Raw genomic sequence first — 72,089 nt, 5'->3', positions numbered from 1 at the left:
GGTTTTGCTTGAAATTCGTGAATCTGAAAATTGTCATGAAGAAATTTATGAAGAGATTCACGATAGCCCCTTGAATAAAAAGCATGATTGCAATTATTTTACTATAAATTCTCTTGATGTCAACTGTGCTATTAATATGCAAAACCCTAAGCTTGGGGATGCTAGTTTTGCTATGTCTACTACTTATTGCAATGATCATGATTGGGGTGATTCTTCTTATGATCTTGAAAATTTATTTGAGCCCCATGATGAATATGAGATTGATAATAATTTTTGCAATAATATTGAAAGTGGGTTTGGAAGAGTGTCAACTTTAGATTCCACATATTTGGAGAATGTTCAATCTTATGGTATTTTTGATAAAAGTGGGTTTGGAGAGGTCATGACTTTAGTTAATGCTAATCCCACTATTTTGGAAGAGTGTCAACTTTGCATGCATGTGGATCGTGTTGAAAATATTTTATGTGATAGCTATTTTGTTGAATTTGCTTATGATCCCACATGTAATCATTATGAGAGAGGAAAATATGGTTGTAGACATTTTCATGATAATAAATTACCTCTCGTTATGTTGAGATTGCTATTGTTTCTTTCCGCTTCCTTGCATATGCTAGTTTTTGCTTGCTATGATAATTTGTTTGCCTATAAGATGCCTATGAATAGGAAGTATGTTAGACTTAGATGTGTTTGTCACATGTTTTATGATGCTCCCTTTGTGCTTCAATTCTTGTCTTTCATGTGAGCATCATCGAAATCTCAATGCCTAGCTAGGGGCGTTAAACGATAGCGCTTGTTGGGAGGCAACCCAATTTTATTTTAGTTTTTTGCTTTTTGCTTCTGTTTAGGAATAAATAATTTGTCTAGCCTCTGGTTAGATTCGTTTTTGTGTTTTAATTAGTGTTTGTGCCAAGTAAAACCGTTAGGATAACCTACGGTAGTAGTTATTTTGATTGTGCTGCAGAAAACAGAAACTTTGCGTGCACGAGATTAGTTTTCATAAATCACAGGAACGTGCTTTTTAGTTGATTCTTTTTTATGTAGATCAATAAACAAAGTATCTAGAACTTCCTAATTTGGTTGAATTTTTCACGTTCCAGAAGTTTGCGTTAGTTACAGATTACTACAGATTGTTCTGTTTTTGACAGATTCTGTTTTTCGTGTGTTGTTTGCTTATTTTGATGATTCTATGGCTAGTAAAATAGTTTATGCACCATAGGGAAGTTGGAATACAGTAAGTTAAACACCAATAAAAATGAAGAATGAGTTCATTACAGTACCTTGAAGTGGTGTTTTGTTTTCTTTCGCTAACGGAGCTTATGAGCTTTTCTGTTGAGTTTTGTGTTGTGAAGTTTTCAAGTTTTGGGTAAAAGATTTGATGGATTATGGAACAAGGAGTGGCAAGAGCCAAAGCATGGGGATGCCCATGGCACCCCAAGATAATCTAAGGACACCTAAAAGCCAAAGCTTGGGGATGCCCCGGAAGGCATCCCCTCTTTCGTCTACTTCCATCGGTAACTTTACTTGGAGCTATATATTTATTCACCACATGATATGTGTTTTGCTTGGAGCGTCTTGTATTGTTTGAGTCTTTGATTTTTAGTTTACCACAATCATCCTTGCTGTACACACCTTTTGAGAGAGTCACACATGATTCGAATTTATTAGAATACTCTATGTGCTTCACTTATATCTTTTGAGCTATATGGTTTTTGCTCTAGTACTTCACTTATATCTTTTAGAGCACGGCGGTAGATTTGTTTTGTAGAAACAATTGTTCTCTCAACGGCAAGCACCCGACCGCAGTTGTGCGATCAGGGTGATTCTCAGTGTCAAAGGTGATAGGCGTCCTGGACCACTTCAGTGGCTTCTAGGCATCGAACGACGGTTCTGCCGCTGTGATCTCACGCGCCCACTGCTTGAGCTTGTGGTGAGAAGTATGCAGCGAGGCACCGCCGTCAACGCACATAGCCTCTGTAGCTTTCTGGAACTCATGGTCGCCGGACTCGTCGTCCTCTTCGTGATCATCGTCTTCCTGCTTCTTGTCGCGGCCCCGGGTGGGCCTCTCTTGCTGTTTGTCCTTGCCGTGGTGGCCTGTTTGGCCGTCACGCTTCTTTTCGGACCCCTCGGCACGATCCTGGCCCTTCTCCTTTTCCCGCCTCTCATATTCAGCTTTTTGCTTCTCGGCAAGCAGCTCAACTTGTCGGCAGTTCTGGAGGTCGTGGCCCTTGGTGCAATGGATCTTGCAGTATTGCTTGTCGGAGTTTCCTGGCTTCTCGGCAGCCGCCAAGGCCCGGCAGGCGACGCACCCGACAATCTCCTTGTCGGGGTCGTCTGCCTTGGTCTTCTTGGCAGCGCCGACATTGTCAGATCCCTCGATGGCAAGCATGGTTTTACCCTTACGCTTCCTGTTGCGGCGCCGAACCTTCTTTGATGGGGCGGCAGCATCTTCGTCTGAAGAGTCAGTTTCCACGCCAGCATCCTCGCCGGGGTACTTCCTTCCCTCTACAGCCCGAGCACATCTGTCGGCTAGAACGTAGAGTTCTGCCACATCTTTTACCTTGTTCATCGCCAGCTCTTCACGCATCTTGCGGTTGCGTACATTCTGGTGGAATGCACTGATGATGGCGGCAGGATGAACATCCAGGATGTTGTATTGCACTCGGCTGAACCTCTGTATGTACTTGCGCAGGCTTTCGCCTTCTTTCTGGGGGATGACATGCAAGTCGCTTGCCTGGCCATGAGCTTGGTGACCTCCCGTAAAGGCGCCAACAAACTCATGGCACAAATCCGACCAGGAAGAAATAGAATCTACTGGCAAGTGCATCAACCATGACATGGCGTTCGGTTTAAGTGCCAACGGGAAGTAATTGGCAAGCACCTTATCGTCGCGGGATCCGGCGGCTTGCATCGCAATGGTGTATATGCTGAGGAACTCCGACGGGTGGGTCTTGCCATTGTACTTCTTGCCAATGTCAGGCTTGAACGTGCGGTGAGTGGGCCACTAGAACTGCCGCAGCTCACGGGTAAAGGCTGGGCAACCTACCTCGTAAGGTAGGCCACCGGGGCCGCCCGGATTTGGGTGGTCCATAGTGGGCCCTGCTCGCCTATTTGACTGATGGCGTGCATCGCGCCGGCGCTAGATGGTGGTTCGAGCCTCTTCGTGGGCTCGCTCCCGAAGAACTTGGCGTTGGTCGCGGTGGGTCCGTGGGTTGGACGATGCTATGGAAATGCTATCACATGCGTCGTCGCGACAGACCGACGCCCGCGGCACCTGGCGAGGAGGAGGGGAGTGCACTGTGGCCGCAGCACCGCCGGTCCTCCCGCCGCTGGCGTGTGGTGCTCCATTGGAGCGTCGGCCCGAGGGCCCCGCTGGCCTCGGCTCGTCCTTGTTGGCGATGCCGACGAGGCTCTGGATGGTATCTCTCCATTCGTCGAGTTTCCCCGCAGCAGGAGGGAAGTCGAGGAGCAACTGCGCGAGCGCTAAGGCCTCTGCCGGCGTCGGCGGCGGCGAAACCTGCGTGGACTGTGACGCGCTCCGACTCCTAACCACGTTAGAAGGAGCTCTATCACGGCCCTACGGTTGCACGCCATTTTCGCCAGCGCCTCGGCGAGCATGCAGGTCTTCCGCGTCCCGCGAATGATGTACGAGACTCTTCCCGCGGCGGCGCCCGGGGTCTTCAGCGTGGTGACGCCGTTCGTCGCGCGCAGCCTGGGAGGAGCGCGCCGTGGGCGCCGGCGTGGGTGTCTTCGAAGCCGCCGCGCCGCCCACAGGTAGCGCGACGATGCTCTTGGAGGGCCCCGCGCCGCCTGCGGGGGCCCCGGCTCCGTCTTTGGATCTGGCGACGTGCGGCTCGTTGCCTGGCACGCGAGCGTCACCGCCCACCAAGCTCTGCCTGCCAGAACGGTGTTGATGCTCGCGGGCCGCGCCCCGGGTTCTGTCCGTGACCGGTCCGCTGCTCGCGTGCGTCGGTAGGGGCCATTCGACTCCCGATGAGCCGATCACCGTGGTCGTCTTCTTCTTAGGAGCCATGGCGATGAAGAACCGCTAAACTAGGTGCTAAAGCCGACTCTCACAACTACGCCCCCTACCTGGCGCGCCAAAGATGTCGGGGAAACGACACCTATGGGATCACAAGAATCCGTACTATGGTTGGCGGAGCGCGGGGTTGAGCGAAGAGCGGGTTTAACAGGAAGCACGCGATTCATTTATCCAGGTTCGGGCCGCGAGGATGCGTAAAACCCTAGTCCTGCTTTGGTGGATGTATTGAGTGTTCTTGCGTTCTTGAGCTAGCCACGGGGTGTAACATGCCCAGAAAAGCCGAATCCCTCTCCTGGTCGCCTCGGGCCTCCTTTTATAGGAAAAAGGGGTTACCACACTGGCACACAGGAGGTGTAAAGGTCTACAGTGTTGCGAGTTTATCGCTCCTATTACAGGACAAAGCACATTAAATGCGTTGCTTAGGTGTCCCCTTTCTTTATCGGGGACGGGGAACGGAGCCCGTCCCGTCCGTTGCCGCCTCGCCTGGCTTCGACACGCGCCCAGGCCAGCGATGCGTGTGGCGCCATGTAGGCAGGCAGGCAGCTGAGGTGGCGTGGTGGTAGAGCCTTCACGAAGATTTGCATGCCACCACGCAGGTGCCTGCTGAGTTGGCGTAGAGGCTGCCCGTTGCACGCAGGTGCATGCCCAGCTGGTCGAGCTAGCAGCTGCTTGCGAACGGTGGTGGAGTCTTGGTCAACGCGAGCCCGGCTGTGGCCCCGCTGATGTCTTTGGCAAGGGACTTGCCGGGGGCCCGGCAAGGGTCTTGCCGTGGCGTTGCCGTTGTTCCCGACAAGGCGCTTGTCGGGGGTCTTGTGGATCTTCTTGGCTAGAATCCCGCCAAGGGTCACCGTCTTCTGGTCCTTATCTGATCTCATATGTTCATGATCTTGGCAAAGATCTGCATGCCACCAAGGAGGTGCCTCCCGAGCCTTTGTTCCAACATGGTTGACTACGTTGGAAGCCATGGGCTCAAGGGCGGCGCACTCCGCTGGTGGGGGGCGAGCTGCCCCGGCAAGGCCCTTGCCGGGGCCGCTGAGGCTGCCCCCGCAAGGGTCTTGCCCGGGGAACTCGTCTCGTCCTTTTGCTCTTTGGTGTTTCTGGTCCTAGTGTCGCCTTGGCCATCTTGCATTTCGGCTTCTCTCCGGCTTCCCTCCTCTGCCTTGTTAAGTGTGGCCGCGGGCGTGGCTCTAACTGCCCATGCACAAGTAAAGGGGTCAAAAGGAGAGCCCCTACTTTTGTATACCGAAAGGCGCCGCCCCCTCCCGTAGTCCAATTCGGACTCCCATGGGTGGTGGGGGGAGCGGCCACCCCTTGTGGGTTGTCCCCTCTCTCTCCCGTGGCCCATGCGGCCCATGATCTCCCCCGGGGGGTTCCCGTAACCCTCGGTACTCCGAAAAAATAACTGAACCGCTCGAACCCATTCCGGTGTCCAAATACCATCTTCCAATATATCAATATTTACCTCTCGACTATTTCGAGACTCCTCATCATGTCCGTGATCTCATCCGGGACTCCGAACAATCTTTGGTCACAAAAACACATTACTCATAATACAAATCGTCATCGAACGTTAAGCGTGCGGATCCTACGGGTTCGAGAACTATGTAGACATGACCGAGACACATCTCCGATCAATAACCAACAGTGGAACCTGGATGCTCATATTGGTTCCTACATATTCTATGAAGATCTTTATCAGTCAAAGCGCAATAACAACATACGTTATTCCCTTTGTCATCGGTATGTTACTTGCCCGAGATTCGATCGTCGGTCAACCTCGTTACCGGCAAGTCTCTTTACTCGATCTGTAATGCATTATCCCGTAACTAACTCATTATTCACATTGCTTGTGAGGCTTATAGTGATGTGCATTACCGAGAGGGCCCAGAGATACCTCTCCGATACACGGAGTGACAAATCCTAATCTTGATCTATGCCAACCCAACAAACACCTTCGAAGACACTTGTAGAGCATCTTTATAATCAGCCAGTTACGTTGTGACGTTTCATAGCACACAAGGTGTTCCTTCGGTATTCGGGAGTTGCATAATCTCATAGTCAAAGGAACATGTATAAGTCATGAAGAAAGCAATCGCAATAAAACTTAACGATCATTATGCTAAGCTAACGGATGGGTCTTGTCCGTCACATCATTCTCCTGATAATGTGACCCCGTTCATCAAATGACAACACATGTCTATGGTCAGGAAACTTAACCATCTTTGATTAATGAGCTAGTCAAGTAGAGGCATACTAGGGACACTTTGTTTTGTCTATGTATTCACACATGTATCAAGTTTCTGGTTAATACAATTCTAGCATGAATAATAAATATTTATCATGATATAAGAAATATAAATAACAACTTTGTTATTGCCTCTAGGGCATATTTCCTTCATTCTCCCACTTGCACTAGAGTCAATAATCTAGTTCACATTGCCATGTGATTTAACACCAATAGTTCACATCTTTATGTGATTAACACTCAAAGGGTTTAATAGAGTCAATAATCTAGTTCACATCGCTATGTGATTAACACTCAAAGAGTACTATGGTCTTATCATGTTTTGCTTGTGAGAGAAGTTTTAGTCAACGGGTCTGCCACATTCAGATCCGTATGTATTTTGCAAATTTCTATGTCTACAATGCTCTGCATGGAGCTACTCTAGCTAATTGCTCCCACGTTCACTACGTATCTAGATTGAGACTTAGAGTAATCTAGATCAGTGTCAAAGCTTGCAACGACGTAACTCTTTATGACAAACTCTTTATCACCTCCATAACCGAGAAACATTTCCTTAGTCCTCTTAGGTAACTAAGGATAATTTTGACTGTTGTTCAGTGATCTAATCCTGGATCACTATTGTACCCCCTTGCCAATCTCTTGGTAAGGTACACAATATGTCTGGTACACAGCATGGCATACTTTATAGAACCTATGGCTGAGGCATAGGGAATGACTTTCATTCTCTCTCTATCTTCTGCCATGGTCGGGCTTTGAGTCATACTCAACTTCACACCTTGCAACACAGGCAAGAACCCTTTCTTTGACTGATTCATTTTCATTTTCTTCAAAATCTTGTCAAGGTATGTGCTTTTGAAAGTCCTATTAAGCGTCTCAATCTATCTCTATAGATCTTGATGCCCAAAATATAAGTAGCTTCACCGAGGTCTTTTATTGAAAAAACTCTTATTCAAGTACCCTTTTATACTATCCAGAAATTTTACATCATTTCCAATCAACAATATGTCATCCAAATATAAGAAATGCTACAGAGCTCCCACTCACTTTCTTGTAAATATAGGCTTCACCATAAGTCTGTATAAAACCATATGCTTTGATCACCACATCAAAGCATATATTCCGACTCCGAGCTGCTTGCACCAGTCCAGAGATGGATCGCTGGAGTTTGCACACTTTGTTAGCACCTTTAGGATCTAATAAACCTTCTGGTTGCATCATATACAACTCTTCTTTGATATATCCAATAAGGAATGCATTTTTGACATCCATTTGCCAGATTTCATAAAATGCGGCAATTGCTAACATGATTTAGACAGACTTTAAACATCGCTACGGGTGAGAAAGTCTCATCGTAGTCAACCCCTTGAACTTGTCGAAAAACCTTTTTGCAACAAGTCAAGCTTTGTAGATAGTAACTCTACCATCAGCGCCCGTCTTCCTCTTGAAGATCCATTTATTCTCAATGGCTTGCGGATCATCGGGCAAGTCCACCAAAGTCCACACTTTGTTCTCATACATGGATCCTATCTCAGATTTCATGGCCTCAAGCCATTTTGCGGAATCTGGGCTCATCATCGCTTCCTCATAGTTCGTAGGTTCGTCTTGTTCTAGTAACATGCCTTCCAGAACAAGATTACCGTACTACTTTGGTGTGGAACGTGCTCTGGTTGACCTACGAGGTTCGGTAGTAACTTGATCTGAAGTTTTCATGATCATTATCATTAGCTTCCTCTCTAGTTGGTATAGGCATCACTAGAACTGGTTTCTTTGATGAACTACTTTCCAATTTGAGAGAAGGTACAATTACCTAATCAAGTTCTACTTTCCTCCCACTCATTTCTTTTGAGAGAAACTCCTTCTCTAGAAAGGATCCATTCTTATCAACAAAGATCTTGCCTTCCGATCTGTGATAGAAGGTATACCCAACAGTTTATTTTGGGTATCCTATGAAGCGCACTTCTCCGATTTGGGTCCGAGCTTATCAGGCTGAAGTTTTTTCACATAAGCATCGCAACCCCAAACTTTAAGAAACGACAGCTTAGGTTTCTTGCCAAACCATAGTTCATATGGTGTCGTCTCAACGGATTTAGACGGTGCCCTATTTAAAGTGAATGCAGCTGTCTCTAATGCATAACCCCAAAACGATAGTGGTAACTCGGTAAGAGACATCATGGACCGCACCATATCTAATAAAGTACGGTTACGACGTTTGACACACCATTACGCTATGGTGTTCGAGGTGGCGTGAGTTGTGAAACTATTCCACATTGTTTTAAATGAAGGCCAAACTCATAACTCAAATATTTACCTCCGTGATCAGATCGTAGAAACTTTATTTTCTTGTTACGATGATTCTCCACTTCACTCTGAAATTCTTTGAACCTTTTCAAATGTTTCTGACTTGTGTTTCGTTAAGTAGATATACCCATATCTGCTCAAATCATCTGTGAAGGTTAGAAAATAACGATACCCGCCGCGAGCCTCAACACTCATTGGACCGCATACATCGGTATGTATTATTTCCAATAAGTCAGTGGCTCGCTCCATTGTTCCGGAGAACGGAGTCTTAGTCATCTTGCCCATGAGGCATGGTTCGCAAGCATCAAATGATTCATAATCAAGTGATTCCAAAAGTCCATCCGCATGGAGTTTCTTCATGCGCTTTACACCAATATGACCTAAATGGCAGTGCCACAAGTATGTTGCACTATCATTATCAACTTTGCATCTTTTGGCATCAATATTATGAATATGTGTATCACTACGATCGAGATTCAATAAACCATTTATATTAAATGTATGACCATAGAAGGTTTTATTCATGTAAACAGAATAACAATTATTCTTCGACTTAAATGAATAACTGTATTGCAATAAACATGATCCAATCATATTCATGCTCAACGCAAAACCAAATAACATTTATTTTAGGTTCAACACTAATCCCGAAGGTAAAAGGAGTGTGCGATGGTGATCTTATCAACCTTGGAATCATTTCCAACACACATCATCACCTTGCCCTTAACTAGTCTCTGTTCATTTTGCAACTCCTGTTTCAAGTTACTAATCTTAGCAACTGAACCGGTATCAAATTCCCTGGGGTTACTATGAACACTAGTAAAGTACACACCAATAACATGTATATCAAATATGCTTTTGTTCACTTTGCCATCCTTCTTATCCGCCAAGTATTTGGGGTAGTTCCACTTCCAGTGACCATTCCCTTTGCAGTAGAAGCACTCAGTTTCAGGCTTATGTCTAGCTTTGGGCTTCTTCACGGGAGTGGAAACTTGCTTGCCATTCTTCTTGAAGTTCCCTTTCTTTCCCTTGCCCTTTTACTTGTAACTAGTGGTCTTGTCAATCATTAACACTTGATGCTTTTTCTTGATTTCTACCTTCGCCGATTTCAGCATCACGAAGAGCTTGGGAATCGTTTCCGTTATCCCTTGCATATTATGGTTCATCACGAAGTTCTAGTAACTTGGTGATAGTGACTAGAGAACTCTGTCAATCACTATCTTATCTAGAAGATTAATTCCCACTTGATTCAAGTGATTGTAGTACTCAGACATTCTGAGCACATGCTCACTAGCTGAGCTATTATCCTCCATCTTGTAGGCAAAGTACTTGTCAGAGGTCTCATACCTCTAAACACGGGCGTGAGTCTAAAATACCAATTTTAGCTCTTGGAACATCTCATATGCTCCGTGGCGTTCAAAACTTTTTTGAAGTCCCGGTTCTAAGCCGTAAAGTATGACACACTAAACTATCAAGTAGTCATCATACCGAGCTTGTCAAACGTTCATAACGTCTGCATCAGCTCCTGCAACAGGTCTGTCACCTAGCGGTGCATCAAGGACATAATTCTTCTGTGCAGCAATGATGATAATCCTCAGATCACGGACCCAGTCCGCATCATTGCCACTATCATCTTTCAACTTAGTTTTCTCTAGGAACATATAAAAAATAAAACAGGGGAGCTATACGCGAGCTATTGATCTACAACATCGATATGCAAATACTGTCAGGACTAAGTTCATGATAAATTAAAGTTCAATTAATCATATTACTTAAGAACTCCCACTTAGATAGACATCCCTCTAGTCATCTAAACGATCACGTGATCCATATTAACTAAACCATATCCGATCATCACGTGAGATGGATTAGTTTTCAATGGTGAACATCTCTATGTTGATCATATCTATATGATTCACGTTCGACCTTTCGGCCTCAGTGTTCCGAGGCCATATCTGCATATGCTAGGCTCGTCAAATTTAACCCGAGTATTCTGCATGTGCAAAACTGTCGTACACCCGTTGTATGTGAACGTAGAGCTTATCACACCCAATCATCACGTGGTGTCTCGGCAGGACGAACTGTAGCAACGGTGCATACTTAGGGAGAACACTTATACCTTGAAATTTAGTAAGGGATCATCTTATTATGCTACCGCCGTACTAAGCAAAATAAGATGCATAAAATATAAACATCACATGCAATCAAAAATATGTGACATGATATGGCCATCATCATCTTGTGCCTTTGATCTCCATCTCCAAAGCACCGTCATGATCTCCATCGTCATCGGCTTGACAACATGATCTCCATCGTAGCGTCGTTGTCGTCTCGCCAACTATTGCTTCTACAACTATCGCTACCGCATAGTGATAAAGTAAAGCAATTACATGGCGATTGCATTTCATACAATAAAGCGACAACCATAAGGCTCCTGTGAGTTGCCGATAACTTTTACAAAAGACGATCATCTCATACAACAAATTATATCACATCATGTCTTGACCATATCACATCACAACATGCCTGCAAAAACAAGTTAGACGTCCTCTACTTTGTTGTTGCAAGTTTTACGTGGCTGCTACGGGCTTCTAGCAAGAACCGTTCTTACCTATGCATCAAAACCACAACGATTTTTCGTCAAGTGTCCCATTTTAACCTTCAACAAGGACCGGCCGTAGTCAAACTTGATTCAACTAAAGTTGGAGAAACAAACACCCGGCAGCCACCTTTATGCAAAACAAGTTGCATGTCTGTCGGTGGAACCGGTCTCATGAACGTGGTCATCTAAGGTTTGTCCTGGCCGCTTCATCCAACAATACCGCCGAATCAAAGTAAGACATTGGTGGTAAGCAGTATGATTATTATCACCCACAACTCTTTGTGTTCTACTCGTGCATATCATCTACGCATAGACCTGGTTCGGATGCCACTGTTGGGGAACGTAGCATGCAATTTCAAAAAAATTCCTATGATCACGCAAGATCTATCTAGGAGATGCATAGCAACGAGTGGGGGAGAGTGTGTCCACGTACCCTCGTAGACCGAAAGCGGAAGCGTTAGGTTAACGCGGTTGATGTAGTCGAACGTCTTCACGATCCAACCGATCTAGTACCAAACGTACGGCACCTCCGAGTTCAGCACACGTTCAGCTCAATGACATCCCTCGAACTTTTGATCCAGCAGAGGGTCGAGGGAGAGTTTCGTCAGCACGATGGCGTGGTGATGGTGATGGTGATGTGATCCGTGCAGGGCTTCGCCTAAGCACTACAACGCTATGACCGGAGGAGTAAACCGTGGAGGGGGGCACCGCACACGGCTAAGAGAATAACTGTTGTTCTTTGGGATGCCCCCTGCCCCTGTATATAAAGGAGGAGGGGAGGAGGCCGCCGGCTTAGAGGGGCGCGCCATCGAGGGAGTCCTACTAGGACTCCCCGTCCTAGTAGGATTCCCCTTTCCTTTTTCGGGAGTGGGAAAGGTGGAAAGGGGGAAAGGGGGGGGTAGTAGGAGAGGGAAAGGGGGGAGCTGCCCCTCCCCTAGTCCAATTCGGAGTCCCATGAGGGGGGCACCCCTTATGGGCTGTCCCCTCTCTCTCCCGTGGCCCATGAGGCCCATGATCTCCCCCTGGGGTTCCGGTAACCCCTCGGTACTCCGAAAAAATACCCGAACCACTCGAAACCATTCCGGTGTCCGAATACCATCTTCCAATATATCAATCTTTACCTCTCGACTATTTCGAGACACCTCGTAATGTCCGCGATCTCATCCGGGACTCCAGACAATCTTCGGTCACCAAAAACACATAACTCATCATACAAGTCGTCGTCGAACGTTAAGCGTGCGGACCCTACGAGTTCGAGAACTATGTAGACATGACCGAGACACATCTCGGATCAATAACCAACCGCGGAACCTAGATGCTCATATTCTACGAAGATCTTTGTCGGTCATACCGCAATAACAACATACGTTATTCCCTTTGTCATCGGTATGTTACTTGCCCGAGATTCGATCGTCGGTATCCTCATACCTAGTCCAATCTCGTTACCGGCAAGTCTCTTTACTCGTTCCGTAATGCATCATCCCGTAACTAACTCATTAGTCACATTGCTTGCAAGGCTTATAGTGATGTGCATTACCGAGAGGGCCAAGAGATACCTCTCTGATACACGGAGTGACAAATCCTAATCTTGATCTATGCCAACCCAACAAACACCTTCGGAGACACCTGTAGAGCATCTTTATAATCACCCAGTTACATTATGACATTTGATAGCACACAAGGTGTTCCTCCGGTATTCGGGAGTTGCATAATCTCATTGTCAAAGGAACATGTATAAGTCATGAAGAAAGCAATAGCAATGAAACTTAACAATCATTATGCTAAGCTAACGGATGGGTCTTGTCCATCACATCATTCTCCTAATGATGTAATCCCGTTCATCAAATGACAACGCATGTCTATGGTCAGGAAACTTAACCATCTTTGATTAACGAGCTAGTCAAGTAGAGGCATACTAGGGATACTTTGTTTTGTCTATGTATTCACACATGTATCAAGTTTCCGGTTAATACAATTCTAGCATGAATAATAAACATTTATCATGATATAAGGAAATATAAATAACAACTTTATTATTGCCTCTAGGGCATATTTCCTTCACGAGTGCCATGATTTCATATCTGAACCCTTTATGTTTTCATGAATATATTTGTGTTCTTGATCTGATCTTGCAAGTTATATGCACCTGCTACGTGTTATGATCCGCATACCCCAAGGTGACAATAATTGGGATTCTTTTCGGTGATTACCATAGTTTGAGGAGTTCATGTATTCACTATGTGTTAATGCTTTGTTCTGGTTCTCTATTAAAAGGAGGCCTTAATATCCCTCAATTTCCTTATGGACCTCGCTGCCACGGGAGGGTAGGACAAAAGATGTCATGTAAGTTCTTACTATAAGCACATATGATTATATACGGAATACATGCCTACATTACATTGATCAACTGGAGCTAGTTATGTGTCGCCCTAGGTTATGACTATTGAATATTATCCAACATTATCACCGATCCAATGCCGACGAGCTTTTCACATATTGATCTTTGCTAAGCTACTGCTGTTGCTATTACTGTCACAATTGCTACAAAACTATTGCTGCTACCGTTACTGTTACTACTACTATTACTGCTATCACTATCAAATTACCATACTACTGTGCTACTAATCACTCTACTGCAGATATTTAGTCTCCATGTGTCCTTGAATTGACAACTCAATTGCTAATACTTGCAAATATTCTTTGGCTCCCCTTGTGTTGAATCAATAAATTTGGGTTGAATACTCTACCCTCGAAAACTGTTGCGGTCCCCTATACTTGTGTGTTATCAAGACCTTTTTATGGCGCTGTTGCCGGGGAGCATAGCAATATTTGTTGAGTCACATGGGATTTATATCTGTTGATCACTATGAAGGATCTTAAGGATGATAGAACCAAGATCGGTCCCTCTAAGACGAGGGGAGGTAAGGAACTGTTATCTAGCTTTGCACTTGATTCGCCTTATGTTTTGAGTATGCTTGGAACACCACCACCTGTTATTAATCCTGATATGTCGCAAGTAATTGATGATGCTACTTCTGCTAAGAATGATGCTATTTATTATTGAAAGGATCGATATGGTTGACTAGAGGGGGGGCGTGAATATGCAAGTACCAATTTTTAGCTTTTCTTAACAAATAGGTTTGTCTAGATATGCAACTAGGTGTACTACCTCTATGATGCTAGCAACAACAACACCCAAGCAAGTAAGATAAACAACATAAGTGAAGCTTGCACAAAGTAAAGGTAAGAGATAACCACAAGTGGAGCCGGGAAGACGAGGATGTGTTACCGAAGTTCCTTCCCTTTGAGAGGAAGTAGGTCTCTGTTGGAGTGGTGTGGAGGCACAATGCTCCCCAAGAAGCCAATAGAGCCACCATATTCTCCTCACACCACAAAAAAAGACACATCCGTGATATTATGGCCCGAACGAAAAAATGTCATGCTTATGACACTTGTATGACGATAATTGTGAAAAAACATGTATCATCATAGATGTGGTGGGGTCTTACTTCTATGACAAAAATTCATGACAGAAAATGGGCTTTTCGTTTTGGGCGGGCCGGAGACGCCCCTGCATGACATTCTTTGGGATGTCCATGACGGGAAAAATCATGGTAGAAGCGAGGGCGAGGAAAACATCGGGGAGTTCCCGGATACGGTGTGTGGTCGGGGCCGAGAGGTGAACTGTGGTTTGCGTGTTTCTCGCATATGCGAGTGGGTGCGAGGCGTTGGCTAACTGAACCCGAGCGATCGCACTAGCTACGAGCGATTGATCCCTTGGCTGTTAACTGAACCTGAGCGATTCCTTGGCTGCTGAATGAACCCGAGCGATTGAAGGAAATATGCCCTAGAGGCAATAATAAATTTATTATTTATTTCCTCATATCATGATAAATGTTTATTATTCATGCTAAAATTGTATTAACCGGAAACATAATACATGTGTGAATACATAGACAAACATAGTGTCACTAGTATGCCTCTACTTGACTAGCTCGTTAATCGAAGATGGTTGAGTTTCCTAGCCATGGACATGAGTTGTCATTTGATTAACGGGATCACATCATTAGGAGAATGATGTGATTGACTTGACCCATTCTGTTAGCTTAGCACTTGATCGTTTAGTATGTTGCTATTGCTTTCTTCATGCCTTATACATGTTCCTATGACTATGAGATTATGCAAATCCCATTTACCGGAGGAAAACTTTGTGTGCTACCAAACATCACAACGTAACTGGGTGATTATAAAGGTGCTCTACAGGTGTCTCCGAAGGTACTTGTTGAGTTGGTGTATTTCGAGATTAGGATTTGTCACTCCGATTGTCGGAGAGGTATCTCTGGGCCCTCTCGGTAATGTACATCACTATAAGCCTTGCAAGCAATGTGACTAATGAGTTAGTTGCGGGATGATGCATTACATAACGAGTAAAGAGACTTGCCGGTAACGAGATTGAACTAGGTATTGAGATACCGACGATCGAATCTCGGGCAAGTAACATACCGATGACAAAGGGAACAACGTATGTTATTATGCGGTTTAACCGATAAAGATCTTCATAGAATATGTGGGAACCAATATGAGCATCCAGGTTCCGCTATTGGTTATTGACCGGAGACGTGTCTCGGTCATGTCTACATAGTTCTCGAACCCGTAGGGTCCGCACGCTTAAACTTCAGTGATGATCGGTATTATAAGTTTTTGCGTTTTGATGTACCGAAGGTAGTTCGGAGTCCCGGATATGATCACGGACATGGCGAGGAGTCTCGAAATGGTCGAGACGTAAAGATCGATATATTGGATGACTATGTTCGGACACCGGAAGTGTTTCAGCAGGTTTCAGACATTTACCGGAGTACCGGGGGGTTACCGGAACCCCCCGGGGAGTATATTGGGCCTAATGGGCCTTAGTGGGAGAAGAGGAGGGGCGGCCAGGGCAGTCGCGCGCCCCCTGCCTCTCTAGTTCGAAATGGACAAGGAAAGGGGGGCGGTGCCCCCCTTTTTACTTCTCCTCCTCTCTCCCTTCCTTCCCTTCTCCTACCCCAACAAGAAAAGGAGGAGTCCTACTCCCGGTGGGAGTAGGACTCCCCCCTTGGCGCGCCCTGATACGTCTCCAACGTATCTATAATTTTTTATTGTTCCGTGCTATATTATATTCTGTTTTGAATGTTTATTGGGCTTTATTATACACTTTTATATTATTTTCGGGACTAACCTATTAACCGGAGGCCCAACCCAAATTGTTGTTTCTTGCCTGTTTCAGTGTTTCGCAGAAAAAGAATATCAAACGGAGTCCAAACGGAATGAAACCTTCGGGAACGTGATTTTCGGGAAAAACATGATCCAGAGGACTTGGAGTCTATGTAAAGCAATCAACGAGGAAGGCACGAGGCAGGGGGCGCGCCCTCCACCCTCGTGGGGCCCATGTTGCTCCACCGACGTACTTCTTCCTCCTATATATACCCATATACCCGGAAAACATCAGAACAAGAGCCAAAACCCTATTTCCACCGCCACAACCTTCTGTACCCGTGAGATCCCATCTTGGGGCCTTTTCTGGCACTCCGTCGGAGGGGGCATTGATCACGGAGGGCTTCTACATCAACACCATAGCCTCTCCGATGATGTGTGAGTAGTTTACCTCAGACCTTCGGGTCCATAGTTATTAGCTAGATGGCTTCTTCTCTCTCTTTGGATCTCAATACAAAGTTCTCCTTGTTTCTCTTGGGGACCTATTTGATGTAATCTTCTTTTGCGGTGTGTTTGTCGAGATCCGATGAATTGTGGGTTTATGATCAAGTTTATCTATGAACAATATTTGAATCTCCTCTGAATTCTTTTATGTATGATTGGTTATCTTTGCAAGTCTCTTCAAATTATCAGTCTGGTTTGGCCTACTAGATTGATCTTTCTTGCAATGGGAGAAGTGCTTAGCTTGGGGTTCAATCTTGCGGTGTCCTTTCCGAGTGACAGCAGGGGCAGCAAGGCACGTATTGTATTGTTGCCATCGAGGATAAAGAGATGGGGTTTATATCATATTGCTTGAGTTTATCCCTCTACATCATGTCATCTTGCTTAATGCGTTACTCCGTTCTTATGAACTTAAAACTTTAGATGCATGCTGGATAGCGGTCGATGTGTGGAGTAATAGTAGTAGATGCAGAATCGTTTCGGTCTACTTGTCGCGGACGTGATGCCTATATACATGATCATGCCTAGATATTCTCATAACTATGCTCAATTCTATCAATTGCTCGACAGTAATTTGTTTACCCATCGCAATACTTATGCTATCTTGAGAGAAGCCACTAGTGAAACCTATGGCCCCCGGGTCTATTTTCCATCATATTAATCTTCCAACACTTAGCTATTCCTATTACCGTTTATTTCACTTTGCATCTTTATCATAAAAATACCAAAAATATTATCCTATTATATCTATCAGATCTCACTCTTGTAAGTGACCGTGAAGGGATTGACAACCCCTTTATCGTGTTGGTTGCGAGGTTCTTATTTGTTTGTGTAGGTGCGTGGGACTCGCGCGTGGTCTCCTACTGGATTGATACCTTGGTTCTCAAAACTGAGGGAAATACTTATGCTACTTTACTGCATCACCCTTTCCTCTTCAGGGGAAAACCAACGCAGTGCTCAAGAGGTAGCAAGAAGGATTTCTGGCGCCGTTGCCGGGGAGTCTACGCACAAGTCAAGACATACCAAGTACCTATCACAAACTCATCTCCCTCGCATTACATTATTTGCCATTTGCCTCTCGTTTTCCTCTCCCCCACTTCACCCTTGCCATTTTATTCACCCTCTCTTTTCCGTTTGTCGCTTTCTTGCTTGCCTCGTCATTATGGCTAGTCCTTTATCTACTCCTTTGTCTCCCGAGAATGAAGTTCTTAATTTTAAGCAAAGGGAGGGTGAAAATTTAAAAGACGCTTGGTAAGAATTTGCAATGCTCAAAATAGATCTACCAGAAAGCAATCTACTTCCGTTCTTCTCCGCAATTTTTATGTAGGCACTACTCCTTGGTACAGATATATTTTTGATACCATTACCGGAGGGAATTTCTTGTGTAGCCATACTTTTGATTCTTATAATGCTATGATAGATTTTTTTGGCTCACCGCCTCTTTTGGTCAATGGAACTATATTAACTTTGGAACATGTGATGCAAAGGAATTATTGAAAATAAAGTTGCTACCGTGGTGTTGATTGAGAATTTGGATAAAAACATCCACAACCAAATTACCCAATATGGGTCTAAGGTGGGAGTTACTCTGAATTTTTTTAAGGAAAAAGAACCCATAATTAATGAAAGAATAGATCAAGATTCCACCAGGATCGATAAACTTGAGGGAATTATTACCAACTTAGGGTCCGCTTTTTCTTCCGTTAAAAATACTCCAAATCCTTCTACCAAAATTGCTAAGCTTGTTTATGTTCCTAAAAATAAGCGTGAATCCTCTAGTAAGGGAACTGCGGATTTAAAATCAATAAGTGTTCATCCCAATCTTTTTGCTATCATTAAGGAACCGTTTGCCACAAATGATTTTCTTGATTTGGTGCCTAGGATTTTGATAATTAATCAAAAGAAAGAAACTACTGTGGGTTATAGGTGTCTTATTGAAGGATTGCCCACCAAAGATGGCAATACTTAGATCTATCCTTGCTTTTATGCCTAGCTAGGGGCGTTAAACGTTAGCGCTTGTTGGGAGGCAACCCAATTTTAATTTAGTTTTTTCCTTTTTGCTTCTGTTTAGGAATAAATATTTGTCTAGCCTCTAGTTAGATTCATTTTTGTGTTTTAATTAGTGTTTGTGCCAAGTAAACCGTTAGGATAACCTACGGTGATAGTTATTTGATCCTGCTGTAAAAAAACAGAAACTTTGTGCGCATGAGATTAGTTTTAATAAATCACAGGAACGTGCTTTTCAGTTGATTCTTTTTGCGGTACATCAATAAAAAAATTATCTAGAACTTCCTAATTTGGTGGAATTTTTTATGTTCCAAAAGTTTGCGTTAGTCACAGATTACTATAGACTGTTCTGTTTTTGACAGATTCTGTTTTTCGTGTGTTGTTTGCTTATTTTGATGAATCTATGGCTAGTAAAATAGTTTATAAACCGTAGGGAAGTTGGAATACATTAAGTTTAGCACCAATATAAATAAATAATGAGTTCAATACAGTACCTTGAAGTGGTGTTTTGTTTTCTTTCTCTAACTGAGCTTATGAGATTTTCCGTTGAGTTTTGTGTTGTGAAGTTTTCAAGTTTTGGGTAAAGATTTGATGGATTATGGAACAAGGAGTGGCAAAAGCCTAAGCTTGGGGATGCCCATGGCACCCCAAGATAATCTAAGGACATCAAAAAGCCAAAGCTTGGGGATGCCCCGGAAGGCATCCCCTCTTTCGTCTTCGTCCATCGGTAATTTACTTGGAGCTATACTTTTATTGACCACATGATATGTGTTTTTCTTGGAGTGTCTTGTATGATTTGAGTCTTTACTTTTTAGTTTACCACAATCATACTTGCTGTACACACCTTTTGAGAGAGACACACACATGATTCGGAATTTATTAGAATACTCTATGTGCTTCACTTATATCTTTTGAGCTATATAGTTTTTGGTCTAGTGCGTCACTTATATCTTTTAGAGCACGGTGGTGGATTTGTTTTATAGAAATTATTGTTCTCTCATGCCTCACTTTTATTATTTTGAGAGTCCTACAAAACAGCATGGTAATTTTCTTTAATCATGAAATTACTCCTAATATGCAAGGTATTCAACATTAGTAAAAACTCTCTTATGAGTGCGTTGAATACTAAGAAAAGTTTGATGCTTGATGATTGTTTTGAGATATGGAGGTAGTAATACTAAAGTTGTGCTAGTTGAGTAATTGTGAAATTGAGAAATGCTTGTGTTGAAGTTTGCAAATCCCGTAGCATGCACGTATGGTAAACATTGTGTAACAAATTTGAAACATGAGATGTTCTTTGAGTGTCATCCCTTGTGTGGAGGTCGGGGGCGCGCGATGGTTAACTCTTACCAACCTCCCCCCTAGGAGCATGCATGTAGTGCTTGGTTTTGATGACTTGTAGATTTTTGCAATAAGTATGTGAGTTCTTTATGACTAATGTTGAGTCCATGGATTATACGCACTCTCACCTTTCCATCATTGCTAGCCTCTTCGGTACCGTGCATTGCCTTTTCTCACCTTGAGAGTTAGTGTAAACTTCGCCGGTGCATCCAAACCCCGTGATACGATACGCTCTATCACACATAAACCTCCTTATATCTTCCTCAAAACAGCCACCATACCTACCTATTATGGCATTTCCATAGCCATTCGGAGATATACTGCCATGCAACTTTCCACCGTTCCGTTTTTCATGACACGTTTTCATCTTTGTCATATTGCCTTGCATGATCATGTAGTTGACATCGTATTCGTGGCAAAGCCACCATGCATATTATTTCATACATGTCACTCTTGATTCATTCCCGGTACACCGCCGGAGGCATTCATATAGAGTCATACTTTGTTGTAGTATCGAGTTTTAATCATTGAGTTGTAAATGAATAGAAGTGTGATGATCATCATTCATAGAGCATTGTCCCCAATGTAAAAAAAGAGAAAAGGCTAAAAGAAAAGGGCCCGAAAAAAAAGAAAAAGGGGCAATGCTACTATCCTTTTTCCATACTTGTGCTTCAAAGTAGCACCATGATCCTTATGATAGATAGTCTCTTGTTTTGTCACTTTCATATACTAGTGGGAATTTTTCGTTATAGAACTTGGCTTGTATATTCCAACAATGGGATTCCTGAAATGCCCTAGGTCTTCATGAGCAAGCAAGTTGGATGCACACCCACTTAGTTTCTTTTGTTGAGCTTTCATACATTTATAACTCTAGTGCATCCGTTGCATGGCAATCCCTACTCCTCACATTAACATCAATTGATGGGCATCTCCATAGCCTGTTGATTTGCCGCGTTGATGTGAGACTATCTTCTCCTTTTTGTCTTCTCCACATTACCCCCATCACTATATTCTATTCCACCCATAGTGCTATGTCCATGGCTCACGCTCATGTATTGCGTGAAAGTTGAAAAAGTTTGAAAATTCTAAAGTATGAAACAATTGCTTGGCTGAAACCGGGGTTGTGCATGATTTGAGTATTTTGTGTGACGAAGATGGAGCATAACCAAACTATATGATTTTGTAGGGATGACCTTTCTTTGGCCATGTTATTTTGAGAAGACATAATTTCTTAGTTAGTATGCTTGAAGTATTATTACTTTTATGTCAATATTAAACCATTATCTTGAATCTTTCGGATCTAAATATTCATACCACAATTAAGAGGGTTACATTAAAAATTATTGTAAGTAGCATTCCACATCAAAAATTCTATTTTTATCATTTACCTACTCGAGGACGAGCAGGAATTAAGCTTGGGGATGCTCGATACGTCTCCAACGTATCTATAATTTTTTATTGTTCCATGCTATATTATATTCTGTTTTGAATGTTTATTGGGCTTTATTATACACTTTTATATTATTTTTGGGACTAACCTATTAACCGGAGGCCCAGCCCAAATTGCTGTTTTTTTCCTGTTTCAGTGTTTCGGAGAAAAAGAATATCAAATGGAGTCCAAACGGAATGAAACCTTCGAGAACGTGATTTTCGGAACAAACGTGATCCAGAGGACTTGGAGTCTACGTAAAGCAATCAACGAGGAAGGCACGAGGCAGGGGGGCGCGCCTACCCCCTGGGCGCGCCCTCCACCCTCGTGGGGCCCATGTTGCTCCACCAACGTACTTCTTCCTCCTATATATACCCATATACCCGGAAAACATCAGAACAAGAGCCAAAGCCCTATTTCCACCGCCGCAACCTTCTATACCCGTGAGATCCCATCTTGGGGCCTTTTCCGGTGCTCCGCCGGAGGGGGCATTGATCACGGAGGGCTTCTACATCAACACCATAGCCTCTCCGATGATGTGTGAGTAGTTTACCTCAGACCTTTGGGTCCATAGTTATTAGCTAGATGGCTTCTTCTCTCTCTTTGGATCTCAATACAAAGTTCTCCTTGTTTCTCTTGGAGATCTATTCAATGTAATCTTCTTTTGCGGTGTGTTTGTCGAGATCCGATGAATTGTGGGTTTATGATCAAGTTTATCTCTGAACAATATTTGAATCTCCTCTGAATTCTTTCATGTATGATTGGTTATCTTTGCAAGTCTCTTCGAATTATCAGTTTGGTTTGGCCTACTAGATTGATCTTTCTTGCAATGGGAGAAGTGCTTAGCTTTGGGTTCAATCTTGCGGTGTCCTTTCCCAGTGACAGCAGGGGCAGCAAAGCACGTATTGTATTGTTGCCATCGAGGATAAAAAGATGGGGTTTATATCATATTGCTTGAGTTTATCCCTCTACATCATGTCATCTTGCTTAAGGCATTACTCCGTTCTTATGAACTTAATACTCTAGATGCATGCTGGATAGCGGTCGATGTGTGGAGTAATAGTAGTAGATGCAGAATCGTTTCGGTCTACTTGTCGCAGACGTGATGCCTATATACATGATCATGCCTAGATATTCTCATAACTATGCTCAATTCTATCAATTGCTCGACAGTAATTTGTTTACCCATCGCAATACTTATGCTATCTTGAGAGAAGCCACTAGTGAAACCTATGGCCCCCGGGTCTATTTTCCATCATATTAATCTTCCAACACTTAGCTATTTCTATTACCGTTTATTTTACTTTGCATCTTTATCATAAAAATACCAAAAATATTATCCTATTATATCTATAAGATCTCACTCTCGTAAGTGACCGTGAAGGGATTGACAACCCCTTTATCGCGTTGGTTGTGAGGTTCTTTTTTGTTTGTGTAGGTGCGTGGGACTCGCGCGTGGTCTCCTTCTGGATTGATACCTTTGTTCTCAAAACTGAGGGAAATACTTACGCTACTTTACTGCATCACCCTTTCCTTTTCAAGGGAAAACCAACGCAGTGCTCAAGAGGTAGCACACCCTCCTAGGCCGGTCGCCTCTCCCCCCTTGCTCCTTTATATACGAGGGCATGGGGCACCTCTAGACACAACAATTGATCTCTTGATCTCTTAGCCGTGTGCGGTGCCCCCTTCCACCATATTCCACCTCGGTCATATCGTAGCGGTGCTTAGGCGAAGCCCCGCGTTGGTAGCAACATCATCACCGTCATCACGCCGTCGTTCTGACGGAACTCTCCCGTGAAGCTCTGCTGGATCGGAGTTTGCGGGACGTCATCGAGCTGAACGTGTGCTGAACTCGGAGGTGCCGTACGTTCGGTACTTGGATCGGTCGGATCTTGAAGACGTACGACTACATCAACCGCGTTGTGCTAATGCTTCCGCTTTCAGTCTATGAGGGTACGTGGACAACACTCTCCCCTCTCGTTGCTATGCATCACCATGATCTTTCGTGTGCCTAGGAATTTTTTTTAAATTACTACGTTCCCCAACAGTGGTATCAGAGCCAGGTTTATGCGTAGTTGTTATATGCACGAGTAGAACGCAAGTGAGTTGTGGGCGATACAAGTCATACTACTTACCAGCATGCCATACTTTGGTTTGGCGGTATTGTTGGATGAAGCGGCCTGGACCGACATTTCGCGTATGCTTACGTGAGACTGGTTCTACCGACATGCTTTGCACACAGGTGGCTGGCGGTTGTCAGTTTCTCCAACTTTAGTTGAACCGAGTGTGACTACGCCCGGTCCTTGAGAAGGTTAAAACAACACTAACTTGACGAACTATCGTTGTGGTTTTGATGCGTAGGTAAGAATGGTTCTTGCTCAGCCCGTAGCAGCCACGTAAAACTTGCAACAACAAAGTAGAGGTCGTCTAACTTGTTTTTGCAGGGCATGTTGTGATGTGATATGGTCAAGGCATGATGCTATATTTTATTGTATGAGATGATCATGTTTTGTAACCGAGTTATTGGCAACTGGCAGGAGCCATATGGTTGTCGCTTTATTGTATGCAATGCAATCGCCCTGTAATTTCTTTACTTTATCACTAAGCGGTAGCGATAGTCGTAGAAGCAATAGTTGGCGAGACGACAACGATGCTACGATGGAGATCAAGGTGTCGCGCCGGTGACGATGGTGATCATGAGGTGCTTCGTAGACGGAGATCACAAGCATTATAAGATGATCTCTGAGTAAATTTCAAGATAAAAGTGTTCTCCCTGAGTATGCACCATTGCCAAAGTTCGTCGTGCCGAGACACCACGTGATGATCGGGTGTGATAAGCTTTACGTTCATCTACAACGGGTGCAAGCCTGTTTTGCACACGCAGAGTACTCGGGTTAAACTTGACGAGCCTAGCATATGCAGATATGGCCTCGGAGCATTGAGACCGAAAGGTCGAGCGTGAATCATATAGTAGATATGATCAACATAGTGATGTTCACCATTGAAAACTACTCCATCTCACGTGATGATCGGACATGGTTTAGTTGATTTGGATCACGTGATCACTTAGATGATTAGAGGGATGTCTATCTAAGTGGGAGTTCTTAAGTAATATGATTAATTGAACTTAAATTTATCATGAACTTAGTACCTGATGGTATTTTGCTTGTCTATGTTCATTGTAGATAGATGGCCTGTGTTTTTGTTTCGTTGAATTTTAATGCGTTCCTTGAGAAAGCAAAGTTGAAAGATGATGGTAGCAATTACACGGACTGGGTCCGTAACTTGAGGATTATCCTCATTGCTGCACAAAAGAATTACGTCCTGGAAGCACCGCTGCGTGCCAGGCCTGCTGCAGATGCAACTGACGATGTTAAGAACGTCTGGCAGAGCAATGCTGATGACTACTCGATAGTTTAGTGTGCCATGCTTTACGGCTTAGAACCAGGACTTCAACGACGTTTTGAACGTCATGGAGCAAGTGAGATGTTCCAGGAGTTGAAGTTAATATTTCAAGAAAATGCCCGGATCGAGAGATGTGAAGTCTCCAATAAGTTCTACAACTGCAAGATGGAGGAGAATAGTTCTGTCAATGAACATATACTCAAAATGTCTGGGTATAACAATCAGTTGATTCAACTAGGAGTTAATCTCCGGATGATAGTGTCATTGACAGAATTCTTCAATCACTACCACCAAGCTACAAGAGCTTCGTGATGAACTATAATATGCAAGGGATGGATAAGACAATTCCCGAGCTCTTCGCAATGCTAAAGGCTGCGGAGGTAGAAATCAAGAAGGAGCATCAAGTGTTGATGGTCAACAAGACCACCAGTTTCAAGAAAAAGGGTAAAGGGAAGAAGAAGGGGAACTTCAAGAAGAATGGCAAACAAGTTGCTGCTTAAGAGAAGAAACCCAAGTCTGGACCTAAGCCTGAGACTGAGTGCTTCTACAGCAAGCAGACTGGTCACTGGAAGCGGAACTGCCCCAAGTATTTGGCGGATAAGAAGGATGGCAAGGTGAACAAAGGTATATGTGATATACATGTTATTGATGTGTACCTTACTAGAGCTCGCAGTAGCACCTGGGTATTTGATACTAGTTCTGTTGCTAATATTTGCAACTCGAAACAGGGACTACGGATTAAGCGAAGACTGGCTAAGGACGAGGTGACGATGCGCTTGGGAAATGGTTCCAAAGTCGATGTGATCGCCGTCGGCACGCTACCTCTAGATCTACCTTCGGGATTAGTTTTAGACCTAAATAATTGTTATTTGGTGCCAGCGTTGAGCATGAACATTATATCTGGATCTTTTTTGATGTGTGACGGTTATTCATTTAAATCTGAGAATAATGGTTGTTCTATTTATATGAGTAATATCTTTTATGGCCATGCACCCTTGAAGAGTGGTCTATTTTTGTTGAATCTCGATAGTAGTGATACACATATTCATAATGTTGAAACCAAAAGATGCATAGTTGATAATGATAGTGCAACTTATTTGTGGCACTGCCGTTTGGGTCATATTGGTGTAAAGCGCGTGAAGAAACTCCATACTGATGGACTTTTGGAATCACTTGATTATGAATCACTTGGTACTTGCGAACCATGCCTTATGGGCAAGATGACTAAAACGCCGTTCTCCGGAACAATGGAGCGAGCAACAGATTTGTTGGAGATCATACATATTGATGTATGTGGTCCGATGAATATTGAGGCTCGCGGCGGGTATCGTTATTTTCTCACCTTCACCGATGATTTGAGCAGATATGGGTATATCTACTTAATGAAACATAAGTCTGAAACATTTGAAAAGTTCAAAGAATTTCAGAGTGAAGTGGAAAATCATTGTAACAAGAATATAAAGTTGCTACGATCTGATCGTGGAGGAGAATATTTGAGTTACGAGTTTGGTCTACATTTGAAACAATGCGGAATAGTTTCACAACTCACGCCACTCGGAACACCATAGCTAATGGTGTGTCCAAACGTCGTAATCGTACTTTACTAGATATGGTGTGATCTATGATGTCTCTTACTGATTTACCGCTATCGTTTTGGGGTTATGCTTTAGAGACGGCTGCATTCACGTTAAATAGGGCACCATCGAAATCCGTTGAGACGACGTCTTATGAACTATGGTTTGGCAAGAAACCAAAGTTGTCATTTCTTAAAGTTTGGGGCTGCGATGCTTATGTGAAAAAACTTCAACCTGATAAGCTCGAACCCAAATCGGAGAAATGTGTCTTTATAGGATACCCAAAGGAAACTGTTGGGTACACCTTCTATCACAGATCCGAAGGCAAGACTTTTGTTGCTAAGAATGGATCCTTTCTAGAGAAGGAGTTTCTCTCGAAAGAAGTGAGTGGGAGGAAAGTAGAACTTGGTGAGGTAACTGTACCTGCTCCCTTATTGGAAACTAGTTCATCACAGAAACAGGTTCCTGTGACACCTACACCAATTAGTGAGGAAGCTAATGATGTTGATCATGAAACTTCAGATCAAGTTACTACCGAACCTCATAGGTCAACCAGAGTACGATCCGCACCAGAGTGGTACGGTAATCCTATTCTGGAGGTCATGTTACTTGACCAAGGCGAACCTACGAACTATGAAGAAGCGATGGTGAGCCCAGATTCCGCAAAATGGCTTGAGGCCATGAACTCTGAGATGGGATCCATGTATGAGAACAAAGTGTGGACTTTGGTTGACTTGCCCGATGATTGGCAAGCCATAGAGAATAAATGGATCTTCAAGAAGAAGACTGACGCTGACGGTAATGTTACTATCTATAAAGCTCAACTTGTTGCGAAAGGTTTTCGACAAGTTCAAGGGATTGACTACGATGAGACTTTCTCACCCGTAGCGATGCTTAAGTCTGTCAGAATCATGTTAGCAATTGCCGCATTTTATGATTATGAAATTTGGCAAATGGATGTCAAAACTGCATTTCTGAATGGATTTCTGGAAGAAGAGTTGTATATGATGCAACCAGAAGGTTTTGTCGATCCAAAGGGAGCTAACAAAGTGTGCAAGCTCCAGCGATCCATTTATGGACTGGTGCATGCCTCTCGGAGTTGGAATAAACGTTTTGATAGTGTGATCAAAGCATATGGTTTTATACAGACTTTTGGAGAAGCCTGTATTTACAAGAAAGTGAGTGGGAGCTCTGTAGCATTTCTGATATTATATGTGGATGACATATTACTGATTGGAAATGATATAGAATTTCTAGATAGCATAAAAGGATACTTGAATAAGAGTTTTTCAATGAAAGACCTCGGTGAAGCTGCTTACATATTGGGCATCAATATCTATAGAGATAGATCAAGACGCTTGATAGGACTTTCACAAAGCACATACCTTGACAAAGTTTTGAAAAAGTTCAAAATGGATCAAGCAAAGAAAGGGTTCTTGCCTGTGTTACAAGGTGTGAAATTGAGTCAGACTCAATGCCCGACCACTGCAGAAGATAGAGAGATAATGAAAGATGTTCCCTATGCTTAAGCCATAGGCTCTATCATGTATGCAATGTTGTGGACCAGACCTGATGTGTGTCTTGCTATTAGCCTAGCCGAGAGGTACCAAAGTAATCCAGGAGTGGATCACTGGACAGCGGTCAAGAACATCCTGAAATACCTGAAAAGGACTAAGGATATGTTTCTCGTTTATGGAGGTGACAAAGAGCTCGTCGTAAATGGTTACGTCGATGCAAGCTTTGGCACTGATCGGGACGATTCTAAATCGCAAACCGGATACGTGTTTATATTGAACGGTGGAGCTGTCAGTTGGTGCGGTTCTAAAAAAAGCATCGTGGCGGGATCTACGTGTGAAGCGGAGTACATAGCTGCTTCGGAAGCAGCAAATGAAGGAGTCTGGATGAAGGAGTTCATAGCCGATCTAGGTGTCATACCTAGTGCATCGGGTCCAATGAAAATCTTTTGTGACAATACTGGTGCAATTGCCTTGGCAAAGGAATCCAGATTTCACAAGAGAACCAAGCACATCAAGAGATGCTTCAATTCCATCCGGGACCAAGTCCAGGTGAGAGACATAGAGATTTGCAAGATACATACGGATCTGAATGTTGGAGACCCGTTGACTAAGCCTCTTCCACGAGCAAAACATGATCAGCACCAAGACTCCATGGGTGTTAGAATCATTACTGTGTAATCTAGATTATTGACTCTAGTGCAAGTGGGAGACTAAAGGAAATATGGCCTAGAGGCAATAATAAAGTTATTATTTATTTCCTCATATCATGATAAATGTTTATTATTCATGCTAGAATTGTATTAACCGGAAACATAATACATGTGTGAATACATAGACAAACATAGTGTCACTAGTATGCCTCTACTTGACTAGCTCGTTAATCGAAGATGGTTGAGTTTCCTAGCCATGGACATGAGTTGTCATTTGATTAACGGGATCACGTCATTTGGAGAATGATGTGATTGACTTGACCCATTCCGTTAGCTTAGCACTTGATCGTTTAGTATGTTGCTATTGCTTTCTTCATGACTTATACATGTTCCTAGGACTATGAGATTATGCAACTCCCGTTTACCGGAGGAACACTTTGTGTGCTACCAAACGTCAGAATGTAACTGGGTGATTATAAAGGTGCTCTACAGGTGTCTCCGAAGGTACTTTGTTGAGTTGGCGTATTTTGAGATTAGGATTTATCACTCCGATTGTCGGAGAGGTATCTCTGGGCCCTCTCAGTAATGTACATCACTACAAGCCTTGCAAGCAATGTGACTAATGAGTTAGTTGCGGGATGATGCATTACATAACGAGTAAAGAGACTTGCCGGTAACGAGATTGAACTAGGTATTGAGATACCGACGATCGAATCTCGGGCAAGTAACATAACGATGACAAAGGGAACAAGTATGTTGTTATGCGGTTTGACCGATAAAGATCTTCATAGAATATGTGGGAACCAATATGAGCATCCAGGTTCCGCTATTGGTTATTGACCAGAGACGTGTCTCGGTCATGTCTACATAGTTCTCGAACCCGTAGGGTCCGCACGCTTAAAGTTCGGTGACGATTGGTATTATGAGTTTTTGTGTTTTGATGTATCGAAGGTAGTTCAGAGTCCCGGATATGATCACAGAGATGACGAGGAGTCTCGAAATGGTCGAGACATAAAGATAGATATATTGGATGACTATGTTCGGACACCGGAAGTGTTTCAGGAGGTTTCAGACATTTACCAGAGTACCGGGGGGTTACCGGAACCCCCCGGGGAGTATATTGGGCCTAATGGGCCTTAGTGGGAGAAGAGGAGGGGCGGCCCGGGCAGCCACACACCCCTCCCTCCCTAGTCCGAATTGGACAAGGAGGGGGGCCCCTTTTTCCTTCCCTTCTCCTACTCCAACAAGGAAAGGAGGAGTCCTACTCCTGGTGGGAGTAGGACTCCCCCCTTGGCGCGCCCTCCTTGGCCGGCTGCCTCTCCCCCCTTGCTCCTTTATATACGGGGGCAGGGGGGCACCTCTAGACACAACAATTGATCTCTTTATCTCTTAGCCGTGTGCGGTGCCCCCTCCACCATATTCCACCTCGGTCATATCATAGCGGTGCTTAGGCAAAGCCCTGCGTCTGTAGCAACGTCATCACCGTCATCACGCCGTCGTGCTGACGGAACTCTCCCGTGAAGCTCTGCTAGATCGGAGTTCGCGGGACGCCATCGAGCTGAACATGTGCTGAACTCGGAGGTGCCGCCGCGTAGAGGAGGCCCAAGGCCGAGCGCTCCGGCGATGACTGTCGGCGCTACGGGCCACCATCCGCGGCGCTCGGACCACCGGCATGTTTGGGAGACGGAGCTGCATCGGATGGGCCATGCCACGGACGCCGGAGACCATAGGAAGGAGCGAGGCGTCGGCCGCGGCAGAGGGGAGCTTCGGTTGGGATCGGGCACGGCGCAGCGGTGGGGCAGAGAAGGGGGCGAGGCACCGAAGGGGTTTAGGAGGGGTGGTGGTGGCTAGATTGGGCGGGGCACGCCACAGAGCTCGAATTCGAGCTGAGGCCCGTGGCAGCCAAAGCGGACGGAGGGCGAGAAGGGAGCTCCTGGAGAGGGATGGATGGGTCGGGAAGGACTGGGGGAGTGAGATGAGGCTGATGAGGTGCTCGGGAGGGGCTCGGGTGATCTTTATATAGGCGGGGTGAGGCGGTCGGCTCGGGTGCCGCCGCTCGCGTCCAGCCGAACTCTGGCGAGGCTCAGCGATCACGGGGAGGGCGCGGGAAGGCAACGCGGGAGGGAACAGACGCGGTGCAGAGGTCACGGAGACGAGGCAGCGCTCAGAGACAAGAGGAGGAAGAAGACACGGCCGAGGAAGACGACGCGGTCACGGGTCGGAACTGTGCAGCGACGGGGACGGCTCACCGGAGAAGAAGATGGAGGGGGCAAGAGCTCCAGGGAGACGGCGACGACGCGAGGAACACGCTAGACAGGGTCAGGCGATGAGGGGACGAGTGCACAGAGAGGGAGAAGAAGACAGAGGCGCCAGAGCGTGTGTTTGGCCGGCATGACCCGTGGTCACCGCCTGAGCTGGCGTGCGTGGGGCACAGCGATCGGCCAAATCATGTCTGGTGGAAGGACCCTGCTACCCTTAGTCCAAAGGAAGCAACAACACGGTCTAGGGGCAAAGAAGAGAAAAACAGAAGGCTCCAAACTAGCTGAACAGCAAGGTGTTTGATGCCTTCTAATGAAGATTGGTCGGGAGGGTTAGACTGAGGTTTGACTGGGGTTGATCACTTACTAAGGTGAGTAATATGGCAGGGTTTTAGCTCAAGGGGAGGGGTTTAGCTAGTAGTTGCTGTAGAAAGTGCCACACTGTCCAAAAATGTAGACATAGAAGTAACACTCACATAGTGCATACACTTGGGCTGACATTTGGCATGGAATGGTTATTTGGTCACATGAAGATGCTGTAAAAGTTTCATACCAATTGGATAAACCAAAATGGTACTTGCTCACAAATATCCCCACTGGATAGAAACTTGCAAAAAGTCTTGAGGGAAAATGGCATTGGCAAATTATGCCCAAATTTGTTGGAGATAGGTTATATGGGTAGGAGAAGGTCCAGGAATTTTTTCCGCTTAATTGTAGCAATATAACATATACTTGCTTCACAAACTGAAAATTTGGACAAAATCCAAGAATTCAAGATGAGCTCACAGGGAGGCATGACATGAGCTCAAATTTGGTGGAGGGCTATGATATGATGATATTGAGGCCATGCATAAATTTCAACTCATCTGGATATGCCTAGCTTGTACCTCCTTCACAAAGTTTCTTTCTGGACAGAAACTTTGTAAAATCATTGATAAATAATCACTAGGCAAATGAAGTTGAATTTTGGCATGTGGCAATGATATGGACATGAAAAGATGTCCAAGAAGCTTGGAGTCAATTGGGCAAAGATAAATAGCACTTGCTTCACAATGTGCTATTTAGGACATAATAGGGAATGAATTGTTTGAGCATGATGGAAAAATGGCAAGTGAAATATTTTGCCATATTTGAGGAAGATATGACCCAAACAGTTTATGAGAATTATTTGGGAATTTTAGGAGTGATGGAAATATAGGTTGCTTCACAACCTAGGGCAAATTGAGTTATTCCTTTAACAGAAAAAGGAATATTCTCAAGGAAAAGATTATTGGGGTTGGTCCAAGATGGAAATGGCAACGTCTAGGGATGGATATGAGGATGACAAGCCACTCTGGAAGGAAAGAAGAGGTCATCTTCTTCATTTTCCAGACCACATAGCCACGGAAAAGGAAACTCAGGGAAAAGTCTCAGAAAAACAAAAGAAAAAGAAAGGGCCAAAAATCAAGCTGTCACAAACCTTCCCCCCTTAAAGAAATCTCGTCCTCGAGATTTGGTTGCTCAAGGAACAAGTATGAATATATCTGACTTAAGGAACCCGTTTCCAACTCGGGTATCCTTTTTCCTTATTGATTGTTCCTCACTGGATTTTATCTGACTAGCTGTCTGTCTCTAGGGTGGTTTGCTTCACAGTATCCTCATCCTGACACATCTTACCTTGCTTGCTCATGCTTATACCGGCTCCAATTATTTTCCTATTTGCTGACTTAGCTGAGATTACCATGACTGAAATATGTGCCTCTCTCACAAATCCGAGAGTGATTTCCGATGGGTGCGTCATCTAGCACTGACAACCTTTCACGAAGTTGTGGCCAAATTTTCCTGGTAGGCACCCAATATTTTTACTCCCTGCTTTGGGTTTACGTAATAAAATACAGGTTCTCCAGGTCCAAAACAGTGTTGTGGATCATAACTGTTCTTCTGACTAATACTGATTTTCTCACGGGAGGTTCTTAATCATTTTGACTGGCTCCACTGTCTTGAGTATCAAATCTGTACCAAACATTTGATTGTCTCCTGTCGTGGTCAAATGAAGGGCTGCCTTATGTTATGGTATCCGCAGATTTGACTGACTTTGGATCTTGCAGCAAAAATTTCGTTCATGATAGGATATCCTTTGATCATCCTCATGCTTTAGGGCACATGCTTCCAGACGGTTATTCCACATACTGATTATTCATTCTGTCGGCATACCTATAACAGGCTGTGTGATGCTTTACCATCATTGCTGGAGTCGAACTGTTGAATTGTCCTTTGGTTTGGTTTCACAGACCCAGATATCTGATACTGACAAATCTGAGCATATACTGTTGGCTGAGCGGGTTGTCTAGTTATGGGGTCCTTACCAAATTGAGTAGACCCCTCAAATGAATATCCATGGTGATCAATACCGACTCATACTGTCCGGGGTATCTGCACCATGTGGGTCTTGCAACAATTCTCATACCCACATCACCAGTCTTACTCCTTCATTACTGTTTTCCTTATCTGGATCCTTGGCTGAAGGAGCGGGGTCATATTGTTTTTCCGTGTGACCATAGGTTCTATCGGGTGCAATATTCTGACAAGCGTACTCTTATCCGCATCTTCTAACATGGTGATATTGTTTAAATGGTAGGTTCATCACCTCTCAAGTTCTGACCATAGGGAAACGATCATCCGAACCCTTGCAAGAAATCGGCAAATAAATCAGTAGCCACCAGAACGGTCTTTACAACTCAGATCTGGGACATTACTGAAATAACTCAACCACGGCTCAGGACGGCCGATAAACAGCTCAGAGCATGAGACCGGGTTGATAAGAAGAAAGTGGCAACTCCCTAAGATAGCCGAAAAGTAGCTAAAAACATAGGGCCACTATCACAAAAAGAAACTCAGCAGCTATACGAGATGGCCGAAAAGTAGCTCAGAACTCATGACAGTTGTTGAATAGAGAAATAAAATCGGCATCCACCCCGAATAGCTAAAAACAGCTCAGATCACAGGCGTGGTGCCGTCACTGGAGAAAACAAGACAAGGGCTCATCAGGATCATATTCCAGGTTCACAGGTACTTGTCTAGAGCTCACTTTTGTCGTCAATCTTCATAATCCTTTGTCAGACTGCGGTGTATCACTGGCTTTCTCATTTTAACAATCCTCATGCGACTGTCGGATCCTTGTACCGCATATATATGAGAATCTGATCCCTGAGGCAGACTTGTGTTCTGACTGATTCTTGCTTCTGACCAAACTGTTGCGGATCTGTTACTTGCGATACACTGCCAGATGCTGCCAATTCACAATGTGATATCTTGTCCCAATGCTGTACTGATGATGGCTGGATGGCTTATGCTGGAAGCTATTGATAGTACCATGCCGAGGAAGGCTGGGTATCGTGCTTCAGAAGCTTCCTCCCTTAAAGACTTGCTAGGGGAGGACTCGGTACCTTATGCCGGAAGCTTTTGTGGTTGCTTACTGCAAAAGACAGAACCTTGCACGAGAAGTCATCCATATATCGCACTGAGGAAGATAGTGGAATCTTGCAGTGGAAGCTTCTCTGGTAGCTTGCGAGGGAAGACTGGGTTGCTTACGCCAGAAGCTTCTCCTTGTGATATACAGACATATTGCCACATATGCATACCATCTTAATACTTTTTCTATTGATTACTTGTATGCAACGGGGTTTGCTGAACTATCCTCCTTTCCGAGTGTTGAATCCATGGCACAATCTTGCTGATATTATATTGTCGATCTGGCACACAATTCATCTCATTTCTGATTTGATCATCACTGCCATGAAGAGTGCACACTGAGGGAGACTTGATTATCCATATTGTTGTGAGAAGTGCACGCTAATGCAAACTTGATTATCAGTCCTAAAAATCAGATATTCCCCATTTCACTGCAGTCGGCTAAGAATTCCATTCTGTTCAGCTGAGTTTCCAAACATATGCATTCCTTGCTGATTCTTCGGGTCCGGTGTCGGTTGACGAGCAACTTTAATACGGGGAAAATCTGGCAACACCGAAGGCCCAAAGAAAGAAGCAAAAGAAACGACAAAAACAAAAGCACACAAGCATACTAATAATATATATAATGCGAATAATCAAGCAACATCACATATTACTGCTACTCACACAATAATGTGCATGCACACCTAAGCACACAAATTTCGCGGAAACTCCGGTTTTACGATCTATTATGCTGTGGCGGTGTGCACGAATTTAGTCTGCGTGTGGAAGGAATTGATGTAACCAAGGTTACACCAAGCATTGGCCGAACACCGGTTGGATCTGAATGGATATGGAGGAGAGGACGGTCTTGGTGATCAAGTAGCGAGACACAAGGTCACGACTACATCATCATCAAGCGTACAAAAGGGAACCGTACACGTCCAAAGGATGAGATGACAGGGTAGGATAGCGGTGGAAAACGGGCTTGCTGGCATTGCCCTCTTCTGATAACCAAGATCAGTAAGGGTTGCCAAAGGGACGAGATGAAGAGCACGGTTCGGGATAGAGACAAGTCTATCACCGAAATAATATGGGTGGGTGGCGGAAAGATATCGACGCGATATCCGGGCATAACCCCTGCAAATGGTGTCTGGAACACTTGGTACCAGGGCATCACTCTGCTGGGACAGAGATGACGCCGAACATCGAAGAGCAGGCATGCTAAAAAGGATGGTGCAGGTAGTGGATCAAAACCGATACCACCTACACTCGCAAGATCACTATAAGCGACCCGATAGTAAACTATATGCACGCTATGCAATCAAACAAATGCAGCAAACAAGTGCAACAAACCAACCGGGGCTCTATACTACCATTTTCTAACGCTCGCGCGTGCTAGGGTGTCCTACAGCCAGACCTACTCTGATACCAAGCCTGTGGCACCCCGGCTTAGAGAAATCGGAACGCCCCGTATTCCAGCCCAGAGATCGAGAAGAAGTCTTTTGAAATACGACACTGCTTAGCATAGAACAAATCAACTCTTTATTACAATCTATATGGGTACAAGGAGATTACATCGGCACGGCGACACTACGCCTACCACGGTTACTCCATGCAAGCAGCGGAACAATGTGAAGCAGCTGAATAACTCTAGCAGCGGAACATCGATGACGGTGATGAACTCCACTCCGCAGGGACTCTGGCTGGAACGCTTATCCTAGCTCGCAAACAAGGAATCCACGACAAACAAGCAATCAACTCCGGCATGACCTGCAAACTGGCATGACACGCCAAGTCAGTACATTGAATGTACTTGCAAGCTTGCAGCAACCAAAGCAATCAAGACAAACAACATCATGGCAATTACTGGTTAAGCGATGATTAACATAATACTATCATATCAATCATAGCATGAACAACATGATACATCTAGAACAATACGAGCATGACATGAATATATGAACATGATGATACTAACATGCAACATGATGAAGCTATCATGCATCGACTTACTCTGCTCGGGTTACCTCGTAACCAATACATGCATGAACTTACCCTCGCGGACATCACACAATAATCTCAGGATCCAATCAAGCTTGGTATTGCAATACTACAGTAATCATTACATGACCACCAGGAGCTTGATCTTAACCCTTGACTCTCGCATAATATCACAAATATCCACCAACTCGGTATCCACGATACCACTGTGATCCTCTCATGATCACATAAATATCAACCAACTCCTTTCCTCATCGAACTAGGGTTGTCATTAATCACATTATCATTATTACTGTTGACTCACGGTGTGGCCGACTACGAACTGGGCCCATATCCGCGGGCGCGGCTATCGATAGATTTAAACACACACTCTGCAGAGGTTAGCACACTGTACCCACACCACGGAACCCATGGCCTCGCACTCCCATTCGGGTGGATGATACGTCTCCGTCATATCTATAATTTTTGATTGTTCCATGCCAATATTATACAACTTTCATATACTTTTGGCAACTTTTTATACTATTATTGGGACTAACATATTGATCCAGTGCCCAGTGCCAATTCCTGTTTGTTGCATGTTTTTGGTTTCGCAGAAAATCCATATCAAACGGAGTCCAAACGGGATAAAAACTTACAGAGATTTTTTTGGAATATATGTGATTTTTGGGAAGAAGAATCAACGCGAGATGATGCTCGAGGGGGCCACGAGGTAGGGGGGCGCACCCCTGACCCTCGTGGCCACCCCGTAAGGAGGTTGGTGCCCTTCTTTCGCCGCAAGAAAGCCAATATCCGGATACAACTCGTGTTAAAATTTCAGCCCAATCGGAGTTAAAGATCTCCGGCAATATAAGAAACGGTGAAAGGCCAGAATCTAAAACGCAGAAACAGAAGGAAACAGAGAGACAGATCCAATCTCGGAGGGGCTCTCGCCCCTCCCATGCCATGGAAGCCAAGGACCAGAGGGGTAACCCTTCTCCCATCTATTGAGAAGGTCAAGGAAGAAGAAGAAGAAGGGGGGCTCTCTCCCCCTCTCTCCCGGTGGCGCCGGAACACCGCCGGGGCCATCATCGTGCGACGGCGATCTACACCAACACCTCTATCATCTTCACCAACATATTCATCACCTTCCCCCATCTATCTACAGTGGTCCACTCTCCCGCAACCCGCTGTACCCTCTACTTAAACATGGTGCTTTATGCTTCATATTATTATCCAATGAAGTGTTGCCATCCTATGATGTCTGAGTAGATTTTCGTTGTCCTATCGGTAATTGGTGAATTGCTATGATTGGTTTAATTTGCTTGTGGTTATGTTGTTGTCCTTTGGTGCCCATCATATGAGCGCGCGCGTGAATCACACCATAGCGTTAGCTGTATGTTGATATGACTATGTATTGGAGGGCAAGAGTGGCAGAAGCTTCAACCTAGCATAGAAATTGATGCATACGGGATTGAAGGGGTACCAATATATCTTAATGCTATGGTTGGGTTTTACCTTAACGAATGTTAGTAGTTGTGGATGCTTGCTAATAGTTCCAATCATAAGTGCATAGAATTCCAAGTCAGGGATGACATGCTAGCAGTGGCCTCTCCCACATAAAACTTGCTATCGGTCAGGTAACGTAGTCAATTGCTTAGGGACAATTTCACAACTCCTGCCACCACTTTTCCACATTCTCTATACTAACTTTATTGCTTCTTTACCTAAACAGCCCCTAGTTTTTATTTACGTGCTCTTTATATTCTTGCAAACCTATCCCGTTACACCTACAAAGTACTTCTAGTTTTATACTTGTTCTAGGTAAAGCGAACGTCAAGCGTGCGTAGAGTTGTATCGGTGGTCGATAGAACTTGAGGGAATATTTGTTCTACCTTTAGCTCCTCGTTGGGTTTGACACTCTTACTTATCGAAAGAGGCTACAATTGATCTCACACTCTTACTTATCGAAAGAGGCTACAATTGATCCTCTATACTTGTGGGTTATCAAGACCTTTTTGTGGCGCCGTTGCCGGGGAGTTATAGCGTGGCATGAATATTCTCGTGCGTGCTTGTTTGCTTTATCACTAAGTAGTTTTTATTTTCTGTTCTAAGTTGTTTTCTATCTTTAGTTATGGGTAGGAAACGCAAAATGCCAAAAAACATTAGTGGTACCTACTGAACCAATGGTTGAAGAACCACTCAAAATCTATCACACTACTGAAGCTTTTTACTTGGATCATCTTCGATCCCTATGTGCTCGGACTGAAACCCCAACTAGCTTAGTCGAGGGCAAATTTTTAGATGAGCATGCTTGTTATGTGCGACACCGCATATCTAAAAAAGGGAATCTTTTACTGGATCAAATTCATCGTTTGTAGTGATATGCTTGGAATTTATGTGAAATATATGATTGTACTTGTTGTTTGTCGGAGTAAATGGCCACAGGTAGCCTAACCGACTCCCCCTGGCTCTTCGAAAAATTATCAGGCCAATCGTGCCTTCAAGCATCCAGAGCATGGGGCCGCCTTCCTCCGGCCGACTATCCCCAGGGCCGACTACCAGAAGGCGAGCCGGCCTCAAAAACCTTCCCGAAGAAAGCTACGAGATGGCCGACTCCAGGAAGCCGGCCCCAAGAGGACCGACTCCCAGAAGCCGGCCAAGACTGCACCCACATAACGGTGATAAGACGGGGCGTGACCGCAGTACAGCCCACTACCCCCGAATCCCGGAACATGCATGGCCACAGGGCGCCGTACGGGTCAGCCATCCCCCGTCCGGCGCGGCACTGTAGCCATGTTGACCTCGACGTCACCCACGATAGGCGCCAGTACGGCCCGCGGGCGGCGGGCCCCTTTAGCCAGAGAGACGCTCGAAGGCGGCCAGGCCTCCCCTAGTCGGCCTGGGGCGTAGCCGGCTCCCAATAGCTGGCTACCTCCCTCCCTCGAAACATGTGCATCATTCAGGAGACAAGATGAGGTGAGGCTACAGTGAGAGCCCGCAAGGAGGCGGCACTGTAGCCACGCTTACCTCGACAAAGCCCCCGTCATCAGGGGCGAGGCAACAGTAACCAGCCGCCGACAAGGCCCCCAAGCGGTGGGGCCGGCCTGTTGGCCAAGAGGCCGACAGCCGGCGGGACCCACCAGTCGGCGGGCCCCAATGGCCGGCGGAGAAGCCGGCAAGCACAGACACTGACGGCTGGGACCCACGCCCAGCCGGATTACCATTGTACCCCTGGGGGGTAGGCCTATATAAACCCCCGGGACACCCATGCAAAGGGTTGAGCTCACATAGTTTCACACACCACATAGAGAGAAAAGGAGAGCTAGCCTTGCCCTTCTTCTTCCCCTAGCCAAACAGCTCAAGGAGCACCTGTAGCTACTTGTATTGATCTAGTGATCATGCGAAGATCCCGCAGAGTAGGAATAGGGGTGTTATCTCCACGGAGAGCCCCGAACCTGGGTAAGATCCGCCGGCGTGCATGTCTTCGCCTTATCCCGTTTCCAGGCACCGGCGATGTCTTACTAGCTCCCACAATGATAAGCCACCCGTTGGCATATGTCGCACCTACCACCCGACATTTGGCGCCCACCGTGGGGCAGGTGCACTGTCGTCCGGAGACCTGTTCTGGACGGGAACCCTTCTCCTCCCCCGCGAGCGTAGCCAGCCCGCTACGCCTGATGGCGCTTGCCCTAACGCGCAGGAAGGCGTCGACGACGCCTACGCGGCGAGCTGCCTCGCCGACCTTCTTGGCGAGACTCGCATCTTCGACGAGCCCGCGTCCGACGTGGGCACAGACTACCCCGAGAGCCGCCTCGTCAGCCTCCTCGACCAGCTTCAAGTCTCCAGCGAGCTTGCTGCGGACTTGGAGTCGGTCGGCTCCACCGACCCGATGCTTGTCGACTCCGACACGGCATCGCTTGACGCCTTCCCCACCGACGTGGTGATCATCGACGACCCTCTCCCTCGAGCCGACAGTGGCAGCAGCGCTGTCACTGAGGTGCTGGTCATCAGCCACGGCACCGTCTCGGGCGAGAACGCCCACGACGCCCTACAAGCGGCGCTGCACGACTTGTCCGTCCCCATCCCGGCCGACGCCGACGCCGAGACTCTGGAGGCACGCCGCCTCGCCCTCATCGCGGAGGGCCAGAAGATAGCATCCATGAGACGCCTCACTGAGGCTCACCAGCGCGAAGTCGACCGCGCCGCCTTTGGTACGCCGCCTCCTCGTGGGCCGAGCGAGCCGGCCTCGTCAAGAAGTGTGGCGCGACCATTGCCAGCATGCTCGGAGCAGACCGCCCAGTCTACGCCACGCCACTCGAGAACTTGTGTGCCCTTCAGGCGGCCGCAGAAGAGCTGAACGGGCTGGGGGCTGATGAGCTCCCCTACATGACTAGACGCATCCAGCAGCTGATCAACGCGGCCGCAGAACGGCATGAAGCCGGCGCCCTCGCTGAGAGTCCTCCCCTACACTGAGAACACGCTGCGACATCCCGGACGCCGACTCCAAGCGGCGCCCGTGCAAGGAAAGACAAGGAGCCGGCTGCTAGCCGCAGCCGGACTCGGGTCACCATCGAGCGCGACGCAGATGGCCGCCCTCGAGCGGTGAAACGACAAGGAAATCCGCCTCCCCCCGCCTCGTGGGGAGAGATATCCCACCCCGCCGCCTGTCACGCATCCGACTCTCGGTGGCCGACTAGGCCATCGCGAAGGAGTCGGCGAGAATGATGCCCGCCATTGGATCGACCGCCTAGCGCGATCCCTGGCGCTAGAAGAAGAAGATGATGTCGGCCTGCCTTGCTATGGTCCCCGCATCCGCGACGAAGGGTTCTCACTCCCCAGAGACACGCCAAAGTACAACGGCTCCGTGATGCCGGAAGATTGGCTGATCGACTACTCTACCGCGGTCAGCATAGCAAACGGCAACAGGCGCGTTGCCGTGAAGTACGTCCCTCTCATGCTTCAAGGCATGGCACGCACATGGCTGAACAGCCTCAAGCCCTACAGCATCAACAGCTGGCTAGACTTCATGGAAGTCTTCATCCGCAACTTCACCAGCACATACAAGCGGCCTCCCAAGCCCCGCCAGCTCTCCTTATGCGTCCAAGGGCCCAGCGAATCGACTCGCGACTATCTCACGCGTTGGGCCGAGCTCCGCAACTCCTGCAAGGGGGTGCACGAGGTTCAAGCCATAGAATACTTCACCGCCGGGTGCCGAGTGGGCACCCTCCTCAAGCACCGACTCCTCTGCGACGAGCCGACTACCCTCGACGAGCTGCTGATCATAGCAGACAAATACGCCACGGCCGAGTCCTCGATGAAGACCAAGCTCCGAGTGGACGCCTCTGGAAAGGTGCTCGCTCCGGCTCCCAAGACGCCGACTGGTGACTCCAACCGACGCCCCTACCAGAATGACCACAAGCGCAAGGCCCCTATGCCGCCTTCCACCAGTCGGCAGGTGGCCACCGTCGAAGATGAGCAGCCCGAAGAGCGGCCTGCTCCTAAAAAGAAGGGCGGCAGGCCGGCTTGGCAGCCGGCCTTCTCCTACGAGCAAACTCTCGATGCCCCCTGCAAGTTCCACAGTGGCGCGAAGGCGTCCAACCACACGACCCGGAAGTGCCACTGGCTCACGCGAATCTCCAAGGGCGAGGGGCTGGTGCCGCCTCCGCCTCCCGGCCCGCCGCCTCCAGCCCCCCAGCAGCCGGCTGCTCGACCAGCAGTCGGAGCCATTCAGGATGAGTTCCCAGATGAGCACGCCGCCTACATCGTCTTCACGAGCCAGATTGAAGACAAGCGCAGTCGGCGCCGACAGCACCAAGAAGTCAACACGGTCGCCTCCAGCAACCCCGAGTTCATGCATTGGTCTGAAAGGCCCATCAGCTGGAGCCGGGCCGATCACCCAGAGGTGATGCCGTCTCCCGGCTCCTACGCATTGGTGTTGGACGTCACCCTCGTGACGGAAAGGCGAGCTGCCCGTTTCTCCCGCGTGCTGAATGATGGCGGAAGCAGTATCAATATACTGTACCGCGACACCATGGAGAAGTTGAACCTCAAGGCGAAGCAGCTCATGCCAAGCCGGACTGTGTTCCATGGCATCGTACCCAGCCTGTCCTATTCCCCAATCGGCAATATCAAGATGGATGTTCTCTTCGGAGACAAGGATCACTTTTGTCGAGAAGCGATCTGGTTTGAAGTAGTGGATCTAGATTGCCCTTACCACACCTTGCTTGGCCGACCTGCCCTGGCCAAGTTCATGGCTGTGCCCCACTACGCCTACCTCAAGATGAAGATGCCAAGTTCGAAGGGGATCATCACTGTAGCCGGAGACTACAAGAAGTCCATCGAGTGCGCTGCAGCCAGCAGCCGACTGGCCGAGTCCCTCGTGGTTGCTGAAGAGAAGAAAATGCTGGACCGAGTCGTGGCCATGGCCGGCAAGCAGCCGGCCCTGTCCCCCAACCCCAAGAAATATGATGCTTAGGGCTCCTTCCAGCCGGCCAAGGAGACAAAGAAGATACCTCTGGACCCAGAGAACCCGGAGAGATTTGTTGTCATTGGTGCAAACCTGGACAGTAAATAGGAAGGCGAGCTCGTCGACTTCCTCCATGAGAATCGAGACATCTTTGCATGGTCCCCACAGGACATGCCGGGTGTTTCGAAGGATTTCGCCGAGCACAAGCTACATGTCCGAGCGGACGCGAAACCAGTCAAGCAGCCTCTCCGCCAACTGTCGGAGGAGAAAAGAAGGATCATAGGAGAAGAGATAGCCCGGCTCTTGGCCACCGGCTTCATTATGGAGGTGTTTTTTCCAGAGTGGCTTGCCAACCCGGTCTTGGTGTTGAAGAAGAACAACAAATGGCGTATGTGTATAGATTACACCAGCCTCAACAAAGCCTGCCCCGAAGATCCGTTTGCCCTACGACGGATTGATCAAGTGATAGACTCCACAGCCGGATGCGAGCTGTTGAGTTTCTTGGATGCTTACTCAGGATACCACCAGATCAAGTTGGACCCAGCCGACCGCCTGAAGACCGCCTTCATCACACCATTCGGAGCTTTCTGCTACCTGACTATGACATTCGGCTTGAGAAATGCCGGTGCCACTTTTCAGCGTTGCATGCAGAAATGCCTCCTCAAGCAACTCGGCAGAAATGCCCACGTCTATGTAGACGATATTGTGGTGAAGACGGAGAAGCGCGGCACCCTGCTGGAAGACCTCAGAGAAACATTTGCCAACTTGCGCCGATTCCAGTTTAAGCTCAACCCCGAGAAATGCGTGTTCGGAGTACCACCCGGCCAGCTTCTAGGCTTTTTGGTCTCCGAACGTGGCATTGAGTGCAACCCAGTGAAGATCAAGGCCATTGAGAGAATGGAGATTCCTACCAAGTTGCGAGACGTTCAGAAGTTCACCGGGTGCCTGGCCTCCCTAAACCGCTTTATCAGCCGGCTAGGGGAGAAAGCTCTCCCCCTGTACCGACTCATGAAGAAATCCACGCACTTCGAGTGGAACGACCAAGCAGACCAAGCATTCCACGAGTTGAAGAAGATGCTGACCACTCCACCTGTCCTGGCAGTGCCGACTGAGAAGGAGCCCATGCTCCTCTACATTGCTGCAACTAGCCGAGCGGTTAGTACAGTCATCGTGGTCCAGCGCCCAGAAGAAGGCCGAGCTCAGTTAGTTCAGAGGCCGGTATATTATTTAAGCGAAGTATTGTCCACCTCGAAGCAAAACTACCCGCATTACCAGAAGATGTGCTACGGAGTGTACTTCGCCGCCAAGAAGCTGAAGCCCTACTTTCAAGAGCATCCCATCACGGTCGTATGCACCGCCCCGCTTGCCGAGATCATTGGCAGCCGGGATGCATCCGGCCGGGTGGCCAAGTGGACCATTGCGCTGGCTCCTTACACAATCTTCTACCAGCCCCGCACCGCCATCAAGTCCCAAGCATTGGCCGACTTCCTTGTCGACTGGGCCGAGACCCAGTACCTACCGCCGGCTCCCGACTCCACTCATTGGCGGATGCACTTCGACGGGTCCAAGATGCGCACCGGCTTGGGAGCCGGCATCGTCCTCACCTCTCCCAAGGGCGACAAGCTCAGATACACATTGCAAATCCATTTTGCCGCCTCCAACAATGTGGCTGAGTACGAGGCGCTCATACACGGACTCTGGCTAGCCAAAGAGCTCGGCATACGCTGGATCCTGTGTTATGGCGACTTGGATTTGGTGGTCCAGCAGTCATCTGGCGACTGGGACGCCAAGGACGCAAACATGGCGAGCTATCGATTCTTCGCCCAGCAAATCAGCGGATACTTTGAAGGGTGCGAGTTCCTCCACGTGCCACGGGCCGACAACGAGCAAGCAGATGCCCTGGCACGGATCGGCTCCACCCGACAAGCTATACCAACCGGTGTCTCTCTCCAGCGCCTCCTCAAACAGTCTATCAAGCCGTCTCTAGAGTCGGACTCTATCTTCGTACCGCCCGCCCCTGATGCAGTCAGATCCGACTGGAGGAACCCAGCACCCGGCTCGGGGACTTCAGAACCCGGCCCGGGGACTACAGCAGTCGGTCCGGGGGCTGCAGTGAAACAACAGGCGGTGGCCGACTCCAAGTCTCCACCACCCAACCCACCCACCCGGGTCACAGTGGCCGTACTAACAATAGAAGAAGTCACAGCTCCATCATGGGCCCAGCCCATCCTCAACTTCCTAGTAAACAGAGAGCTGCCGACTGATGAGATCTCGGCAAGACTAGTGCAACGCCGAGCCGGAGCATATGCAATAATAAACAGAGAACTTGTTAAGCATAGCGTCACTGGAGTCTTCCAGCGCTACGTCGAGCCAGAGAAGGGCATAGCAATCCTCAAGGATATCCACCAAGGCGAATGCGGCCACCACGCGGCCTCAAGATCACTTGTCGCCAAAGCTTTCCGCCATGGTTTCTTCTGGCCGACTGCTTTGGAAGACGCCAAGGAGTTAGTCAAATGCTGCAAAGGATGCCAAGTCTTCAGCTCCAAGCAACACCTGCCGGCTTCTGCACTCAAGACCATCCCCCTCACCTGGCCCTTTGCCGTTTGGGGGCTGGACATGGTGGGCCCATTCAAGACAGCCCGCGGCGGCATGACACATCTGCTTGTCGCCGTGGACAAATTCACCAAGTGGATCGAAGCAAAGCCAATCAAGAAGCTGAACGGGCCGACTGCTGTGACATTTATCGCAGACATCACTACTCAGTATGGTGTACCACACAGCATCATCACCGACAACGGCACGAATTTTGCCAAGGGAGCACTGGCACGTTTCTGCGCGACACAGGGCATCCGACTGGACTTAGCGTCCGTTGCCCACCCGCAGTCAAACGGCCAGGTCGAGCGAGCAAACGGCCTCATCCTCTCCGGCATCAAGCCCCGACTAGTCGTACCACTGGAGCGCTCGGCCGGCTGCTTGCTCGATGAGCTGCCGGCTGTCCTCTGGAGTCTACGTACTACCCCGAACAAGTCAACCGGCTTCACTCCTTTCTTCCTTGTATATGGTGCCGAGGCTGTCATCCCAACTGACATCGAGTTGGACTCGCCTCGGGTCACCATGTACACGGAGGCGGAGGCCAAGGAAGCGCGAGAAGATGGCGTCGACCTGCTGGAAGAAGGCCGGCTGTTAGCACTCAGTCGGTCCGCCATCTACCAGCAGGGTTTGCGCCGTTACCACAACAGGAAGGTCAAGCCAAGATCCTTCCAAGAAGGCGATCTTGTGCTCCGGCTGATCCAGCGAACAGCCGGCCAGCACAAGCTCTCGGCCCCTTGGGAAGGCCCTTTCGTCATCAGCAAGGCCCTAGGCAACGACTCCTACTACCTGATCGACGCACAGAAGCCGAGAGCACGCAAGAGGGATGATTCCGGCAAGGAGTCGGAGCGACCATGGAACGCCAATCTCCTGAGAAGATTTTACAGTTAAAAGCAGTATGTATCATGCTACCTTTTTGTATTAAGTACAAGACAACGGCCCCCCCGAGGCGCACTCGGGGACTACCCTCCTTTATCTATGAATGACGAGTGTCATACCCATGAATGTACTATTACATTTGATTCTCTATCTGGCACCGGGCTCGACTAGTCGGCCCGGGGACTGGCCGCCTTGAGTTATATTAAAAGTTCTACCTGAAGTCAGACAAGTAGTGTGCAACCACCCGAGCCCTCTCTTGTTATAAGTCGCAGCTCGAAGAACCGACTGTCCGACTGGCAAGAGCCAAAGGCAGGAAAGGATGCCCACACGAAAACGGCTAAGGACTAACGAACTTATATAAAACAAGCCAGCCTCCAACCACGCCTACCGGCTGTAAAAACAGCCGGCTGGCCGGCTTCCCAGTCACTTCGCTACAATCCAAGAAAGCTAGAGTACTTGCCCTCCCAACCGGCCAAGCACTTCTCCAGCCACAGACTGCAGAGCAGCTGTCCGGCTGGGAAGGCGGCAACCAAGGGAGGGCGGCAAAGGAAACAACCAAAGGATGAAAAGCAAGAACAATGGAAAGCCAAACACATGCATGATTATATTTACACATAAGGCCTTCAACAGGCCGACAGTCAAATATAGTTCGAATACACCCCAAGTGGGTGGAACTGCGCAAACTTAACGAAATATTGTTCAAAGAGTAATAAAACAGGAAAGTAAAGGCGACAGATTAGACTAAGGGCGCAGCAGGGGAGCTGGGCTGGTCAGTGGAGACGGCAGCGCCGGCTGGAGGAGTGGCCGGCTGGCGAGTCTCGGCTTGATCATCGCCGCCTGCAGGCGGTGCGCTCGCACGCGCCTTGTTGCTGGAGGCACGGTCAAGCTGAGGCTGGCCGGCTGCTCCACCATCTGGCGCGGCGTCTTCATGTAACGTCCACGATGCGGCTATATCTCCCACGTGTCGAGGCACGACTTAGAGGCATAACCGCATAGTGGTTTTGTCGCAAGAAGGGTCATCTTCACACAATCCCATGGAATGAACAAGAATGGGATAAGGAGTTGGCTTACAATCGCCAATTCACACAATACATAATAAAACATACATCATTCAGAGATACACACATAGGTCCGACTACGGAACCAAAAGAAAAGAAGACAACCCAACTGCTAGATCCCTGATCGTCCCAACTGGGCTCCACTACTGATCAACAAAAAGAGAAACAACACAACGGACAAGATCTTCACCGAGCTCCCACTTGAGCTCAGTAGCGTCACCTGCACTGGTCTCATCGGCACCTGCAACTGTTTGGAAGTATCTGTGAGTCACGAGGACTCAACAGTCTCACACCCGCGAGATCAAGACTATTTAAGCTTATAGGAAAGGATGGTGTAGTGAGGTGGAGCTGCAGCAAGCACTAAGCATATATGGTGGCTAACATACGCAAATAAGAGCGAGAAGAGAAGCAACGGAACGGTCGTGATCTAGCAATGATCAAGAAGTGATCCTGAACCCCTACTTACGTCAAACATAACCCAGAAACCGTGTTCACCTCCCGGACTCCGCCGAGAAGAGACCATCACGGCTACACATGCGGTTGATGCGTTTTAATTAAGGTCAAGTGTCAAATTCTCTACAACCGGATATTAACAAATTCCCATCTGCCACATAACCGCGGGCACGGCTTTCGAAAGATAATACCCTGCAGGGGTGTCCCAACTTAGCCCATCATAAGCTCTCACGGTCAACGAAGGATAAACCTTCTCCCAGGAAGACCCGATCAGTCTTGGAATCCCGGTTTACAAGACATTTCGACAATGGTAAAACAAGACCAGCAAAGCCGCCCGAATGTGCCGACAAATCCCGATAGGAACTGCACATATCTCGTTCTCAGGGCACACCGGATAAGTCAAGCTACGAGTAAAACCAGACCTCAAGTTTCCCCGAGGTGGCCCCGCAGGCTGCTCGGTTTGGACCAACACTCGAAGGAGCACTGGCCCGGGGGGGTTAAAATAAGATGACCCTTGAGTCTGCAGAACCCAAGGGAAAAGGGGATAGGTGGTAGCAAATGGTAAAACCAAGGTTGGGCCTTGCTGGAGGAGTTTTATTCAAAGCGAACTGTCAAGGGGGTCCCATAAATCACCCAACCGCGTAAGGAACGCAAAATCAAGGAACATAACACCGGTATGACGGAAACTAGGGCGGCAAGAGTGGAACAAAACACCAGGCATAAGGCCGAGCCTTCCACCCTTTACCAAGTATATAGATGCATTAGTTAAATAAGAGCTATTGTGATATCCCAACATAAACATAATCCAACATGGAGCAATCTTCATCTTCACCTGCAACTAGCAACACTATAAGAGGGGCTGAGCAAAATCGGTAACATAGCCAAACAACGGTTTGCTAGGAAGGTGACAAAGGTTAGAGGTTCATGGCAACTTGGGAGGCTTGAAAAGCAAGTGGTAGGTAGCACGGCATGGCAATAGAACAAGCAACTACCAAAGCAAAGATAGAAGTGATTTCGAGGGGTGGTCATCTTGCCTGAGATCCCGCAAGGAAGAAGAACGAGTCCATGAAGAAGACAAACGAATGTAGTCGAACGAATCCTCACAACTCCGGAAAGAAACCGAAGCTAACGAGAGAAGCAACCCGGAAAGAAACAAACAACATAGTAAACAACCACCACATACACATGGCATGATGCAAAAACAAATATGATGCATGTCCGGTTTAAAGAGGCATGGCATGGCAAAGTGCAACAAACAACACTACAAATTAAGTGGAGCTCAATATGCAACGAGTTGCATATTGACGAAACACCACATTTAATTATTTAGTTCTCTCTCATTTATGTACCCAACAATATTAAATGTTATTAGCCATGGCAAGAGGTGAAGCATAATTAAACAACCTATCTAGGCAAGTTTAAATGAGGCCGGAAATAACAAACGACAATGCCGGAAAATCCCCATATGTCGATTAGCAATTTTTAACGCAAACATCAATTTAGACATTTTAAATGTTGTTATCATGATGCGGATGACAATGCAAGTTATATGCAATTTTATAAAACGTGGACACGAGCATGTTATGAAGCATTTGTTACCGTGGTGGAACGAAAAAGGGTGCCACGGCAACGAATCCGAAAATGGTGCCACGGCAACATATCGGTTCCGGTAGCTCACGGAGATACCGGCGCAAGGAGAATTGTGCGGATGTGTGAAACACGCAAGAGAATGGTGGGGTGCTCCCGGTTACCGGGTTCCCACGGTACGGCGGCATGGTAAGGAAACGAGTGACAGCGTGCGACGAACAAGTCGGGCACGGTGCAAACGCAAGCAACTCAAACAACACATGCTTTCGTTCACGGGCGCCGTTCTCGGGGTTATACCTTCGAAGCGTGCATTCGGGGCGGAACGCGTTCGTGTCGAAGGAAGTAGGTGTACACGTTTCGTAGATGAACTTGACGTAACCGTGCGGTAGTCGAACTTGGCGACGGTAGTGGTACACGTTTTCGTAGATATTCGAGTCAACGGTAGCGGTACTTGGTGAATCCCGAAACGGTCTTGGCGTCTTCGCGCGTAGGGGTACTTGGCGTTTCCGTGTAGTCGGTCTTGCCGGTCCCGGTCTCGGCAACCTAGTTGTACAAGAGCATCATCGGACTTGTCGAATCCGAACTCTTCGAGGGCCGTCGTGGTACTTGGCGCTTGCGGTCTTGACAGCTCGAAGGGGGTGCTTGTCGTCCTCTGTCTTGCGGGTCGTGGTACTTGGCGTGGAGGTAACCATCGGGCTGCCGTTTGTTGGAAACGAGCTGTACCAGGGAAGATCAAAGAAGTGGCAGCAGCAACAGAGTTGGCCGAAGGGGACGGCTCAGGCAGGAGCTCCATAGCACAGCGATGAGGCCGACGGAGATGCAACAGGAGATGGGCGCGGAGGAGGCAAGAAGGCGCGGAGGCGACGGTCTGGAGAGGGAGCTGCAGCGGGGTCGCGGAGAGGCAGGTGGCGCGGCGCTTGTCGGAGGAGGGAGGCGAAGCAGCTCGGGGCAGCGGTGTGCACGGAGCGGTGACGGCCGCCGGAGGCGAGGACGCGGGGTCGAGGCAGAGGCGACCGGCGGGGGACTCGGCGACAGGGACGGCTTGCGGGGGCTCCGGCGAGTGGCGCGGAGGCGAAGGCGCGACGAGCTTGAAGATGACAACGGCTGCGGCGCGGGGCGACGCTCGAGGGTGGCCGGAGCCAGGCGGCATCGCCATGGGAGCAGCTCGGTCGAGCACGAGCTCGAGACGGGAGGAGGCGCACGAGGCGCGTGCGAAGACGAAGGAAGAAGATAGAGGGCGGCCGACGACGGACTTCGCGCTGGTTGCCGGCGGCAGGAGGCGGATCGCTGGTGCGATGCGTGTGTGCGTGTGTGTGGCGGCGCTGGGAGGACGAGAGGGAGAGGGTGAGGATCGAGCGATGGGTCTCCCTGGCGGCGCTAGGAGGTTAGACGGGCTAGGGTTAACAGAGTAGTGGCTGGGCTTTGTGAGGCAAATGGGCCTGCCTGAGTGGTGGGCTGCGGGAAGCCGCGGTGGCCTGGGCCGACTACTGTAGGGAGGCCCAGCTGGGCCGGCTGGGGTCTCTCTCTTCTCCCTCTCTCTCTAATTTCTTTTAGCAGAAAAGAACTAGAGAGAAGAAAAAGAAAGATAGGGTTAGGGAAAGAATTTGCGCATGGGGATTATTTTCCCGGAATCACAAAAATGTGCTTGATCCAGGAAAAATAGAAGTGGCCTGATTGGACGATGTAAATTCAAATGATTTAAGGGAAGTGAGGGTTGGGAAGGTCCAAAAATGTTCGGATTTAGGCGGAGCTTCGATAAAAGAGATAAGAATTTATGGCAAAAGTTTGGAGAACAAACATGAAGCAAAAGGCATGATAATTAAATTGCAAGTGTGTTATGGTGATTCCAAAGTTAATGGAATATTTTTAATATAGCTTCCTAATATTGGGAGGATATGTTCTAAAGAGAAGTCACCCTTCCCTCGATTTAAATAGATCGAAGATCCATGCAGTTTACTTGGTTGAGTTTTAAAAATTAATGACATGATGGCATGATGACATGATGCAATGCAAAAATAAAAGAGCAAGCACCAAAAGAAACACGCGGTGATCACGAAAAAAAGGAAGTCATCTGAAGCGTCGGTCTCGGGGCGTTACACTTCACCCTCCTCCTCCTCCTCCTCGCCCTCGTCGCTGGAGTCGATCTCCTCCGCCGAGTCCTCGCCATCTGCCGGGTTCAGCCCGAACCACTCCTCCGGCTGGGCAACGCCGTTGTCATCCACCTCAGGAGCAAAGGCACTGGTGTCGGTGTAGTCGGCGATCGCCGAGGCACGCTGGATGATAGCCGGCCGCACCGGCTCCAGCTCCGTGTCGGCCTCCTGCCGCCAGGTGGCCAGCTGGTCCAAACTCAGCTCAGGATACCATGCCTTGACGAACTCTAGCGCCCGCCTGGCGCCTGACCGAGCCGCAGAAGCCTTCTAGGCCTCGAAGCGGCCGGCCGCTACCTCCAGCCAGTCGGCAGTCTGACTGGGGGTGCGGGGAATCACCTCGCCGGGCCAGAGAGCGGCCAGCACCTGCGCCCCAACACGCTGAAGCCGGCGGAGCATGCGGTGAGCCGGCTGGTGGCGGGCTTGAATCGCCAGGAGCTGTTCCTCAAGCGACCGGCGAGCATTCGGCGCGATCTCGGCGCGAGCCTGCCTTTGCGCCTCGCGGTGGGCCTCGACGACCTGGTTGGCGGCAGTAGAGTAGCCAGGGAAGTACTCTGCACAAGAAAGAAAGAGAAAGAAGAGAAAAATACCAAGTTAGAGAGTGAACCAAACGGCAAGCGGCAAGCAAGGAACGAAGAAGAGGGCGGCCTACCGTCAACCAAGTCTTCGATCTGGCCATAGCCGTTGATCAACGACTGCCTCGCCTCGTCCCAGCTCGCCGCCTCGGTCTCATATTCGGCTTGGAGGGCGGCCTCGCTGTCCTGCACCGCCTTCAGGGCCGCCTCGTGGCTCTCCTCCTGGCCAGCCAGCTTCTTGACCAGGCGGTCACGCTCCTGAGGCAAGGCGTCGAACTCGGCTTCCTTAGCACGAAGGGCGGCCTGAGTCCCACCCAGCTACTCCCTCAGTTTGGCGTTGGCCACTGCAGATATGGCAGAGAAGAAAAGAGCAATAAGAAAGAAGTCGTCAAGAAAGATCCGAGTCGACTGCTCAGCAGTCGGCCCAAATCTCGGGGACTACACCCAGTGGATGCGCTGACGCGCCCCCACGTGAGATAAAAGATGAAGCACTTACCCCGGCTCTCAGATAGATCAGCATTCTTCTGGGTCAGCTCCCGAGCCTGCGAGTTGAAGGCAGCCGCACGGAGGTTGTGGTAGTCCTGCAAGTCAGACAGAGAAGCAAATGAGAACAAGATAGCAAACAAAGCCCACTAAGAAGTTCCAAGCCGCCTGCTCAGCAGCCGACTCGGAACTCAGGGACTACACCCAGTGGGTGCGCTGACGCGCCCCCACGGAAGAAACCAAGATCAAGAAGCAATAACGGGAAGACTTACCTGAAGTGCCGCCCGTGTCGCGAGGAACTCGTCATTATATTGCCTCAGCACTGCGGCCTAGGACTGAAGCCGGTTCCGGACTTCTTGCGCCGTCACATTCACCACGGCCGTCCCACCACCCGGCGTCCACCCCGAGCTGGCGCTGGCCGTCTCCATGTCCTGGGCCGACGAGCTGGAGCCCGCGGCCTTCTGCGGGTCCGGAGCCGAAGTTGCCTTCCCCGCGCGATGGCGACTGGACCACCAGGTCCGTCCTCGCAGCCGTCTCGCCCCCAGCCGATTGCGCAGGCGGCGCGTTAGGCCGGCTGCCTTGGGCCACCCCAGTCGGCGAGGGCGGTGCCGCCTCCCTCTCCTAGACGACGACGTCGTCCTCCCTCTCCAACACCGGCAGGTCACCGCCGGTTTCCTCTGGCGGGGGCTCCGGGATCTCGGGTGCCGCAACACGCAGGGGGGTGACAAGCAAGGCCCCCTCCGCTGTCGTTGCGCCTGCGGCCTCCGCCTGGGCCTTGGCCGCCGCGTCGGCACGTGCCTTCGCTGACTCCTCCGCCTCCTCCCGTGCCGCCTTGGCGGCAGCCGCCCTCAACTCTTCCGCCTCCCGCTCCTCCCGCGCATTTCGCTCCATCGCCGCTTGAAGCTCAGCGCGGGGGTCCACACGGCGGGTGCTCCCGGATCCTCCCGGCGATCCAACCACGGAGGCGGCAGCAACCCGCTCAAGAGAAAGCGGAGCCCTGATTTTTGAGACAAGGCAAGGATTCAGAAATCGACAAGAAAAGAAGAAATAGTATGCAAGAGAGTCTACACATACGCCGAAACCATTTGCGGCTGCTTCACCACCTTGAGGAAGCGGGCCACCTTCGCGGCCGCCTCATCCCGTCTGGTCGCCGCCGCCCCGCCCTTGGGCTTCTTCGGCCGACTGCCAAACAAGCCCGACGCGGCCCGGCGCTTCTGCGCGCCGCCCCGAGCAGGCGGCGCGGCGGAGGAACCCACGCCATGGCCGGACGCCGGCTGGCGGCGTGGGATGATTTCTTCCTCATCGTCATCTGGCCAGCCGTCGAAGCAGGCTCCAAGCCCGGAGCCGCCTGCTTTGCCGCCCGCTTCGCCGCCTCCTGCCTCGGTGTTGTCGTCCATGGCGGCCGCCCCGAAGTCGGGGTCCTCCAAGTCATGCTCTGCCCGGTCGGGGAGAAATCAGCGATCCGCCCCCGACCCGGCCGCAGGTCGAAGGAGAGGGCTCTGCCAAGACGTGCCGACTGGTCAGAGTCGGCCAAGAAAAACTTGGTGACTAAGAGAAGAAAGGATAAAGAAAGCATACCGTAGGCGGGGGATGAGCACGGGAGTACGGCTCCTTGCCAAACCGCCACTCTGCGGAGAGCTTGCAGTTCGCAAGATAATTCACCATATGAGCCACCTCGTCATGAGGCATATCCTTGGTGCACATCCGACTCGGATCGAGTTGGCCGCTCATCTGACAGATCAGATGAGGGCGGCTTTGAAGTGGAAGCACCCGGCGTGCGACGAAGGCGGCCAGCAGGTCGGACCCAGTAAGGCCCTCCAACTGGATCATTACCCAGAGTCGGGCGACGGCCGCGGCTCCAGCCGGCGACAGCGTCACGGCCCGATAGGACCACTGGGGCCGCCTCCCAGCCGGCGGGCCGGCTACGTAAGCCAGCAAGTTGACGTAGTCGCCTTGCGGGGCGACGTTATTCACGTAGAAGTACGACTTCTTCCTGCGCTTCACCAACTGGATCAGCGTGATGACGGGGAAGGGGTTGTCGGCTGCCGCCCTCCGCATTGCGATGAAGGCGCCGCTCTGAGCCAGCACGCCCTGCATGCGGGTCCGAGCTTGGTTTGGAAGAATTCCCCCCAGAGCTCGAGGGGGGAGAATGCCAAGAAAGCCCTCGCACAGAGTGACGAAGGCGGACAGCAGCACCACCGTGTTCGGAGTGAGGTGGTGCGGCTGGAGTTGATAAAACTCGAGGAAGGGGCGTAAGAAGGCGCTCGCGGGCAGACCGAGGCCCCGCAGGAAGTGCGAGCGAAAGATTACCCGCTCGCCTTCCTCCGGCGCCGGCGTGATCTCCTTCTCGGCGCGAGACGGACCCGCACCTGGTCCTTGCCGGGCAACCGCCGCGTCTTGCGGAGGAAGTCGATGTGGTCCATATGGACGTTGGAGCCGTCCCTGTCTCCGCCGTACTGCATGGTGGCGAGAAGCTGGCGAGAAAGGATGCGGCGGCGGAGGAAGCACGGCCCTGCGGCGGCAAAGCCGTGGGGTGGTGCGAATATTGGCAGGACGGTGCGGTGGTGATATGCTGCTGTGATGGAAAGGAGGAGGAAGAAGATGGCGGAGAGAGGAGGAGCGTGCGAGCGTCTGCCGCTTCCCCTCCTCCCACTACTTACAGCCTCGTGCGGCGAAGCCAAGGAGGCGAGGCGTGGGGGGAACATGGGATTAACTGAGCCCACTCCCCCACGTCCCACGATTATTGCGCCCTAACGGCGTGTAGAAACCGCCACCGGAAGGCGTGCGGCCAGCTTTGGGCCACAGAGAATCCGCGCCTGGGCCTACGCGTAGGAGTGGTGGGCCCCCGGCCTGCGGTGACGTCCTGTCGCGCGCGTGGGTTGGCAGGCTTTTTTCAGCCGGAGGATGCCACGTGGTTCGCGGGCGGCGAGCGGCCGGCCTGCAGCCCGACGCGCGCACCAACTGACTCCCGCCTTCAGACTTTAGAAATTTTGCCAAGACGGCGCGCCCAACCGAAGCCGGCTCCCAGCTGCTGGCTCGTCAAGATAAGAAGCTGACCGAGCTTCTCGACCTCCTCTCAGCCTCGAAGCCCAACCAGCTTCGGGGACTACTGTCGGAGTAAATGGCCACGGGTAGCCTAACCGACTCCCCCTGGCTCTTCGAAAAATTATCAGGCCAATCGAGCCTTCAAGCATCCAGAGCATGGGGCCGCCTTCCTCCGGCCGGCTATCCCCAGGGCCGACTACCAGAAGGCGACCCGGCCTCAAAAACCTTCCCAAAGAAAGCTATGAGATGGCCGACTCTAGGAAGCCGGCCCCAAGAGGACCGACTCCCAGAAGCCGGCCATGAAGAGAGCCGACTCCCCGAAGCCGGCCAAGACTGCACCCACCAGGGCTGCACCCACATAACGGTGATAAGACGGGGCGTGGCCGCAGTACAGCCCACTACCCCCAAATCCCAGAACATGCATGGCCATAGGGCGCCATACGGGTCAGCCATCCCCCGTCCGGCGCGGCACTGTAGCCATGTTGACCTCGATGTCACCCACGACAGGCGCCAGTACGGCCCGCGGGTGGCGGCCCCCTTTAGCCAGAGAGACGCTCGAAGGCGGCCAGGCCTCCCCTAGTCGGCCTGGGGCGTAGCCGGCTCCCAATAGCCGGCTACCTCCCGCCCTCGAAACATGTGCATCATTAAGGAGACAAGACGAGGTGAGGCTACAGTGAGAGCCCGCAAGGCGGCGGCACTGTAGCCACGCTTACCTCGACAAAGCCCTCGTCATCAGGGGCGAGGCAACAATAACCAGCCGCCGACAAGCACAGACACTGACGGCTGGGACCCGCGCCCAGCCGGATTACCATTGTACCCCTGGGGGGTAAGCCTATATAAACCCCCCGGGACACCCATGCAAAGGGTTGAGCTCACATAGTTTCACACACCACATAGAGAGAAAAGGAGAGCTAGCCTTGCCCTTCTTCTTCCCCTAGCCAAACAGCTCAAGGAGCACTTGTAGCTACTTGTATTGATCTAGTGATCATGCGGAGACCCCGCAGAGCAGGACTAGGGGTGTTATCTCCACGGAGAGCCCCGAACCTGGGTAAGATCCGCCGGCGTGCGTGTCTTCGCCTTATCCCGTTTCTATGCACCAGCGATGTCTTACTGGCTCCCACAATGATAAGCCACCCGTTGGCATATGTCGCACCTACCACCCGACATTGTTCTAAAGACGCTAAGAAACACCTTCCTTACCAATGTGAGTTTAGTGATAATGGAATCGTATCTTCGTATACTAAGGGTGTTTATGATTACTATGATGTTCAACAAATTGAAGAATTTGTTGCTTTTAGGGGTACTTGTAAAATTGCTTCTTTTATTGAAGAGTGTGATACTACTCTCTACAAATCTGAAAATTTGGCCATACTTAAAAATTGCTATGATAATTATGCTTCTAATCCTTATATTAAACCATATATTGAGGACTCCTCCGCTATCCAAGAAGAGAGTAATATTTTGCAGGACTCTATGGAAGAAGAAACTAATGACATTGTGAGCTCACTGGATGAAAAAGATGAGGAGGAGAGTGAAGAACAAAAGGAGGAAGAGCGGATTGATCACCCGTTCCCACCATCTAATGAGAGTAACTCTTTATCCCATACATTGTTTAATTTCCCTTCGAATTTACCGAAGGATGAATGCTATGATGATTGTTATGATCCCGTTGATTCTTTTGAAATATCCCTTTTCGATGATGCTTGCTATGCTTGTGGCCAATGCCAATATGAATTATGCTTATGGAGATGAACTTGCTATAGTTCCTTATGTTAAACATGAAATTGTTGCTATTGCACCCACACATGATAGTCCTATTATCTTTTTGAATTCTCCCGACTACACTATATCGGAGAAGTTTGCCCTTACTAAGGATTATATTGATGGGTTGCGTTTTACTACTACACATGATGATTTTGATAGATATAATATGCATGTGCTTGCTGCTCCTACTTGCAATTATTATGAGAGAGGAACTACATCACCGCCTCTTTATGTTTCCAACACGATAAAATTGCAAGAAACTTCTTATGCTATGCATTGGCCTTTACTTGATGTGCATGAATTGTTCTTGTATGACATGCCGATGCATAGGAAGAGAGTTAGGCATCGTCATTGCTTGATATATGTTGCTTTGTGCTCACTACTAAATGCCAAATCATTTTTAATTAAAATTTGCTTTGATATACCTTGGGATTCGGGTCGATCCATTACTTGAGCACTTTATGCCTAGCTTAATGGCTTTAAAGAAAGCACTGCCAGGGAGACAACCCGGAAGTTTTAGAGAGTCATTTATTTCTGTTGAGTGCTTTTATAAAGTTTTAAAACAAAAAAATAAAGAGGGGAACCCAAAACTTTTCAAAAAGGAAAGTGAAAGTGAGAGAGATAAGCATTGTTGAAGTGGGGGAGCTTCTTGAACTTTGTTCATGCTCACGAAAACTTTGTGAATCTTAATTACAGAAACTTTTCAACAAAAATAATTATCCCCTTATACAATTCCACTGTATTATAAAAATAATGTGCCAAGATTTGCCTTTAGGATGATTAGATTGCTTGTTGGTTTGTGCGGTGCAGAAACAGAAACTTTGGCTGTAGCGCGTGAATTTTCATTTTTTACTGGAATGACAAACGTTTCTGAAACTTTTTGCACAGTCTTTCCATACAAATTGTTTACGTTTTCCTAATTTTTCAGAATTTTTGGAGTACCAGAAGTATGGTAGTGTTCAAATTACTACAGACTGTCCTGTTTAAGGCATATTCTGTTTTGATGCATTATGTTGCTTGTTTTGATGAAACTATCGATCCTATCAGTGGTATAAGCCATGGAAAAATTATATTACAGTAGCTACAATGCAAAAACAAAATATGAATTGGTTTGCAATAGTACTTATAGTAGTGATTTGCTTTATTATACTAACGGATCTTACCGAGCTTTCTGTTTAGTTTTGTGTGGATGAAGTGATCAAAGATCGAGGAGGTCTTGATATGAGGAGAAGGAGGAGAGGCAGGAGCTCAAGCTTGGGGATACCCAAGGCACCCCAAGTAAATATTCAAGGAGACTCAAGCGTCTAAGCTTGGGGATGCCCCGGAAGGCATCACATCTTTCTTCAACAAGTATCGGTATGTTTTCGTCTTTGTTTCATTCATGTGATATGTGCAAATCTTGGAGCGTCTTTTGTAGTTAGTTTAACACTTTTCTTTTATGCACCATGCTGGTATGAGATAGTCCATGGTTGATTTATAGAATGCTCATTGCACTTCACTTAAATCTTTTGAGTATGGCTTTATAGAATGCTTCATGTGCTTCACTTATATCATTTGAAGTTTGGATTGCCTGTTTCTCTTCACATAGAAAACCGCCATTTGTAGAATGCTCTTTTGCTTCACTTATATTTGTTAGAGCACGGGAATATCTTTTGTAGAAAGAATTAAACTCTCTTGCTTCACTTATATCTATTTAGAGAGATGACAGGAATTGGTCATTCGCATGGTTAGTCATAAAATCCTACATAAAACTTGTAGATCACTGAATATGATATGTTTGATTCCTTGCAATAGTTTTGCGATATAATGGTGGTGATATTAGAATCGTGCTAGTGAGTAATTGTGGATTAGTAGAAATACTTGTGCTGAGGTTTGTGATTCCCGAAGCATGCACGTATGGTGAACCGTTATGTAACGAAGTCGGAGCATGATTTATTTTTTGATTGTCATCCTTTGTGTGGAGGTCGGGATCGCGCGATGGTTAACTCCTACCAACCCTTCCCCTAGGAGCATGCATGTAGTACTTTGTTTCGATGGCTAATAAATTCTTGCAATAAGTATGTGAGTTCTTTATGACTAATGTTGAGTCCATGGATTATACGCACTCTCACCCTTCCATTATTGCTAGCCTCTTTGGTACCGTGCATTGCCCTTTCTCACCTCGAGAGTTGGTGCAAACTTCGCCCGTGCATCCAAACCCCGTGATACGATACGCTCTATCACACATAAGCCTCCTTATATCTTCCTCAAAACAGCCACCATACCTACCTATTATGGCATTTCCATAGCCATTCCGAGATATATTGCCATGCAACTTTCATCATCATCATATACATGACTTGAGCATTCATTGTCATATTGCTTTGCATGATCGTAAGATAGCTAGCATGATGCTTTCATGGCTTGTCTGTTTTTTGATATCTTTGCTATGCTAGATCATTGCACATCCTGGTACACCGCCGGAGGCATTCATATAGAGTCATATTTTTGTTCTAGTATCGAGTTGTAAGTAAATAAAAGTGTGATGATTATCATTATTAGAGCATTGCCCCATGTGAAAAAAAGAGAGAGGCCATAGAAGCCTAAATAAAAAAGGGGGCCAAAGAAGCCCGTCAAAAAAAGAGAGAGAAAAAGAGAGAAGGGGCAATGTTACTATCCTTTTACCACACTTGTGCTTCAGAGTAGCACCATGTTCTTCATATAGAGAGTCTCCTATATTATCACTTTCATATACTAGTGGGAATTTTTTGTTATAGAACTTGGCTTGTATATTCCAGCGATGGGCTTCCTCAAATTTCCCTAGGTCTTCATGAACATGCAAGTTGATGCACACCCACAAGTTTTCCTTTGAGCTTGTATACACTTATAGCTCTAGTGCATCTGTTACATGGCAATCCCTACTCACTCACATTGATATCAATTGATGGACATCTCCATAGTCCGTTAATTTTCCTAGTCGATGTGAGACTTTCTCCCTAGTTTTGTCTATCACCACCTTCTATTCCACCCATAGTGCCATGTCCCTGGCTCACGCTAATGTATTGCGTGAAGAGTTGAAAAGGTTCGAAAAAGTGAAGTATGAAAACAATTGCTTGGCTGACACCGGGATGGGCATGAGGGGTACCTTGTGTTATGAAAAGGGAGCATAAAAGACTATATGATTTTGTAGGGATAACGTTCTTTAGCATTGATATTTTGAAAGACATGATTGTTTGTTGGGATGCCCGAGTATTAAATTCTTTTATGTCAAATGATAGACTATTGCTTTGAATCACTCGTGTCTTAATATTCATGCCATGATTAGATTACATGATCTAGATTATGCTAGGTAGCATTCCACATCAAAAATTATCTTTTTTATCATTTACCTACTCAAGGACGAGCGGGAATTAAGCTTGGGGATGCTGGTACGTATCCATCGTATCTATAATTTTTTATTGTTCCATGCCAATATTATACAACTTTCATATACTTTCGGCAACTTTTTATACTATTTTTGAGACTAACATATTGATCCAGTGCCCAGTGCCAGTTCCTGTTTGTTCCATGTTTTTTGTTTTGCAGAAAATCCATACGAAACGGAGTCCAAACGGGATAAAAACTTACGGAGATTTTTTTGGAATATATGTGATTTTTGGGAAGAAGAATCAACGCGAGATGATGCCCAAGGGGGCCACGAGGCAGAGGGGCGCCCCCCAGGGGGTGGGCGCGCCCCTGACCCTCATGGCCACCCTGTAAGGCGGTTGGTGCCCTTCTTTCACCGCAAGAAAGCCAATATCCGGATACAAATCGTGTTATATTTCAGCCCAATCGGAGTTACAGATCTCCGGGAATATAAGAAACGGTGAAAGGCCAGAATCTAAAATGCAAAAACAGAAGGAAACAGAGAGACAATCCAATCTCGGAGGGGCTCTATCCCCTCCCATGCCATGGAAGCCAAGGACCAAAGGGGAAACCCTTCTCCCATCTAGGGAGAAGGTCAAGGAAGAAGAAGAAGAAGGGGGGCTCTCTCCCCCTCTCTCCCAGTGGCGCCGGAACACCGCCGGGGCCATCATCGTGCGACGGTGATCTACACCAACACCTCCGTCATCTTCACCAACATCTTCATCACCTTCCCCCATCTATCTACAGCGGTCCACTCTCCCGCAACCCGTTGTACCCTGTACTTGAACATGGTGCTTTATGCTTCATATTATTATCCAATGATGTGTTGCCATCCTATGATGTCTGAGTAGATTTTTGTTGTCCTATCGATAATTGGTGAATTGCTATGATTGGTTTAATTTGCTTGTGGTTATGTTGCTGTCCCTTGGTGCCCATCTTATGAGCACGCGCGTGGATCACACCATAGGGTTAGTTGTATGTTGATAGGACTATGTATTGGAGGGCAAGAGTGACAGAAGCTTCAACCTAGCATAGAAATTGATGCATACGGGATTGAAGGGGGACCAATATATCTTAATGCTATGGTTGGGTTTTACCTTAATGAACGTTAGTAGTTGCGGATCTTGCTAATAGTTCCAATCATAAGTGCATAGAATTCCAAGTCAGGGATGACATGCTAGCAGTGGCCTCTCCCACATAAAACTTGCTATCAGTCTAGAAACGTAGTCAATTGCTTAGGGACAATTTCACAACTCCTACCACCACTTTTCCACACTTGCTATACTAACTTTATTGCTTCTTTACCTAAACAGCCCATAGTTTTTATTTACGTGCTCTTTATATTCTTGCAAACCTATCCTGTTACACCTACAAAGTACTTCTAGTTTTATACTTGTTCTAGGTAAAGCGAGCGACAAGCGTGCGTAGAGTTGTATCGGTGGTCGATAGAACTTGAGGGAATTTTTGTTCTACCTTTAGCTCCTCATTGGGTTCAACACTCTTACTTATCGAAAGAGGCTACAATTGATCCCCTATACTTTTGGTTATCAGTGGACCAACGATGTTCCGACAAACCCTATCTACTGCCATGACAATCTCCCGGCCACTCCGACCAACTCCCCTTTGGGCTAAGTCATGGGTGGCACCGTGCCTACCAAAGGCAGCAACGACCACCGTCGTGGCAAAACAAAAACGGTCCCTAACGGGGACATTGGTATACCAATCACACTAACGGCCACACAAGGCTTATGCCGTCCTACCTGATCAGGGTAGTGCCCGCGCATAACCTTCCCTCGTTGGAGGCACCGACAAGAGGCATGACAATAGACCCAGTTAGGAACTTCCCATAAAAGGCAAATGTGGCTGCACTGGTCAGCTCGATATGGTGGCACCATGACTCAGCCAACAGTTGTTCAAGTTTATTTAAGTCTGGTTAAACTTGAATGTAATAAGCTGAGCCATATTAAAATAACATGATGCAACTACAATGCATGAGCATGAAATCAATAATAAACATGGAGGTGCAACATAATCATCGAGCATAACAACAATGAACCATATTCAACTGAGCATGGCATAATGATGGGCATGATTAACACAAGCATAGCTCTAGCATAAGCATAGCATGACCACTAGCATCAACATGAATATCATGCAAGAATATAACAATAATATTGTCGAGTAATCACTTAACCAACTAACCAGCAAAGAAACATCCGTAACAACGGTACTGGGTAACCGGCAATAGTCACGTACCGAAGATCAGGACCAACACCAACATGTACTACTAGCAAGCATGAACAATATGAAACTAATACTAACAAGTAGAACATGATAATCAGGTGCAAGAAAGCAAAGCATACCGGTGAACACCGATCCATAAGCATAACCGAAATAACGATAACATTAGTAAAATAAATAGACAGATTATTAAAGATTCAAGTTGAAAACCAGTGCTACTGCATGGCTATCAGGCAAATGGTGGTTGTGGCTTGCCTGGGGATGAAGAAGGCACCGGGGAGGAGTGCAGAACGATCGCGGAACGAAACGCCGGATAGGTTTCTCTCTCGAAGGGGGCTGATTAGGGGCAAGGGAAATAAGGTCATTTCCAGTACGTCAAACCATAGTGAAAATGACACCAACAGAACGGGCTCGACGAGATGAAGAAATAGGAGTTGGAATCACCTCGATCAGAGTTACGAACAAAAAGATATGAGGGTTTGAAATTCAGGGACTAATATGCAAAAAGAAATATCGCAAACAAGTCCTTGGGCGGCGGGGTCAACCACTTATCCACGCCACCGGGCGGAGTCAACGAGGGGCTGGCTCCTGTGTGGCTGACTGGTGGGGCCCCCGCACCTCTCTCTCTCCTCCCTCCTTCTTCCTCCTTTCCTCCCGACGCCGCGCAGAGGAGGCCCGAGGCCGAGCGCTCCGGCGATGACTACCGGTGCTACGGGCCACCATCTGCGGCGCTCAGATCACCGGCGTGTTCAGGAGACAGAGCCGTGTCGGATGGGCCATGCCACGGACGCCGGAGACCACAGGAAGGAGCGGGGCGTCAGCCGCGGCGGAGGGGAGCTTCGGCTGGGATCGGGCACGGCACCGCGATGGGGGAGAGAAGGGGGCGAGGCACCGGAGTGGTTCGGAAGGGGTGGTGAAGTCCTATGGTGATGGCTAGATGGGGCGGGGCACGCCACAGAGCTTGAATTTGAGCTGAGGCCCGCGGCGGCCAAAGCGGACGGAGGGCTAGCAGGGATCTCCTGGAGAGGGATGGATGGGTCGGGGAGGACTGGGGGAGTGAGATGAGGCTGATGAGGTGCTCGGGTGATCTTTATATATGCAGGGCGAGGCGGTTGGCTCGGGTGCCGCCACTCGCGTCTGGTTGAACTCTGGCGAGGCTCAGCGATCACGGGGAGGGCGCGGGAAGGCGACGCGGGAGGGAACGGACGAGGCGCTGAGGTCACGGAGACGAGGCAACGCTCAGGGACAAGAGGAGGAAGAAGACACGGCCGAGGAAGACAACGCGGTCACGGGCAAGAACTGTGCGGCGATGGGGATGACTCACCGGAGTAGAAGACGGAGGGGGCAAGAGCTCCAGAGAGACGGCGACGACGCGGGGAACACGCTAGACACGGTCAGGCGATGACGGGACGAGTGCACAGAGAGGGAGAAGAAGATAGAGGCGCCAGAGCGCGCGTTTGGCCGGCATGACCCGTGGTCACCGCCTGAGCTGGCGTGCGCGGGGCACAGCGATCGGCCAAATCATGTCTGGTGGAAGGACCCTACTACCATTAGTCCAAAGGAAGCAACAACACGGTCCAGGGGCAAAGAAGAGAAAAATAGAAGGCTCCAAACTAGCTGAACAACAAGGTGTTTGATGCCTTCTGCTGAAGATTGGTCGGGAGGGTTAGACTGAGGTTTGACTGGGGTTGATCACTCACTAAGGTGAGTAATATGGCAGGGTTTTAGCTCAAGGGGAGGGTTTTAGCTAGTAGTTGCTGTAGAAAGTGCCACACTGTCCAGAAATGTAGACATAGAAATAGCACTCACTTAGTGCATCCACTTGGGCTGAAATTTGGCATGGAAGGGTTATTTGGTCACATGAAGATGCTGTAAAAGTTTCATACCAATTGGATAAACCAAAATGGTACTTGCTTCACAAATATTCCCACTGGACAGAAACTTGCAAAAAGTCCTAAGGGAAAATGGCATTGGCAAATTATGCCCAAATTTGGTGGAGATAGGTTATATGGGTAGGAGAAGGTCCAGGAAAGTTTTTAGCTTAATTGAAGCAATATAACATATACTTGCTTCACAAACTGAAAATTTGGACATAATCAAACAATTGAAGATGAGCTCACGGGGAGGCATGACATGAGCTCAAATTTGGTGGAGGGCTATGATATGATGATATTGAGGTCATGCATAAATTTCAAGTCATTTGGATATGCCTAGCTTGTACCTCCTTCACAAAGTTTCTTTCTGGACAGAAACTTTGGAAAATCATTGATAAATAATCACTAGGCAAATGAAGTTGAATTTTGGCATGTGGCAATGATATGGACATGAAAAGATGTCCAAGAAGTTTGGAGTCAGTTGGGCAAAGATAAATAGCACTTGCTTCACAATGTGCTATTTAGGACATCATAGGGAATGAATTATTTGAGCATGATGAAAAACATGGCAAGTCAAATATTTTGCCATATTTGAGGAAGATATGACCCAAACAATTTATGAGAATTATTTGGGAATTTTAGGAGTGATGGAAATATAGGTTGCTTCACAACCTTGGGCAAATTGAGTTATTCCTTCAACAGAAAAAGGAATATTCTCACGGAAAAGATTATTGGGGTTGGTCCAAGATGGAAATGGCAAGGTCTAGGGATGTGTAGCGACCAGACCTCAAACAGTCTAATCTCTCTGCATCAGTGTAATCCCTGCATCGGTAATGCTGACACGCACAGTACTTTGAAGGATTTATAACAGAGTAGCAATCACACACTTATTACATCGAATAGTTCAAGAGAACTCAATACAAATAAATATGGCTTAAGGCCATCTAAATACGATAACAGCGGAAGGCTTGGAAGATAAAGTGAGTCCATCAACTCCAACGACATCACTGAGTATAAGACCACGACCTAAGGCTCCTTACTCGTCGTCTGAAAAGTCTGCAACATGATACGTTGAACCCGAAAATGGGTCAGCACATGGAATATGCTGGCAAAGTAACACATAGAGAGTAATGAACAGAATAATGCTATCACTACATGCAGATTTGGCTGGTGGAAAGCTCTATGGTTACAGTTTTGCGAAAAGCCAATTTTTCCCTACCACAAAGGAATAAATTTTATTTAACTATCATGGTGGTTGTTAAACATTGAGAAGGTACCTCCAACTCAATCCCAATTAAGAACGTGATTAACCCAATCAAATTAAATTAAGTAACATGATGATGAGATTCACATGATAATCCAAGAACTAGATACTCAAGATTGTCCATAACCGGGGACACGGCTAACCATGATTAGATTGTACACTCTGCAGAGGTTTGCGCACTTTTCCCCACAAGACTCGATCGCCTCTGCTTGATTTCTCGCACTACAAGGTGTTTGAGAAACGGATGACCGAGACATAGTCTTTCAGAAACACTACTCTTTACTCCGGGTGGACAGTTACACCTACTTTCCCCTACATCTGCTAGCCCACCTCTTCAAGAGGTCATGTAACCTACTCAACTATGCTAGAGCCCATAATAGCTTGTGGCTGCACACGGAAGTTTCTAGCATGAATAATCTCATGATCCCTTTGAGCCTGGGTGGCGGTCCATAGGATGATCACACGGGTACTCCGGGATATCCAAAAATACAGGCAACACTGGATTCTCCAGGTGCCTCAATCCACCCGGATGTTTATTTAAGTAGCCACCTTAAGTTGAACCATTAATTAACAATCTCACATCTGTCATGGAAAAATTCACTCAAACCCAATCCACGTCTACGAGCATAGCATAGCAATATAAGAAAACGTAGGAGTAACTCCCAAGGGTTTGATAATAATCATGGCAATAGGTACTACCTCTTCTACTTCCCAAAACCCACATATTAATCAGATCCTAATCATGCAATTGTTTGAGGATTGATCTAATGCAATAAAACTGGGTGGTAAAGAGGTATGATCAAAGTGTTACTTGCCTTGCTGATGGTCCGTGAAACCTACAGACTCGTAGTAGCACGCTTCGCACTCCCGGTACTCTATCGCAAACAAACAATACATACATAAGCAATCAAGCAAGGGTGCACGAGTAAAACTCAAAATAGGAGATCTAACCAGAAAGTTCAACTTAAGAACTCCGGTTTGCAAAAAGAACCAAATCGAACGAAGCAACGAAACTCAAACGGCGAAAGAAACAAGCTTCGTTTACTAATCTGGACCTAAGTCAAAGTTTACAGTAGCAAAACCTTGTTTCAGTAGGTTAAACGGAAAGAGGGTTTCGAGACGAAACTCTAGGCGCTTGAATCGCCTGATTCCGATAAACGAGCGAAAAGTTATACTAAAACGAAAAACAGATCAGAAATCGCGATTAGAAATAATCGCGGAAAATCCGAGAAAAAGAAAACTGACGAACAGGCTAACGAACGAACGTTCGTTGTCTGTGAAAACAAAAACAAAAATCGTTCGTTAAAACGAACGAACGAGTGTTCGCTAAATAAACTAAACCGAAAAAAACAGATCTAGGGTTTTTTTAATATAAAACCAAACGAAAAACCGGACGGGAAAACCGAACAGTTTTCTCGAGGAAAACCGCCGGCGGCGGGGTGGCGGCTACCTCCGGCGAGGGGCGGCGGGGCGGCTCCGGCGAGGCGGCGGGGTCGGCGGGCGGCGGAACTCCGGCATCGGACGGCGGGGTCGGCGGCGGCGGATCGGGCGATGACATCGGGCGGCGGCGGCGGCTTAGGGTTAGGGTTTTTGGCGGCGGGGGCGGCTTGGGCTATCGGGGCCGGGGCGGCGGCCTATAAAGGCCTGGCCAGGGGAGTCCTGGCCGAACACGGCCCAAAGTCGATTTCGCGATTTTTTAAAATAATTTCACGTAGAAAAATAAATAAAATAAATACTAAACAGACTCCAAAAATACCGAAATAAATTTTCCCCGACTTCTAAAATCAAGCCGGACAAGATGAACATTTATTTTGGGCCTAAATGCAATTTTGAAAAACGCGTATTTTTCCTAGTTCAAATAAAATCCAAATAATTGTTTTTAATATTTCCTCCAATATTTCATTATTTGTGGAGAATTTATTTTATCCCCTCTCATATATTTTGATATGAAATATTTTCGGAGAGAAAAATAATAAAAACAGATGATCCTATTTTCAAAATTTGAGAAAACCCAAATATGAAAATAACGAAATCCCCAACTCTCTCCGTGGGTCCTTGAGTTGCGTGAAATTTCTAGGATCGCAAATCAAAATGCAATAAAGTATGATATGCATGATGATCTAATGTATAACATTCCAAATTGAAAATTTGGGATGTTACAAACCTACCCCCCTTAAGATGAATCTCGCCCTCGAGATTCGGGTTGGCTAGAAAATAGGTGAGAGTGGTCCTTCCGTAGATCTTCCTCTCGCTCCCAGGTGGCTTCCTCCTCGGTATGGTGACTCCACTGAACTTTGCAAAACTTGATAACCTTGCTGCAGGTGATCCGGCTGGCAAACTCAAGAATCTTAACTGGTTTCTCCTCGTAGGTCAGATCACTATCCAACTGAATCGCTTCCAGTGGCACTGTATCTCTTAGTGGTATCTCAGCCATCTCCGCGTGGCACTTCTTCAACTGGGATACGTGGAACACATCGTGAACTCCTGACAATCCTTCGGGCAATTCCACCTTGTAAGCAACTTCTCCCATACGCACCAAAACTTTGTATGGTCCTACAAAATGTGGCGCTAACTTTCCCTTAACTCCAAAGCGCTTCACTCCTCGAAGTGGTGATACTCGAAGATAAACTCTGTCTCCGACTTCGTAAACTATCTCCTTGCATTTAGAATCCGCATAACTCTTCGGCCTGGACTGGGCTACCTTGAGCCTATCGCGAATCAACTTCACCTTCTGTTCAGACTCTTTAATCAAATCTGGTCCAAACAACTGGCGGTCTCCAACTTCGTCCCACAACAATGGTGTCCTGCACCTCCTTCCGTACAGAGCTTCGAAAGGGGCCATCTTCAAACTGGATTGATAACTGTTGTTGTAAGAGAACTCTACATACAGTAGGTTATCATCCCAACTGGATCCATAATCTAGCGCACAAGCTCTCAGCATGTCCTCCAAAATCTGATTTACTCTCTCGGTCTGTCCGTCTGTCTGTGGATGAAAAGCTGTACTGAACTCTAGCCTGGTACCCAAAGTTTCGTGCAACTGATTCCAAAACTTTGAAGTAAACTGGGTTCCTCTATCTGATACAATGGTCCTCGGAACTCCATGCAGACATACGATCCTAGTCATGTATATCTTTGCCAACTTAGCACTGGTATAAGTGGTCTTTACTGGGATGAAATGAGCTACCTTCGTCAATCGATCGACTACAACCCATATCGAGTCATAGCCTGAACGAGTCCTAGGCAATCCCGTGATAAAATCCATGCCTAGCTTATCCCACTTCCATTCGGGTATCGGCAATGGTTGTAGCAATCCTGCTGGCTTCTGATGCTCTGCCTTCACTCTCTGACATACATCACAAATAGCCACATACTCTGCAATATCCATCTTCATTCTGGTCCACCAGAAACTGTCCTTTAAATCCAGGTACATCTTGGTATTTCCTGGGTGAATCGAATATGGTGAATCATGGGCCTCTTGCAGAATCAACTTCCTGATCTCCGGATCGTTGGGCACATAAACACGGTCCTCAAACCATAAGGTGTCGTGCTCGTCCTCACGAAATCCCTTGGCTTTTCCTTTACCCAACCTTTCCTTTATCTCAGCAATCTCCTTGTCTGTCTTCTGAGCTTCTCTGATCTTATCCATCAAAGTAGACTGAATCTCCAATGCTGCTACAAAGCCTCTTGGAACTATTTCCAAACATAGTTCATGAAGATTCTCGGCTAACTCCATGCGTAACTCTCCGGTCATGAGCGTGTTGACATGGCTCTTGCGGCTCAACGCATCAGCTACTATGTTAGCCTTCCCTGGGTGATAATGCAATCTCATATCATAATCCTTAATGAGCTCCAACCATCTCCTTTGCCTGAGATTCAACTCCTTCTGCGTGAAAATGTACTTCAAACTCTTGTGATCCGTGTACACCTCACAATGGTTTCCGATGGGAAAATGTCTCAATGTCTTCAACGCATGCACTACAGCTGCTAACTCCAAATCATGTGTAGCATAATTCAACTCATGGGGTTTAAGTTGTCGTGAGGCATACGAAACAACTCTTCCCTCCTACATTAGCACTGCTCCAAGTCCTCGACGAGAAGCGTCGCAATATACTTCATAATCCTTGCGTTGGTCTGGCAGAATCAACACCCGCGATGTAACCAAACGTTTCTTCAACTCCTAGAAACTAGCCTCACATTCCTCAGTCCAATTGAATTTGGTTTCCTTCTTCAACAACTCGGTCATAGGTTTTGCAATCTTTGAGAAATTCTCAATGAATCTCCGGTAGTATCTTGCGAGTCCAAGAAAACTCCGGATCTCTCCAACTGTCGTGGGTGCTTCCCAATTTGTCACAGTGTTAACCTTGGTGGGATCTACTGCTATTCCTTCTCCGGATATAACATGTCCAAGGAATCCAACTTCCTTTAACCAAAACTCGCACTTGCTGAACTTGGCATATAACTGATGTTCTCTGAGCTTTCCAAGTACCAAACGCAAATGCTCCTTATGCTCTTCTTCATTCTTTGAATAGACCAGAATATCGTCAATGAACACTACGACGAACTTATCCAAAAACTCCATAAACACTTTGTTCATCATGTTCATGAAATAGGCAGGTGCGTTAGTCAGGCCAAATGACATAATGGTGTGCTCATATAGCCCATACCTTGTGGTAAAAGCTGTCTTGGGTATATCCTGCTCTCGAATCTTCAACTGGTGGTATCCTGACCGCAAATCAATCTTGGGAAATACTTTAGCTCCTTGTAGTCGGTCAAACAGATCATTGATCATCGGTAGTGGGTACTTGTTCTTGATTGTTACTTCATTCAATCCACGATAATCAACAACCATCCTCAACTATCCATCTTTCTTCTCCACTAGAAGTACGGGTGATCCCCAAGGTGACGACCTTGGGTGAATATATCCTTTATCCAGTAACTCCTTAATCTGCTTCTTAATTTCTTCCAAATCCTTAGCGGGCATCCTGTACGGTCTCTTAGATATTGGCCCTGTGCCTGGCAAAAGTTCAATCAAAAACTCAATGTCTCTATCCGGTGGCATGCCTGGCAACTCCTCTGGAAATACGTCAGGGAAATCCTTCACCACTGGTACTTCCTCCTGTACAACTCCTGATAAGGAATTCACTTGAGTCCTCTTCCGCACATGCCGGGATACATATTTAATCCTTCTTCCTTCGGGGGTAGTAAGCAAGATCGTCTTACTGGCGCAATCGATGTTTCCTCCGTACATCGATAGCCAATCCATTCCCAAAATCACATCCAAACCTTGCGACTCCAAAACTATTAGGTCTGAGGGGAAAACATGCCTACCTATGGCCAATGGCAACTGAAAACATCCTTGGCTTGCCATATACTCTGCTCCTGGCGAGGTTACTAACATAGGTGTTCTAAGAACTTTGGTGGTCAACTTAAACTTATCCACAAATCCCCTTCATATGTATGAATGCGATGCACCAGTATCGAAAAGAATGATTGCAGTAAATTACTTAACCAAAAACTTACCTATTACTGCATCGAGCTGTGCTTCAACCTCCTCCACGTTAACGTGGTTCACCTGTCCCCTGTTGAAAGGGTTCGGCTTCTTCCCCGAGCTTCCATTTCCATTTCCATTCTTTGCTTCCGGACAATCAGTGGCATAATGTCCAGTCTTCTGGCACTTGAAACAAGTAACGTGGCTTAGATCCCTCTTGGCTGGGGTTGATGGGTTGGTACGATTCTGTCCGTTGCTTCCTCCGTTCCCATTGCCATTCTTGGGGCCACTATGATTGTGCGAGTTCCCTCCATTGTGATT

General features: G+C 47.6%; 1 protein-coding gene across 2 annotated transcripts; it reads right to left on the bottom strand.

Moving 5' to 3' along the window:
• Positions 1-36,001: 36,001 nt before the first annotated feature.
• On the bottom strand, positions 36,002-51,569 carry LOC141021177 (uncharacterized). Of its 2 annotated transcripts, none has more exons than XM_073496138.1 (3): positions 49,801-51,569; positions 48,951-49,041; positions 36,002-36,265 (listed from the first exon to the last, which is right to left on the bottom strand). In XM_073496138.1, the coding sequence occupies exons 1-3, from the start codon at positions 50,657-50,659 to the stop codon at positions 36,139-36,141; spliced, it is 1,077 nt and encodes a 358-aa protein (XP_073352239.1). In that variant the 5' UTR covers positions 50,660-51,569; the 3' UTR covers positions 36,002-36,138. The 2 variants fall into 2 exon arrangements, with proteins under 2 accessions (XP_073352239.1, XP_073352240.1); XM_073496139.1 differs by lacking the exon at positions 36,002-36,265 and adding an exon at positions 47,441-47,710.
• Between the last annotated feature and the right edge of the window lie 20,520 nt (positions 51,570-72,089).

This window comes from Aegilops tauschii, chromosome 4 (assembly GCF_002575655.3).
Source record: "Aegilops tauschii subsp. strangulata cultivar AL8/78 chromosome 4, Aet v6.0, whole genome shotgun sequence".
Lineage (NCBI taxonomy): Eukaryota > Viridiplantae > Streptophyta > Magnoliopsida > Poales > Poaceae > Aegilops > Aegilops tauschii.
This window is presented reverse-complemented; position numbering and strand designations above follow the sequence as displayed.

Excerpts from the sequence above, each read along its gene's own strand:
- LOC141021177 (XM_073496138.1), bottom strand. The coding sequence starts at position 50,659 with ATGGCGATGCCGCCTGGCTCCGGCCACCCTCGAGCGTCGCCCCGCGCC. Across the intron at positions 49,042-49,800 it reads CCCGAATGCACGCTTCGAAG|CTTCGGTTTCTTTCCGGAGT; the intron begins GTATAACCCCGA and ends TTCTCTCGTTAG. Across the intron at positions 36,266-48,950 it reads TCTTCCTTGCGGGATCTCAG|TTTGCAGGTCATGCCGGAGT; the intron begins GCAAGATGACCA and ends GTGTCATGCCAG.